The 72,089-nt window shown below is 42.2% G+C and overlaps 1 protein-coding gene across 1 annotated transcript; it reads left to right on the forward strand.

Moving 5' to 3' along the window:
* Nucleotides 1-25,612: 25,612 nt before the first annotated feature.
* Nucleotides 25,613-51,254, forward strand: ATNUG2 (GTP-binding family protein). Its single transcript, XM_086786160.1, has 11 exons — nt 25,613-26,030; nt 46,353-46,486; nt 46,691-46,820; nt 47,735-47,895; nt 48,003-48,104; nt 48,231-48,335; nt 49,514-49,642; nt 49,727-49,867; nt 50,102-50,202; nt 50,331-50,388; nt 50,520-51,254. Exons 1-11 carry the CDS (start codon nt 25,793-25,795, stop codon nt 51,060-51,062), a joined length of 1,842 nt encoding a protein of 613 aa, XP_086642286.1. The 5' UTR covers nt 25,613-25,792; the 3' UTR covers nt 51,063-51,254.
* The last annotated feature ends 20,835 nt before the right edge of the window (nt 51,255-72,089 follow it).

Below are 72,089 nucleotides of genomic sequence, written 5' to 3' on the forward strand. Positions count from 1 at the left end.
AGTGTTATTTCCATTAGAATTAATTTCTATGCATAGAAAGATACATATTGGAGAATTTTTTTTAATTCTAAAAGTGTTACTTTCATCAAATTTGATTTTTATGCATAAAAGAATTTTTTTATTATAAAAGTGTTACTTTCATCAAAATTGATTTTTATGCATAAATAGATGCATAAAAGAAAAAAAAATCTATTATAAAAGTATTACTTTCATCAAAATTGATTTTTATATATAAATAGATGCATTAAAGATTTTTTTTATATAAAAAGTGTTACTTTCATCAAAATTGATTTTTATGCATAAATAGATGCATAAAAGAATTTTTTTATTATAAAAGTGTTACTTTCATCAAAATTGATTTTTATGCATAAATAGATGCATTAAAAAATTTTTATTATAAAAGTGTTACTTTCATCAAAATTGATTTTTATGCATAAATTATTTTTTTATTATAAAAGTGTTATTTTCATCAAAATTAATTTTTATGCATAAATAGATGCATAAAAGAATTTTTTTATTATGAAAGTGTTACTTTCATCAAAATTGGATTTTATGCATAAATAGATGCATAAAAGAATTTTTTTATTATAAAAGTGTTAATTTCATCAAAATTGATTATTATGCATAAAAGGATTTTCTTTTATATAAAAGTGTTATTTCCATAGAAGTTGGATTTTATGCATAAATAGATGCATAAAATCTTTTATGCATAAATAGATGCATAAAATCTTTTATGCATAAATAGATGCATAAATAGATGCATAAAATCTTTTATGCATAAATAGATGCATAAAAGATTTTTTTTATATAAAAGTGTTATTTCCATAGAAGTTGGATTTTGTGCATAAATAGATGCATAAAAGAATTTTTTTATTATAAAAGTGTTACTTTTATCAAAATTGATTTTTATGCATAAATAGATGCATAAAAGAATTTTTTTTATTATAAAAGTGTTACTTTCATCAAAATTGATTTTTATGCATAAGTAGATGCATAAAAGAATATATTTTTTTATTATAAAAGTATTACTTTCATCAAAATTGATTTTTATTATAAAAGTGTTACTTTCATCAAAATTGATTTTTATGCATAAATAGATGCATAAAAGGATTTTCTTTTATATAAAAGTGTTATTTCCATAAAAGTTGGATTTTATGCATAAATAGATGCATACAGAATTTTTATATCAAAATAAGAGTTCTCTTCAATCCTTTGTTTAAATCCCATGAATATTTGTAAATGAATAAGTAAATACTCTGTGAGAGAAAATTCTACCGTTTCATATTCTCTACAATGGTAATGAGAAAATTCATAAAAACTATCGCAGTCGGAATTTTTTATAAATGATTAATTAATTCCTCATGAATTCGTGATTAGTTTTGAATTCAGTTAAGCAAATACTCAATGAATGAAATTCAGTAAAGTAGTAATTGAAATATTACCCTTCGAGAAAGATAGTTCAGGGAGAACCTTTCCAGACGACTCAAACCCTGAATCAGTCTATGACCAAGACATAACTCCTTCGTCAGTTTCAAGAAAAGACGATGTGACCAGTTCAGGAAAATTCACTCAAATCACCCACCGAATCTGAAATCAAGTTAAGACCCTTTGATTCTGAGGATCAAGGTTATAGAATTCAAGAAATTCTGTTGGAATTCAGACCTGCGATCTAGAAGTATTGGGATATGGATTTAAGATATACTCATTATATTCAAAAGAAAATCAAAACTGAAAACTTGCATAAGGACTGTCTTACGCCAAAATGCTGGAGGGAGAATTTAGTATCTGTGTTTTTCTAAGGAAAGTTCGGTTGCAACAGCTGGCGGGGAGTGTTCAAAGGACGGCTCATGCGGTAAAAACCTGCCCAGGTCTTGACCAGCCTTGGTATGGTGAAAAATGGTGTGCTTCCGGTACGATGTGTTGGAAATATCACCCAAATCCATTCAAAGGCTAAAAGGGGCTGTATTACCTTGACAACTTTACTCAAGAAGCATCTTCAAATGGGCGCCTATTTCAAATGGCCTAGGAGGGCATCTAGCTCATTTATGAGAAGCCCACATGGGGGGGAGATGGCATCTTATGCCTGTCTTACATCATTGATGATGTCAACTACATCTTGTACTCTTTGCCTATATAAGAGGCCACTCCTAGTGAAGAAGTACATGATTCTCTTTGATTAGTCCACATTATGTTTGTTTAGCCTATCTTTGATTAGCATTAAGCTCTCTTCTAATCATGTCTTAATCATGGGCCTAATTACTTTTGATCCTCCATAGCCTTGTTCAATCTCTTCAAAACCATCAATTGGTATCAGAGCTGAGGTTAATACAACCTAATTTCCCATCATTAAGCCATCATTAGTCCCACTATTAATATTTAATCAGCTTAATCCTAATATTATCCCCTCCACTTTCATAGCCTGAAATATAGGCTGGCCTTGGAGCATCCACAGCTCACCATTGTCTCCACGAAATCGTACGAGCTTCAATCTGCAGATTCTCAACACACTGACGATGCGGCAGCTCGGCGGAATTAGGCAGAGAACGCTCGCAGATGCCGGCATTGCAGAAGAAAACGGCGCTACTTATTTTGGGGAAAATCAGTCTACCGACGCCATCTGTGCAAGATTTACTAATTCCTCTCGGCTTTGGGGGTTTTCACAAGCTGCAAACACGTCTGTGCAGTCAATTTTTTGAATGGTTCAGTGGTTTGGTGGCTACAGGTCTGACATAACCTCTGCAAGTTCATTTGATAACAGTAAAAGCATGAATGATTAGCCTACTTAATCATTGATATTTTGTGCTTAATCTGGCCTCAAGTCACTGCTATTGAAGATGCTTAAGGCATTTGGTGTTTAGACCAAGGCTTCTACTTCATTCAAGGACACCTAGTGACACAATTTTCAAAAATTGTTGGAGCATCATGTATGTGATGATATTACTTTATGTTGATGATGTTATAATTTACATCATTGTTCAATCACAATGGCTGAACCATCTAATGATGAATCATCAAATATTCAACATTTGAAGCCTAAGAAGAAAAGCAGAAAGCCGAGGAGACGGGTAAGAAACAATGTCTACAACCCAAGAGCAAACAATGTTTCAAGAGGGTATGACTGGTCTGAATTTTTCATAAATAATCTTCATCTATTTGGTGAAGGTATCTAATCTTGTAAAAGCATTAGACACTGCCCTTGAGTGATACTCAAGTGGTAAGACCTTGCTTTATCATCATGTCTACATCCTCATTTCATGTTGATAAGTTTAATGGGGTAGGCTTTCATACCTGGCAAGTTAGAGTAAGATTTATTCTCATGATGAAGAAAGGTCTTTGGGGGGTTGCTAGTGGAAAGGAGAAAAAACCTACCACTAGAGATGGTGAGCAAGGATGGGTACCTAGGGAGGAGAAGGCTTTTGCCATAATTGCATTAGGTCTAAGTGCAAAGATAGGGCTGAAAATCTAATTTTTTAAACTTGAAATGAAAGCTTCTGAGTCTTTACCTTCTCATCTTAATTATATGAAAAGCCTAATGTCACAACTTGCAACAATAGGAGCACCAATAGATGAGGAAGATGCCATTGCAGTTTTGTTGAAAAGCATGCCTTATGATGATGAGTATGGACATTTAGTGTCAACTCTCATGAATCTTCCGGACCCTACTTTAGAAGCCATTGAAGCTGCACTCCTTGAGGAGCACAAGAAGAAGCAAGAGAAGATAGGGATAATTGAAGGGGCATACTTCTCCAACAACAAGTCACACTTCAAGAAGAAGAACTTCATCAACACAAAAGGAAAGAAGAAGGCTTGTGGATTCTGCGGCAAGGACAATCACATTGAAGAAAATTGTTTCTTCAAACAAAAGGCACAAAAGGCATTCCTCGCAAGTCAAGACAAAGAAGAGCTTCAAGAAGAGGCCTCCGAAGAGGCCAATTTTATCCAAGATGAATGGGCCTTTTGAGTAAAATCAAGGGATTGCCCGTACCATGTTTAAAACCTCTCCATCCTAAACATAACTATCTCATTGTAAGCTTTACTATGGTATTCTAGCATTATCCATCATTGCTAGCATTGTAAACCTAACTGGAATAAGACCTATGGGCACTAGCATGGTCATCATAACTAGTTTTTTTAAGTTGTAACTAGAGCCTAGAATTGCCATCATAAAGGTAGCATTGTCATGGATTTGGTTGAAGGAGGGTTTGTTGGAAATATCACCCAAATCCATTCAAAGGTTAAAAGGGACTGTATTACCTTGACAACTTTACTCAAGTGGCCTAGGAGGGCATCTAGCTCATTTATGAGAAGCCCACATGGGGGGGAGATGGCATCTTATGCCTGTCTTACATCATTGATGATGTCAACTACATCTTGTACTCTTTGCCTATATAAGAGGCCACTCCTAATGAAGAAGTACATGATTCTCTTTGATTAGTCCACATTATGTTTGTTTAGCCTCTCTTTGATTAGCATTAAGCTCTCTTCTAATCATGTCTTAATCATGGGCCTAATTACTTTTGATCCTCCATAGCCTTGTTCAATCTCTTCAAAACCATCACGATGGGCGAGGGCCGATGAAGCGGTCCCTGAGTGAAGTGCCACGACATTTAAGGAGGATCCTGGAGGGTTCGGACGAGGCGATGCACGGGCTCGCGGTGCTTAGGACACCCATGCGTATGTCGTTATATATATTATATATGATGGACCAATGTTTATTGTAATCTGTTTACTGGATCTCGTTGTTGCTGACCAGCTAGTCTGGATTATATGTCGTGGAAGATATATATTATATGATGGACCAATGTTTATTGTAATCTGTTTACTGGATCTCGTTGTTGCTGACTAGCTAGTCTCAACGGAGAGTCCAGAGTGATACTGTTTTTTGTGAGAAACAAGGATTGAATGGAAATTTTGAGTTATGACATCTGTAACCAATAATTGTTTGTCAATGGATTGTTTTATAAGTTAAAGTTTAAAGAGGAGTGTGTGCGTATCTGTATTCTAAAGCAAAAGTTAAGAAAGGCATTCAATTATGGGTGGGTAAGTACTTGTCTAGTTCTACCAATTCGAGTGGTTGGGCGGTGGCTAACCCATGGCATGGGCCGGATGGGGTTAGGCTGAAATTAGTAGAGTTTTAATAATAAAATTGATTAATAGGAATATGCTTAGAACTCGAGTAGTTAAATAAAAGCCTGAAGACTTCTCTAATGAATAGATCAACAGCTGTGCCTCATTCAATTAGAAAAAAAGCGTTGATTCCTTCAAGTTAAGTCTGTAATAGTTTCCCTTCTATCTGGTTTATTCAGATGAAGGTTAGTTTAGTATCTTGACCTTGTTAGAAAAATTCGTTAAGAAAATAAAAATGGTGGAATCGTCCCCGTTTTTCGGGCATGGGAAATTTTCCCGGTATCAGTTTTCGGAATGACCACCAGCTTAGTCTCGTGCCCAGACATTCGAGGGGCGAGGCCCCGAGTGTGGAAAACCCTGCCCCGCGCAAGAGGGAGCTGCTTTCGCTGCCTGCAATCGGGAATCTGGTGCACAGAGGGGGCAGTGGGATCCCACAGTTGGTATCAGAGCGCTGTTATAAATTTACATAATAGCAACAGAAATTGCTTAAAATTTTAAAGTAAATCTGGAAAATAATGTTTTCGCTTGTTAATATTATGTTGAATGAACTTCAAAAATTAAAAACTCATAAATTGAATTGGAAATTTATAGATGGATACCCCGAATCTATCTGGCATTCCTGAACTCTCCAAAGTCAGGATATGATAGCCTTTGCATTCGAGCACCTCATCAACTCTGCTACGACCCGAGTAAGCAGTGAGACTCACACATCATTTTGAGAGTCTTTACTTTCCTGATCCTATAGAGAGCAACGTCGGTATATGTGGTTCTTTAGAGGACGATGTATTAATATTAGTACCAATCAGCATCAGAGGCTCAGGCAAAATATTTTCTTAGCCATGATTCTGATAAGGCTAGGGTTTGTTCAGCATGTACAACTCTTTAATCATTCACCCAAGAACTTCAGAATTTCATTCCGAGTTTTTAGGCTTCTTAGCCGCTTTATCCCTAGAAGTAGAATTACACCACCTCTTTCTATAATTAATCGTGTGTACCATGGCATGTCTCCTTCGTAGTTTCGCTTCTTTATGCGTACGCGATTGTTGAGGCAGTGACTTTGGAGCCGTGATGCTCTATGTATATATCTCAAACTTTTGATAATAAACGATATTTTATAATTAAAAAAATCTAATTTGTTTTCATGATTATGAATATGGTTAATAAAATTATGAGAGTAAATCTTGTTTCAAGAAGTATGATGAAATAATTCTCTATTTAAAGAATAAATCGTAAAAATTAAATAATCATAAATATGTTATCAAAGTTAAGTTGACAAAAATCTCGTTTTGTCATAATCATGAGGCGGCGCGCGGCCCGTGCAAGGCAACCAGATCCTCTAATCGATGAGGAAGAGTTAGATCTGAATGTTCATAAAGCCCTGCACAAATCCCAACCTGGTCCCTTCAAGGGTGAAGGGGAGCAGTCAGGTGAAGTAGTGGAAAAGTGAATTGAGGCAATGGAAGAATACTTTGATGTAACTGGCTATAACGAGAGAAGCAAGATGGCTCTTGCCAGATTAAAGATTGTGGAAACGGCCAGGGTCGCATGGAGGAACCATTGCGAGACAAATCGTCTCGACAGAAATACCCAGACCTGGTCAGATCTTAAAGCATACCTCAGGAAAAGGTTCTATCCTCCAGGCTTCCTGGAAACCAAAATGAATGAATTCTTAGAACTGAAGCAGGATAGCCGGACACAATTGAAGAGTACCATCAGGCCTTTGCCCTTCTCCTCAAATATTCCCCACAATTGGATGAAGAGCACCTGATGGCAAGATTCATTCGAGGAATGAATGAGCCATTGGACACCTTAGTGAAGAATGCCAAACCTGTCTCAATGGCCGAAGCAGTAAGAATGGCAAAGGACTTTGCCAAAGCCTTTGTTGTTAAGGTCCCGCCAAAGCCTGCACCCTCTAACTTTAAAAGATTCCAAACCCTGAGAAGTACTTCAAACTTTCCTCCCCCAAAGAGGCAGTAAGGCCCAAATCAGAATCGGGATACTGGGAGATTCAGAAGTGAAGGAAGACCCTTCCCACCAGAACACTTTCTCAGGAGCCCCACCTCTTTCAAGGATTCAGAGGGATGAGCTCAGAAGTGAGAACCGGTGTTTTGGATGTCAGGGTTTTGGTCACCAGCTGAAAGACTGCCCGACTCCTGCCATGTCAAGGGGACAGGGAAGTCAAGGACCGAGAGTGCAGAGACCAGCCCCTTCCTATCAGTCAAATCAGGGTCCATCTCGTCAAAATCAAGAAAATCCCAGGAGAACTCCAGCTCAGCCATTTGCCTCTATCCAGAGTAGCCTCAGAACTCCTTCCCAGAACTGAAGCAACCAAAGAGAAAGAGTTCCGCCTCAGACTGCAGCAGCCAGAGCAGTCACAATAGCAGAAGTAGTGGAAGAGGAAAGAGGATAGATATATGCAGCAATTGAAAACCAAGGGTCAAACCGTCAATTCTCCGTCATCGATACTCTAGTTGAGTATCAGGGTAAGCCTTTTAAGCTTTTGATTGATTCAAGCAGTACTCATTCATTTATTTCCCCTGGATGCTCGCGTAAGCTAGTCTTAGATCAGAAATCAGGGAAACCTATGCAAGTTGAATTGTCCAGTGGGAATATTCTTTTCACTCACCTTGAGACAGATCGTATTCAGTTCAATCTAGATGGAAATTTAACTGACTCTCAGTTCAGAGTTATACCTTTGGGAGTTTTCGACGGGATCCTTGGAATGGATTGGCTCCACAAAAATCAAGCTGACATTCACTATCATAATGGAACCATTTCCTTCCATGACCTTCATGGAAATAAAGTTCAAGGAACTGGAATTTCAGGATCCCCAAGTCTGCAATTAGTAAAAGCTTCTAAGTTACTAAAAAAGGACTTAGAAAGAAGCAGCTCATTTATGTTGTCAAAATGAATCTAGTAGACTCAAAGTTAAAAGCTAAAGAATCTGAATGGTTAAGTGATTATGATGATTTATTCCTAGCAGAATTAACTGAGATGCCTTCGATTCGTTTAGGAAGTAGATCATGAGATAGAATTGACCCTCAGAGCTCAACCAGTAGCCCTGTGCACATACAAAAAATGCTAGTTCCTGAAGCCATCAAACTCAAGGAACAGCTTAGATAGTTGTTAGGACAAGGGTTTGTAAGACCCCGCCAGTGTTTCACCTTGGGGTGCGCCATTTCTCTTTTAGAAAAAGAAAGATGGAACGCTAAGACTGTGTGTGGACTACAGAGGTCTCAATCAGACAATTAAGAATAAGTATCCTATCCCCAGAATTGATGAGTTTCTGGGACAGGCTAAGTGGAGCCCAGATCTTCACAAAGATAGATCTCAAATCAGGGTATTATCAGATCAGGATTAATGAGCAAGATATCCCGAAGACAGCCATCAATGCTCGATATGGGCATTATGAATTCACTGTCATGCCGTTTGGATTGACAAACGGCCCAGCTACATTCAATCGCCTAATGCACGACATTCTCAGAGAATACTTGGATGATTTTGTTCTTGTTTTCTTTGATGATATTCTGATTTACTCAAAGAATGCAGCTGACCATGAAGCTCATGTCAGAAAAGTTCTTGCGATTCTAAGGAAGCACCAACTCTTTGCAAAAAAGAGCAAATGCACTTTCTCTGCTGCGACCATGTTGAATACTTGGGCTTTCTGGTATCCAATTCTTATTGATATTTTATAATATCACCCCAACAAAAATAACCTAAGGACGATTAACCTTTGAATACACTTGGGGACACAGAGCTAACCTCACACATAAATACATTAATGGGTAGAATTTTTAAAACCTATAGGTTCTTAAAGAAAGGAAAAAGATGATGCATGCCAAAGATGTTCACCAAAATGGGAACTCTTGTGTCTTGCATGAGGGAGAAGAAGGGAGAAATGCAAGGGTCATAGGTAGCTGGTTTGCACCTCCCTAGCAACAACAACATTCACCAAAATAGGAACTCTTGTGTCTTGCACAATGGAGGAGAAATACAAGAGTCATATCTAGTTTTCACCTTTAGCCATTCAAGATTGAACAAACCTCTCTTATGGAGCAATGGATCTATGTAATTGGGTATGGAGAAAGGAGGGAGAGAGATGTGGAGAGCTCTATCTCTACCTCAATAGCAATGTGCATGCAAAGAAGATGGAAAGGGAGAAGAGGAGAGTAAAAAACCTTCGCTCAATACACTCACACACAATCTACGACGAGTAAGCATAAAGAGAAAGCAAACACGAGCAAGTTTTGTTTTGTTTACGAGTTGGGGTTTACATGGGCATATAATTTACCTCGTAAACTTGTAAGGAGAATCTTTTGTCTCACTACTAGTTTCATCCCTTTGATCACACCAAGAGACTTATCTACTTCCTACTCATACATAAGCTAGCTATCACCATAAGAGCGCAAGACTAGACTCAATTGTGATAATGGGATTATGATTAGATAAGCAAAAGACCATAGAACTTCATCATGTTCACATGAGCATCAAAGCTCTCATGTGATCACATCATAAGACCATAGAACTTCATCCTATTCATATGAGCATCAAAGCTCTCACGTGGTTGCATCATAAGACCATAGAACTTCATCCTATTCATATGAGCATCAAAGCTCTCACGTGGTTGCATCATAAGACCATAGAACTTCATCCTATTCATATGAGCATCAAAGATCTCATGTGGTTACATCATAAGACCATAGAACTCTATTTGCAAAGAAACTTTGGAGTTTACATGAACATCAAAGCTCTCATGTGGTTGCATGATATGACCATAGAACTCTACCTGCAAAGAAGCTTTGGAGTTCACATGAGCATCAAAGCTCTCATGTGCTTCCATCATAAGACCATAGAACTCTATCTGTAAAGAAACTTTGGAGTTCTTTTCTTGAGCACCAAAAAGCTTATCCATCTTCTCCTAGGCTTCTTTGGAGGTTGGGAGATCTACAACATGGTGCATAAAATGATCAGAGAGGCCAAGGGCTATGAGGCCAAAGGCTCTTTGATCTCTAAGCTCTAAGTTTCATCTTCATTCTCGGGCATCTTCTCTTCCATGCTTTCTAATTTGCATCTTCATGCTCGGACATTTTCTCTTCCCCTTTAATGAAAGGCCAAAGGTCCTCCCTCATGAGACTAAAATTTAGCTTAGTCTCCTAGTAGGTGTGGAAACTTTCCCCATTAAACTTGTCAATGAACATGTGGATAGCTACGATATGATATGAATCTGGTAAGATCTAAATAGAGAAGGGTTTCCAATGCCAATGTTTAATCCCTTACAGATAATGCCCCAAAACATTAGGGTTTTAAGAAATTAGGGTTTCGATTAGTGATGCTTTAGTACGCTATAGCAACACTTCAATGCTAGATTTGCACCCACATTTGTTTTTAAAATGATAAAGTAATTAGAGTTAATTACTCTAATTAAGTAAGGATTACAAGAAAAAAAAGGCCTAAACTCATTTTTTTAAAGACTTTCTTGATTGATTTGAGTTATGCAGTATAGTTGGAAGTCAGTAGTGGTAGATTGTGGGTACACATAGGATGACGAGCAATGTTGTAGGTGCACATAGGTAGCACTAGGGAAAGAAAAGGATCTTGTTGGTGTTGCACTATAGATGAGCTAAGCAGGCATCAAGCTATAGACAAGTACTTTACATGCTCTATGTGGGCATTGTGGAGTAGAGATGGGCAAAAATGAATAGGTGAAGCTTCATTGCGAAACGAATACAAATACCAATGTTTGTCAGGGAAGAATTCCCTCGGGGAAGACTTTCAACAATTCCATGTCACTTGCCTCGCTGAAGATAAGCAAACATGTCCTTGGTGTTTTGGGTCCATACATGATGACACTAGTGTGCCCATACTAGTGCTTAGCTTGATGTGAGAATGCTAAAAATGGAGAATTGGCACCAGTGGGCACTCTCGAGCATGATTTCAAGCAGCACGTTGATGCTGTTGATGAATTTTTATCATGTAAACTTCAAAGAATTATCCATGGGCATTGTCCATAGGCACAAACAAGCACTATGGACATGCCTAGAATAGCCCCAAATAAACATAACTAGCCCCTGGAATGGCTTGACTAGCTCCAAACAAGTTGTCTAGTAGCATGGGTAGATTGGGGCAACACATGGAGGTCGACAACAGCCCAATTGCTTGATGATGTTGTGGTGCCCACACAAGCCTCCCTAATGAAGTAGCTAGAAAGACACGAAGGGATGTAGGATGACGTTTTTATGATGTAATCATGGGTATGTGCTCAGATTTGTAAATGGATGAGTGTAGCACCCATAAAGAGCACAAACAATGGAGAGCAAGGCATGCCAGAAAGTGACGATTTGCACAGAGTGCTGAAAACAAGTCGTGCATAAGATTTGAGTTACCCACACCAACTAATGCTCACTTGAGTGGTCACCCTCACTTATGGGGTGCCCACCCCACCACACATAGTGGTCACTAGGGTGCCCAAACCAAGTGCCCACCAAGTTGGGTGCCTCAAGCACTTTATATAAAAATGTCCACCCATTTTAAATGAATCTGAATCTACAAAGGCTATAAACATTACAGAGTATTTTAATAACTAACACAAGGTTTTTAGTACACTTACCACCTGTTCACAAGCCACAAAACATGTCAGAATACAGGGCAATTGCATGGTTAACGGGTATGTGTCCCAAGCCCATGAACTAGACATTCATAGCAAGTAAACACACAAAAACAATTCACATAAAAACAGTTTCAAGCATGCAAACATGTGTGCATGTGCAGTTTGCTATGAAAAAATCTCCTAGATATGGAAAAAATTATTAACATTGGCACTTTCGAGCATACCTGGCACATCGAAAAGAATGGAACTGGGATCACAGACACTGGATCCACACAATGACATAAACAAGCATGAGAAATTGGGATTTTAAACACTCGAATCCACAAATTGGCCCCACATACTTTTGTAGCAAACTCATATGAAAGGCATTATGAATCTTCTAAAGAGCAAGTAATCCTAACCTAGACTTAACTTCTAGTGGTTCTGCTATGAGAGGCTCTTGTGGATTTGGCCCCACATACTTCTACAGCAAACTCACATGGAAGGCATTATGAATCTTGTAATGATTAGGTAATGCTAACCTAAAAGCAACTTCATTGATCTACTTGATCACCCTAAAGGGCTCATAATACCTAGTAGAGAGCTTAGAACATGCTTCCTCTTTGTGTGGCCTTGTGAAGTCTTGCTTTCTCAAATTTTGTCAATACCCAATCACCTTCTTCGATGTCCATTTGCCTTCTATGCTTATCTCGACAAGCTTTTTATGCTTGTCCTGAGACCTGGCAATGGTGGTTGTCCACACTTGTGCAAAGACAACATCAAGATCTCGCACATATTCATCCAACAAATATCTCATCCTTAGTGTGAAGGATGGGTGGAAAATTTACTTTACCATAGAAAATCTCAAATGGGGCCTTTCCCATAGCATGTACTGTGTTATTGTAGAGACAAACTCTACAAGCGGTAGGTACTTCTCCCATGTGGTCTTTTGGTCTGCAACATAGCACTTTAAAACATCCAACACAGGTGAATTTGCAACCTCACTTTGGCCATCCATTTATGGATGATAAGCCGATGAAAAATCCAATTTTGTGCCCATGTTATTAAAGAGAGCCCTCCAAAATAGGCTCGTGGTCCAGGATCTCTGTCCCCCACGATAGACCTTGGCATGCCATGATGCTTGAACACTTGTACAAGAAATACCTTCACCATATGCTCAGGTTTGATGGTCTTCTTGATAAGCAAGAAATATGCTTGCTTAGCTACTAAACCTATCCATGATCATCCAAATAGCATCATTACCCTTGGTAAATCCATTATGAAGTCCATAGCAATGCTTTCCCAAGGCTACGAGGGAATATGCAAAGGTTGAACTAATCCAAGGGACTTCTTCCAAATTTTACCTTTTGACAGGTAATACATGCATGCACAATGCTTCTATGTCCTTGTGTATTACCTTTTGACATCAAAATGATATAAATCTAGCATGGCAAAGAGGTCCCCATGTGAGGCAACAAAAATTGCGGCCACATATGGTCTCCTGGACAATGCATCTGCCACCATATTGTTGTTTCTTGGATTCTGTACAATCTGAAAATGAAACATAAAGAGGAAGTCTTCCATCCTTATATGCTTCTCAGAAAGCTTGGTTCGTGGAGAAAGTATCTTATGCTTTAGTGATCTATCTTCACCATAAAATCAGCCCCAAGAAGATATGTTTCCAAATGGTTAAGGCATGAATCATAGCTAATAACTCTTTCTCATAGATGCCTAAAGAAAGTTTAGAATCATGTAAACAATGACTCTCATAAGCCACATCACATCCCTCTTGATTTAGGATAGCTCCATTGTAATATCCATAGGTATCACCCTCCACACTAAAAGGTTTCTGCAAGTTCGGAATTATCAACAATGGCCCACTTATGAGTGCTTCCTTAAGTGGTAGAATGTATCCCTCTCATCCAACCACTATCCATTTGAACATTTCTTTCTTCTTGGTAAGTTCATGTAATGGTGAGGTAAACCAAGCAAAATGCCTTATGAAATGCCGATAATACGAGCAAAGCCAAGAAACCTTCCTACTTCATGTATGGATGTCAACTCTAGCCACCAATTGCAAATAACATTAAGTTTTGTCAAATCCATTCTTACATCATCCTTGGATATAATGTGCCCCAAATATTGTATTTCCAAAAGGAAGAATTCACTCTTTTTGCCATTTATAAAGAGTTTATGGTACCTCTCTAAAAATTATGGCCATGAGCTCTATGTTCCTCCTTACTATTGGAGAACACCAAGATATTATCAAAAAACACACCTATGACTTTTCTATGCTCATGGAAAATGTGATCCATCATTCTATTTAATGTAGCCGTGGCATTTATGAGATCGAACGGCATGACTAGTACTCGTCTTATGAACATCCTATTGTACCACATGCACCTGGTGATACCCGCTTTTCAAATCAATGTGGCTAAAGCATGCCAACCCAGTAAGCTTATCAAGATTGCCATCTACACATCGAATTGAAAAATGATTCTTGATAATAGTAAGCTTCTTTAATGCTCGGTAGTCAAAGCACATGCGGTAAGCCCCCAGGCAAAGTGTCAGCAGTCTCTAAATTCAATAAGAAAATCTAGCCTCTCTTGAGTGAAAGTATCCACATCAGCATCACTATGTTCACAAACATTATCATGAACACAAACTAAGTATGTGAAAAGACTCTTTTTCATTGCTTTATTGATTTGTATATGGGATACAAAGGAATAGAGTCTCCTCCTTGCCAACATCAATGACATGCATGTGGCCATTATGCATAAAATAAATTCTAATCATCTTATAATGCTTGCGGGGGGATCAAGATGGTGGTGCCATGGTTTTCCAAGCAACACATCACATCCATTCAATGGTGGAACTAAAAAGTTTTCATGGTTCGAATACCCTTGGATATGTACACAGAGCTTGCTTATGATGATAGGCATAACCTGCACCTCTTTGCCCACAAAGGTGGCTTCAGCCTCAATTTTGGAGATGAAGTTATATGTGGCACGATCATAAAGAGAGCAAGCCGATCCTTGAATTGGTCCCAAGATTTGCATACCACCCTTTCAATGCCTTCACGACTATTATTCCCTTGCACATTGGGAACTGTATACACATTCACTTTAGGTTGCTTATTGCTTTCATTCTTCTTCTATTGAGGACATTGTCTAAACATATGGTCTTTTCTCCCACATGCAAAGCACTTTCCTTCCTTCACATATTAATCCCTTTTCTCCAGTGTGAGTCCAAACTTATGCCTTTTATTGGGGTTGTCTTTGGGAGAAATATTCTTAGCTTTTCCCTCAAGATCCACTTATATGGTTGTCCACCTTTTTGCAAGTTTTGTACAGCCCTCCGTTTGTCCTTCTTACCATGCCCGTCCTTATTGGATTGCTTAATCTTTTCTTCTAGTTGCTTGGTGGAAGAGCAAAGGCTATGAGCTATTGCAAAGTTTGATTTGGATGAAGCTCCAACCCTAATTCATAGATAGGAAATAAGCTAGACTCAAACTTTCTTTTCTTCTCTTGATCACTAATAAGCATAAAAGGTGATACCTCCAAGAAAATGTTCCAAAACTTTAATACATATGTTTGTGCCGATTCATGCTCCTTTTGATCTATGTTGTCCTGCTTCTTTACAATATTCTTTACTGCATTAGGAGGCAATAATTGGGCATAAAATTTCTCCTCAAGCTCTTCCAAGTAGCGATGGGATTCGAGAAAAGCTTTTCAGAGATCCACCAATAAGCAACCATGCCCTTTAACATGCTCACATGTCTTATCTTGGACTTCTCTGTAAAGTCTTCATCACTAAAGCCAATGCCAAATTATGAAATAAAAGCCATTACCTTGCTTACATCATACTCACCATTATATGTTTCAAACTTGGCCGACATTCTAGCCTGGAATTCCTTGAGCTTCTTGACATGGTGCCCATTAGCTTCATGCTTTCTCTTCCCCTTGTCCAACAAGGTAGACCTTACTACATAAGGTTCATATGCAACTTAAGACATGGGGCATGTGCTCTTGGAGTTGGTGGGCTAGGCAACAATGGCTTTCTGCATGTATATAAACTTCTCTCCTTGCATCACCATACTCATAAGAGTACTCTTTGGCATGGTACTATGAGTTGAATTGTTATCATAGTGGGAAAATCTCAGCCCATGTGTGTATGAGATGTATGCCCTACATACACTTGGTTGTGCACTATCTTTGGCATAGGCATGTCTCTCATCCCTCGTGTCATGTGGTGTAGAAGCATGTTGGGAAGAAGTCACCACCGAAGGCTCCTCTCTTTGAAGAAAAGACGATCCTGTGAGAGAGAGCACCACCAGGCGCAATATGCGAGGAGGCTTCTTGAATTGTAAGACACCAGACTCACCTCCAATACATCTCTATTCCGTATACGATAGGTGAGAGCAAACTCCCTTGGCTTCACACCCAACTCCCTTGCCATGGAATCGAACATACAGTCCACCATGGATTTAGCTTTAGTGGTCTCAGTAAGCTTGTGAACTTGTGGGTTCTCATGAAAAAGCTTTAGCTCCTCTTCTTTTGCATGTAATTTGCCTCTTCATGTGATCAAGTTGAACCCTCAATGCATTGGGCTTATCATCTTGTACCTTCTCTTTACCACGGGATGATTGTCCCACAAAAACCATACGAGGATCATGAGTGCACTATAAGATGCATTCAAAGCATGAGCAACTCTAGAGTTGGGCACTTCTTCGACATAAGATGCATTCAAAGCATGACCAACTCTAAAGTTCCCTCTAGAGTTGGGCACTTATTTGCACGTTGTTTGGCTATCCATAATGTCAAGTGTGCAATTTATGTGGTGTCCAAGCTCACAAGATCATTTCCCTACTGAAGAGAGGGAAGAAATAGCCATGCTTTGGTACCAATGTAATTCATCCTACTCAATGTGAGCACATATTAGGCACTGTCTCGTAAATAACAATCACTCACTTAATGAATTGGACACAACACAAAACTTAACAAAGCTAAAAACTAAAAATTGCACACCACATTGGGGCCAAAACCCGGGCCAACCTCCCCACCAATACCAAATATATTATTGGAGTATTTTATTTGTACAATGTTCCATGAGCTATGATAGCCAGATTTGCCATAAACAACAAACTGAATACAAATACTAAACAATGTTTGTTGGGGAAGACTTTCACTCACTGGAGAGAAGCAAACGTGTTCCTAGTGTTTCGGGTCCACACACGACACTAGTGTGCTCGTACTAGTGCCTGGCTTGCCCTCTCACAATGAGGAAATATTGAAAATGGAGAATTGGCACCAGTGGACACCCCGGGGCATGATTTCAAGTAGCAAAGACATTGTTGATGAATTTATGTCGCGTAAACTTCAAAGGATTGTTCACAAACACAAACATGCACTATATGGATGCCTAAAACAACCCCAACTTAGCACAACCAGCCCTTATAATGGCTTGACCAGCTCAAAATAGGATATCCAACAACATGGACAGATTGAGGCAACACAAGGAGGTCGAACACATCAGCAAAACTTGCTGCCGGCTGTACCTGATGATGACATGGTGCCCACACAGTCCGCCTTGATGAAGTTCCTAAAAATCCAACATGAAGGGATGCAACAAGATGTTTTATGATCCTGATCACAGATATGTGTTCGGATTTTCAAAGAGATGAGTGTAGCACCTACTACAAAAGAACATGAACGATGGAGTGCTAGTATGTGAGTGCAGGAAAGTGATGATTTGCAGTAAAGTGATGATTTGCTTATAGTAGAGTGGTGAAAATGAATCATGCATGAGATTTTAGTTGCCAACACCAACTAATGGCCACTTGGGTGGTCACCCCTCACTTATGGGGTGCCTGCCCCACATGCTAGGGTGCCCACCAAATTGGGCCCCCAAGCACTTTATAAAAAGTGCCCACCAAGTTGGGCCGCAAACACTTTATGAATATGTCCACCCATTTTAAATGAATGTGAACCTACAAAGGTTATAAACATTACGAGGCATTTTAATAACAAATACAAGAGTTTTTGAATGCACTTACCACTTGTTCACAGGCCACAAAACATGTCAAAATATAGGACAATTGCATGGTTCATGGTGGGTAAGTGTCCTAGGCATGTGTACTAGACATTCGTAGTAGGTAAACACACAAAAGCAATTCACGCAAAAACAATTTCAAGCATGTAAACATTTGTGTATGTACACTTTGTTATGAGAAAATCTCTCGGATATGGAACAAGTATAGCACTGGCATTTTTAGGCATAGATCTAGCACGTTGGAAAGTGTGGAACTGGGATCCCGGCACTTGGATCCACACACGCCCATAAACAGGTGCGAGAAACTTGGATTTCAGACACTCGAATCCACAAACTAGCCATAAACGTGCGCAAGAAACTGGGATCTTGGACACTCATATCCGCAAACTCGCCACACATGTGCACAAGGAACTAGAGAGAACCATTTGGATGGCCAAATGGTTATGCGAGGAGAACAAGCTATCCAAATGGTGCATTATCATTCGGTCACGTGGGCACTGCCATAGCAGTGATTGCTCGTGTGTTGAGTTCAAGAGAATGCTAGTTGGTATTTTGCTTAACATATCCCAAAGTGGGGGGCAAGATGCAATTAACTTTATGTTATCTTGCCAAGCTTCTATGCTTGCAATAAATTCGTTCTACCGATCCCCACATTAGAATCAAGCATTGTCTATAGGAGTTTGGAACTTGCAACATTATGCTAACGTAATATTAATGTCAACTAAGTTTTCTCTTTGATATCTTAGAGATTTTGTACTCTTTATAATTGAGAGTAAAGACATTTCTAGTCTTTCACCATGTCATAATTTGAAGTGGTTGTTTTTCGTCTTCTTCATAGTACTAGTAGCCCTCCAATCTCACCAAGCACAAATAAAGTGGTTTTTACACAAATTTTTAAACGTGAGGCCCGTAGGTCGCCACCTAATCGGTTAATCTAATTGCAAAAATAAATTATTATGATTTTGAAATTTGTATGAGTTAAAATACATTGGCAAGTTGCTCTTAAGATGTCCTTAGATTTTCACATGCAGAAGCCTTTTGCTTGGCGCAAAGTTAATGGTGCCACTAATGAATGGAGTTGGACCCAGCTACTATTAGTCTTACTCAAAACACGAAGTTAGACAACTACTGCTACTAGAGTACCTCTTCATTTGATAGGTAAATGTGTGGTGATGCCACAAACATGTTAATAGATCTTAACCACTTATAAGTTAATTGAAAGTACAAATTGTATTTCCAATTACATGCTTGTTTTAATACATGTTGCATGTAGGTGAGGTTATTATTTTGAGCTATTAACTGCCTTCAATACTGTATCTCAAGTCTTCTCATAACAATCATACAACGTTGTTACTTGTACACACACACACACACACACACACATATCATTAAAATTGCATCTTGTTTCAAGCTAACTAAAGGTATATATGAGTTGAAATTAAAAATGGTTTCAAGCTAACTACAAGTATATACATATGCATCGAAATTAAGTTAGGGTCCATAAATTGCTTTACATTATAAATCACAGAGACAAGCTTGGAAGAAGGTAACATTTACACCAACCGAGGACTCATGTGTGAGGCTTTATCAATACTAGAAAAATGATGATTTACCATGAAATCACGCTTTACATTATAAATCACAAAGACAAGCTTGGAAGAAGGCAAATTTTACACTAACCAGTGGACTGATGTGAGGCTTTATCAGCACTAGAAAAGTGAGGATTTACCATAGTTATAAAAACTATAACAGTTTATTAAACGCCTTGAGTGGTTAATTTATAGAGGAAGACTTTCAATTGTGTATGCTCCATGCTCCTTAGGCATTGTTTTTTTGATCCCTCTTCACATAGGGCATTGGACAATAACTAAACAACATGCATGAACGGACTCAACTTTAAGAATATATGGTTTGTATACAACTGTATAATGGCAGGACACTAATTGCAAATTACAACTTGTTTTTTTAAAAGGGAGGGTTTTAGGAGAGAGAAACATGTCAAGAGCGTATGTTTAAAAGGATGTATTTTAGAAGAGCAAGGTGGCTGTCAAGAATGAAGGGGTTCTAGGAGAGCAACATCATATAGAACCAGTATTTCTCACATCATCAATGGGGAAAGATCTCTTGCAATAACAAATCAGAGAGTTTCTTGGGAGATTTTATGCACGTTGGCACTTTTATTACATGTGCACACTTGGGTAGGCCCTCACCTTGCTTCCTTAACATGGATGGATCAAACTAGCCCCATGCACTGGGATTTGAGAGCCCTAACCATGTGACTACAAACTGTTCAAAAGTTGTCATACAATCAAGACCAGATTACCACTTACTACTCTTTCTCCACCTCATTCAAAAATTTACATAAGAACTCCCATCTTTCATCCTCTAACAAAAAACAAGATTGTTCCCAAGAAATCTGATACCCCAAAAGAAGGCAAGCCTCCATCATAGCTTCTGTATTGCAGCCATAGGGGGACTGTTTTTCCAGCATTCCCCCTTTCTTGGACCATACTTTAACAGTGGGTCTGGTTCCAACCCGGGTTTTCAATGAAAGCTACAAATGTATGATCAATTTGTTTTTCCTTGCGGTACCACCTCAAAGTTTTTGGGCCAAACTTAGGAGGTCTTTTCTTCCCAACTCAACATCTCACCCGCAAGCAAACAATCCAGAATCAGGGGTATATCCCTAGTATGTTTGAAGCTTACCAAGAGTTAGGGCAACATTCAGAGCATATTCCTTTGCAGATTCTGAATTAACAAATCCATCTCAGGACATCTAACTTTATTCACATTACACACAGTCCAGCACATGCACACACATTTATGCATCAGCTCTGAATCTTGCAAGCCTGTACATACTGCCCTCATAAATACAATTGCATTCCTGCTAGAGCAGATTTCCCATAGGATGCAAGCTCTGATAATATTAAACACTAGCCCAATGTGTTCATCCAAACTGACCATTTACCAAGGATCCAGTCCCCCCAATATGTTTGCATACCTAAACTCTTCTCTATCCATTTAGACATTTTGATCTAGGTACCCCTAACTGTTGGACATTCCCAAAACACATGTTTGCCATCTTCAATTGATGACCTACACCTGGGGCAGATGCCACTAGAGATATTTCTCCTTTGGAGCTTAGAACCAATGGGTAATCCCCACATGCAAACCTTCCACAAAAAAACTTTGGAACTTCCTAGGGATCTAGCACTCCTACATCAAAATCCATCCCTTTTTCCAATTGGAGGAGCTCCACTTTACATCCCAGATTTTATTGCAATACAGCACATTGGTACCTCCATTTCTCATTTGTGCATAAATGTCTCTGGTTGAGTCCCCTTTCATAGTAGAGTTGATATTTGCAATATAGTATTGAATGCCTATGTTACGTTTTTATGCCCTGTGCTAAACTTTGGAAAGTGTCACTGGAATAAATTTATTGGCCCTATTAGAGATTTTCTGTGGAGAAATGGTAATGGGAAAAAAAGAGTCTCTGCTTGGCTTGCTTGGGATAAACTTTCAGTTCCTAGAAAGGAAGGGGGCATTGGCTTGCTTGGGATAAATTTTCAGTTCCTAGAAAGGAAGGGGCATTGGCATTATTCACATGCCCACTAACTGTACTGCGAGAAAGACTTTGATGCTTCGTAGATTTTTATCTCAGAATGTCACTTGGACTCTAATGATGAGGGAACTGGTGGAGCTTGCTGATGTTATGGCTAAAGGTAAATGGGGAAACCTAAACTGGAAGGATAAACTTTTCTCATGTGCCCCTCTTAAGATCACATGCTCAGATCTTTGCAAAATGCTATGCAAATGTTGGAAGGACAGCTTGGGTTTCATGGTGTGGGATGGAGGAGGCAGAGTAGCAGGTAATTCCATGCTCACTCTAGGTATATGGTAGACTCATAAGTTTAATCCCCCTCTAGCCCTACTTGATATATCTGTTGCAAAAAATCTCAACAATAAAGGCATTAGGCATTTGATGGACTGCTGGGATAGGGATCTGGCAGAAGATGCGAACCAGTTATTTGTGGAATTTCAGCTAGTTAGGAGGGAAAGAGATCTGATGGCTCAGGTTTTGGAAATGCTTCTTAGGGAATTATGCTCCACAGTTACTGACACCTCTGTTTGGATCAAGGATTGGACTTGGCTCAATGGTGTCAAAATTAAGGAACCTTGTTTGACTGATCTGTTAATCTCAAATCCCCCTACCACTCTTCGATTAAGCAACACTTTAGAGTATCCACCCCAGGACAAGGTGTAAATGCATGTTGCCATTTTAGTTCCAAAACCCAGTTTTTCCATCGCTCTAGCTACAAATGACCACTAAATCATGTCGTAAGCTTTCTCTAAATCCAATTGCAACATGAAGTTTTCTATTGGGTTTTAATAGCCACATCCCTTCCTAGTAACGCTACAAAGATGTTATCATAAATTAACCTACCTTTAATAAAACCATGTTGTTTTTTGGAGATAACATTTTACAGCACATGGGTGATTCTAAGAGCAATTACTTTGGCCAGAATTTTATACATCATTGTTAACAAGGTGATAGGCCCCCAATGACCAAACCTGTTTGCAAGTAGTTTGTTTTGGGATGAGCTTTACAAGCCCTTCTTTAAAAACCTTGTCCCAAAGCCCTGAATTGAAGGCTTTCTTATAGATGTCACTCACCACCTCTTTCAAGGAAGGCCAGAAGGCTATAAAGAACTCTGTTGATAGGCCATCCCAACCTGGGGCTTTCTCCCTCCCTAGCTTTAGCAAGGCACGTTAGCATTCATCCACCTCAATATCTCTTTCTAACCATTTAGCTTTATCAGGGTCCACAATTTGTTTTAGGAGACCCAACAGCCTATCTTTAGCTTGGAACCTCCTCAAAGAGCAGTCCTCCTTCAGACTAAGGGTTGAACCCAAAAATTTCACCCATTTCAAAGTCAGTGTGTTAATATCATTCACGGGGGTGCCATTCTCATCCAGAATGCTTCCCATAATCTCATTATCACACTTTTTCCTTGGGAGTTTAAATAGTCTATTGTCAGGTTTTCTTCTATTACTAAATTGATTCCTTCTAGCCCAATTCTCATGTTCTCTATAACATCTATCCTCCTCTTCTTTAATACTAGCCTGGCACTTAAAGTACAAAGCAATGTCAGTAGCATCCAGTCCTATGGTTTCTCTTTAACAGAAGATCCTCTAACAATGTAGCCCACTTCCTTCTCTCTCCTCTAACAATGTAGCCCACTTCCTTCTCTCTCCTCTCCTTTCATCAGCCCTCAATTTACCCATTGCTCTAATGATCCCTTGCATTTCATTAGCAAACTACCTCCAAGAGCCATCATCCCCCTTTTTCCTTTTAAGTTTTTTAATTGCTTCTTCTGTGTACTCCATAAAGAGAGGGTCCTTCAATAGTAAGTTATTCACTCTCAATTTCCTTGCTGGGAAATGAGAAAGATCTATGTCAGCCTCATCATTAATGGACCAACTCCACTTCAAAGGAAGATGATCAGAGAGAGTAGAACAACAATCAACTAAAACTCTCAAGGTATGGGGCACCCACGAGGCCTGTTAACTGAAAAAAATTCTATCAATTCTTGAAGAGGAAGACATATATTGAGGGTTAAAGTAAGTATGCCCCGGTTTGTCTCTCCAGTCACCCAAATACCAACTATCTTTGAGCCCTAGCCCCCTTCTAAGCTCTTCCCATTTCCCCTTTTCCTTTCCTATAAGAACAGAGCTACCACCACATCTATCAACCACTTTTTCAACCATGTTGAAATCCCCAAGAACAATACAAGGTACTTGTGCGTTTAAACTCAATTCCATATATTGCTCCTAACCTTATGATTATGTGTCCCATATACATTGACAATCCATATTCTCTCCCCATCTACTAAGATCTCCACTACCAAGATTCTTTCCTCAGGGTGATTAGCTATAACACTAGAGCTCAGGTCTCTCCTAACTAAAGTCATAACCCCACTATACCCAAAATTGACACCTCCATAAAAATTTTCCCAATCACTGAAACTATTTAGTCTAGAAATTTTCCCAAAAAGATTATGCTCCTGTATAGCAAAAACCAACAAGCCCCAAGATTTAATTAATTCCCAAAACAAAGTCATTTTCTTTTTATCTTACCCTTCACGTTCCACGTGCACCCCATAAATTCTATAGCATTCTTCATGAGATAAAGCAGTTTCCAGGATCATCTCAACTTCCTCCTCATCCCTCTGACTATTCTGAACTTAATGAGATCCTTTCCTAGTTTCACTCGTTAATAGCTCAAGATTTTGCTCTGCTAGTAGGCAGTTATCTCTTTCAATCAATGGGCTGAAAGGGTTCGAAAAAACAATAGAGCTCAAATTCTCACCGTTCCCAGGCCTTCTGCTCTCGGTTCCCCGATTGAGTTGAGCCTTCATGGCCTCAGTCTTAGCCTGTCTGACACTAGGTTTACCTTTAACTTTAGCCCAACCGCCTTCCACCATATTATTCCCGGTTTCCATCACTACTTCCTTCCCTTTCTCATTCTTCTTCTGATTTTCAGAGATGGTTTTCTCTTTGTCACTTCCTACCAAGTTGTCCTCTGTTGCCTCGTCCCTCATAGAAACCAATTCAGGACAGTCTTTGGCAATATGCCATAAGGCCCCACATCGGAAACATGCACCAGGGAAAGCTCCAAACTTAAGGCCTAATTCTAGAGTGCCCAGTTGACCTAGGTCTACTTCCATTGATTTTGGGGTTTCAATGGATGAATTCCAAGTGATGCACACACTATTACCCTGCCTTCCTTCGACCTCATCACCAGGGACATATAACACAGAACCAAGGGATTGGGCTATGTCACGCAACACAGACCTAAGCCAGAGGGGAAGCCTTACAACTTCTACCCAAACAGGGCACGCATTCTACAGACTTTTATTGACATCAAATAACGGATCAAAAGGAAAGACATGCACAAGACGTTGCCCAGAAAACAAAGGCTCTTTAGCGAATAATTCAGAGACTGATTGGCCTTTAATAAACATCACATTGAAAAAGCCTTTCCCCAAGTAAAAGATCTTAGACATAGCACAATCATGGAGAATGCTCTCCTGGAGCCATCTACCTAATTCGCCCTTCGAAGGAGGCTTACCCGGACAAAAGAGAAATACACTACACATCGAAAATAAACCTATTTGGCTTCTGATAAAATCTTGACTAAGCTTCAGACATACCTTGTTCTTCACCTGATTACAGAGTCTCTCATTCAACCAGTCCGTCACACATTTTCTCTTGGAACACTCCGCCTCGATGTCCTCCCCTCTGCGCTCCATCTCTTCCTCAGTCTCTGGATCCCAGTCCCCCCATCCATTCGCTCCCTCTTCCTCACGTTGATGCCATCCACTACAAGACACCGCCATGCAAGGCCCGAGTAGTCAACCACCCGTCGACGTACTAAGGGTATGCACTCGCAGGAGCGGATTAAGAACACCACTAACCCACTCCTCTCCTGCATGCGCGACATGTCACACTCAAATTGATCCGCTACCGTCATTCCCTCAGGGCTAGCTTCCTACAACTCGATTTTCTATGCACCCACATATCCTAAAACCATGATAATACATCACATTTTGTCCTATAAACTCCTCCATTAAATATTAATATGTTGAGCTCTGTGTAACTCTCTTTAAAAAAAATAATAATTCGGGAAGCTCTCTTTTTTTAACTCTCTTTGTTGATACTTCCTCCTAAATGGCATGTGGTCTGTCCCTTTTCTCACTAAAAAATAAAAATAAAAATAAAATATTCCTCGCAAGACAAAAAAAACTCTCTTTAACCCTTTATTGAATATTAATTAAATGTTGTTATGAAAACTTACGGCGGCACACGGGGTTCAAAATCGGAACACCTAGGTCTGTGAAGCTTCCTTTTGTGCTGCGCCTCATTGTCGGGAGCGCTTGCTGCAGGTGGGTGTTTGCGAGACACACACACACACAGAGAGAGAGAGAGAGAGAGAGAAGGGGAGAGAGAGAGAGGGAGAGAGAGATGGGGAAGCACAAGACCAAAGCGCCCCCTTCAAAGGGGAAGCCCAAGCACTCCTTGGATCAGCAGAGGCGCGATGGCAACAAGAAGAGCGAGAGCCTGCGGAGCTCTGCGACCGTGCGCCGCCTGAGCATGTACAAGTCGCGTCCTGTCCGCAACAGCAAGGGCCGCATTCTCCATCATGACCTTCAGTCCCACGACATGCCTTCCACTCGCATCCAACCAGATCGCCGATGGTTTGGTAAATTTTTTTTATAACAAACCCAAATTGCTTTTTTTTTTTTTTTTTTTTTTTTTTTGGGGGGTTGGGAAAATTAAGGCTGCCATTAGAATCATCAGATCTTTTAGTCAAAAAAAATTCCTGAAAATCGTGAGTCGTTTGTTCAATTTAAAAGAGAGTTGTTAATCAAATAAGGGAACTGCTATCTAGCATTTTAATATTGCCATTAGCCTAGATGATAAGATTTTCCTCCTTTTTCGCAACTTCAGAACTTGCAAGAATTTTGTACACGCCACATGTCTCAGGTCTTAGATGCATGTGGCATGACTATCTATTGAGGCATCCTACAGAGTATATAAAATGGCAAGGCCATTGAGTGTAGAGTCAAATACGGAAGCACCAGTGTGTACATCTGTGAGTGGGGAATTCAGTGCTCAGAGACATTGGCCCATGAAAGTAAGGCTTGGAATAGCAGGCTTTGGACATAACTGGATAGGAATTGGTGTAGCTTTGCCTAGATCCCTTTCTTGCATTGGTATCAGAACTTTGACTAGATCCCTTTCTTGCATTGGTATCAAAACTTTGCTTAAATCCTTGCTTAGGAAGTGATTAGTGATTAATCATTTTTGGATTAGGCTTACATAGTTTTTCAGATTTGATTTGATATATATATATATATATATATATATATATATTTCAAAAAAGAGACTTCTATTATTAAGTATGAAAAAGGCATACAACAATCACAGCTATAAGCCGGAATAGAATAGAATCACCCCACTATGTAAGGTGATTTCAACCATTGAGGAGCATCATGATGCCATGAGAGACCTATGGGACTAGAGGAAAAGAAAATGCCATGGTCTCACTTCCGCATAAATATAACGTGTTTTGCTTGCACGGAACGAGAGGACCCTTGAATACGAGCCCAAGTAGCCATGAGAGTATGGATGATATCACCCCATATAGTATTAATGCATTGAGACCCAAAGATATGGACACCCTCAATAGCCTCCGTGCATCTAGCTCTCTAGATCTGCCATGCTGTAATACTGGCAACAATCTCCCAACTGGTGTCAATCCTTTGTCGGGGGAGTGTATAATCAGAGTGAGGGACATCCTACAACAAACCATGTTGGGCAATACCTCTACGAATGAAAATAGCAGAGTTTGTACCACTGCCCTTGTAAAAAAGCTGTGCATCGGACTAGGAGAGCCAAGCAACTGTCTCCCAAGTCACATGCATGGTGCGACCACTCAATTTGCCCATAAGTTGGACTATAGAATCCCAAATCTGCTATGCAAGGTTGCATCCCCATAAACACTGTTGTATAGTCTCAGAATCTGCCGCAGGCTACTGGTCGGCCAGTCCAAAACAGGCCGATAGCAGCATAAGAGCTCACGACTAGTAATAGCAGCCCACAACTAGCAAAAAACAGGTCGGCCATGTATCAAGCAGTCGGCGAGTGCTGCACAACAGGTCGGGTATCAACCTAGCAGTCGGCTAGCATCTGATACAGGCGATATGCCTCCCACACCCAGAAAAAATTGAAAAAAGATATGGAGAGTGAGAAAAAATGGGGGAACACCAAATCTGGGTGGGCACACCCATAACAAAGGCCCTGGTGTAATGTATAGACAAGAGATGATTGCTAACACCCCCTCTCAGCTCCTGGATGTGGAACCAACCCCAAGGAGCTGGAGTGCCGTCGGAGCATAGCCTGAGGTAGAGACTTCGTGAAGAGGTCCGCCGCATTGTCCTCCGTCGAACAATAAAGAAGCAAGATATTGTATCTCTATGTGATTGGTCCGGGCATGGAAGACCGGGTTCCGAGCAATAGCGATACTGCCCTGGTTATTGCATTGGATGACCATGGGCTTCTTCTGTGGAAACCCAATCTCGCCAAGCAACCTCCGTAGCCACACAACACCACAAGCAACACCACAAGCAGCCTGGTACTGTAAACAACAAGGCAATAGTTGGCTGCCTCTTGTTGCTCCATGAAACAGCTCGTGAGCCGAGGGTAAAACTGTAGCCTAATGTAGATCTTCTCGTGTCTGGATCTCATCCCTAATTGTTGAGAGATGTAATCGCGGTGTTGTGTGTATGTGGGAAAGCACCCTAGAGGTGCAAGATATTGTGGCAAGATAAGAATGCCACATGTAATATTGAATGGTGTGTGAGTGTTGACCAAAAGAGTGGAAAAGGAGTTGCCACATGGATGATGACATGTAAAGTGGGATAAGGCTAGAAAGCCTATATCATTGTATGGTTCACTTGAGAAATGCAATAGAGCTATTGTTGAGTGTGCAATCTCTCTCTCTCTCTCTCTCTCTCTCTCTCTCTCATGGAGTTTTTAGTGTGGTTTAATCCACCTTCATCTTATGCTTAATCTATTGTCTATCACCATGATCAATCCCATTTTTGGATTGTTAACATGGCATCAGAGCTTGGGTGGGCTCTTGGTCATGGTGATTACTATGTATATTAGCTTGTTTGTGTGTTTGTTTGATTAAGCATGTTATTATGGTTCATTTTAAAAATGCCAACGGAGCCACCACGCTCCCCAAACCTGTCGCCCACACAGAAGCGATCAATCCGTGATAGATTAGTCCCTCCCTGCGGGCGATCCGACCGAGAAAAACTAAGACTGTCCTGAGAACGGGAGAAAGCCTCATGCTGCCATGCATCACTGATCCGTAGTGTCGTACAAAATCGCTCCCAAGTTGCAAGCTCCGTGCCGTGCACTGTAACATGACTGCCTCCCACCCTATCGGCCGGGTCCTCAAGCATGTTGAAGTCTCCCCCAACACACCAATGTGCGGCCTCGGGCAATGCATCTGTAACAAGGGTCCAAAACTCTGCTCTGGCACTAGCATGATTGGGCGCATAGACATTGAGCACACTAATGTGCTCATCGTGCATTCTCAGAATAACATACTGCGCTCTACTAGGCACAGTGACCCCGCGATCCACAATGGCTTGCCGCCATGCATCCGCAATGACCATACATACTCCTCCCTGCCCACCCAAGGGGCCAAAACCTGCAGACCAAAAAGTGTCCCATCTACCAAGCATCACCGAACCATATCTCTGAATCCTGCTCTCACTCAAATGGTGCTCCTGTATCATCAGAATATCAATACTACCCCCAACCAGGCATCTCTGAAGCTCCTGCCTCAAGCAACCACGATAACGTACAGTGTGTGCACCGCCAAGGCCCTGTACATTCCATGAGATGATTCTCATGGATGACCTGCTGAGGTGGAGGCTGTCTCAGCCATACGGTGGGCCTTCGCAAGCGGCTTGGATGGAGAGTAATCCCCATCCGAGCAACTACGAATCTGCCCACCTGGTGTGCTACAAGAGTCTCGGACCAGGCGCCAGTGGCTATGTCCCATAGCGGCTGCCTCCGGCTCGGAGAAAGAATCGTCATGTATGCATACATAGCCAGGGTCTCGCGCCAGGTCTGCCACTATGCGAACCACCAAGTGTCGATTCCCGGAGGCATCCGCACTCCCGGTATCAAAGAAATGTGCCAACTCTCAGAGTCGGCCTACCATGTTTGTAATCTCCAAGTCTCTCACATGGTGAGAAAACTCAACTGCCTGTGTCTGCAAAATACTAAGAGCAAGATCCAGAGTCCACTCCCGGTCGCGAGTGCCGCAAAGAGGGAAGGAGAAGGCCACCGCTGAATCAAGTGCCTCCTCCCCTCGGGCCGGAAGTATCACCACATGAACTCTGATAGGTGCTGGCTCATGGGGGCCCTCCGCTCATAATAGGCGTGTAAAGGAGTAGTCGAAAGCCTCCGAGCGCTGTCTAGTGTGGAGACTACTCAGCCGACTGCGGATAGAGGATATCCGTGAAGCACGAATCGGCATGGTAGGTCTCCTCTGCGGTACACGAGCAAGGTTGGTGCTTAGTGCCCGCCGGACTGCAAGTGAGCGCCAGGGCATTGCCAGTGCTTCCCGGGGAGCTGAGACGAGCGGAGGGGGAGGAGGGGGGGGAGAAGGGGGTGGGGAAGGAGAGGCTGAAAATGCGGGAGCGGGAATGGGAGGAGGCGAGGGTGGAAGCGAGGTGGGAGGGGGGGACGTGGGAGGGGGGGGCGTCGGCATCTCCTGATCCTCAGTCTGCGCTGGGGTCTCCTCTTGGAGGGGAGCAAAACTGTTCCTCACTGGAACCCAATGATGCTGAGGCTGTGTCTGCTGCTGCGTCGGTCTGTGGGCATGCTGTTGTGGCTGTCTCCCTCTACGGCGCCCCTGTCCAGGCTGCCAATCAGAGGTCTCTGTGGGCTGAGCAGGTGTCCCAGAGGCTGCCTGTTGAGCCGCATCTGTGGTGGACGGGCCATCGGAGGTTTGTTGCTGCTGCGGTGAAGGTCGGGGTCTCCTGCGAGGGCAGGCCTTGGCCAGGTGGCCGACTTGCCTGCATATAAAACACTGGTTCGGGAGCCCCGAAAACTCCACTCTCTGATCGATCCATCCCCCCCTATCCTAGGTAACTGAATGACCTTCGGAAGGGAGGAGATATCAGGAACCAAAACTCTGACCGAAGGAAGGCCAATTGCTCTAGCCACCACTGAAGCTGTTGTGGGGCCAGTCTCAAGCACCGAGCTCACCAATGATCCTATCCTGGCAAGGAGCGGAAGGTGCTCGCGGCGAAGTCCAGGAAAGCAAATTGTGACATGGAATAGGCGCTCTCCTTGCTCGGCCGTTGTTGGGTCGAAACCATGCTGCCAATGTCTGAAGAAGGCCCGAGTGCCCCTGATGTTAAGGGGACTCATGGCTAGGACCTGGGCCACGCTCTGGGCTGTCTCGAACTCAATCTGGTAGTGTCCGCGGCCCAGTAACTGACCGTCCAGGATCTTGCCCACATCTGCAAGAAGGCGGGCCTGGAGAAGATCCTGGATCTCCCCTCTGCTGGAGCGGGTGCCAACTATACGGCAGATGGTGGAATGTATGTGGAGGCGTTCCACCTCTGCGGTGAGGCTCGCTTCCTCTTCTGGCAAAAGAGAAAGCTTGATGGGGGTATCCTCAGGGGCGGGCGAGGGGGCTGCGGAAGAGTCCCTTTGAGGTGAGGCGGGTCGGGCCTCCATCAGAGTCTGAAGCTGAGACAGAGGGTCCTGCAAGAACCAAGCTGCACGAAAATGGGGGAAAGCGCGGAGCGGGGAGGGAAAGACCGAAAGCGAGGGGGGGGAAGGGCGGATGACAGAGGAGAGAAAAAGGGGGGGGGGGAGGCGAGGGGAAGCGGGGAGGGAGCGGGAAGGGCGCGATAGGGGGTGGGAAGGGCGAAAAAGGGAGGGGGGGCGAAAAGGGGGGGAGAAGGGCGCGAAAGGGGGGCGGGGGTAGGCGGGCACGAAAGGGGGGCAGGAGCGTGAAAGGAAGAGGGGGCAGGCGGGCAAGGGCGGGATGCGGAGGGGGGGGCGCGAGCAAGCGGGTACAAAGGAGAGGGCGAAGGGAGAGGGCAAAGGCGAGGGCAAGGGTGTGGGTGAAGGCCGGCAGGCGGGGGGCGAAGGCGATGGCGAAGGTGAGGGCGAAGGCGGGCAGCAGACTTGAGCGGGGGGGGGGGGGGGGGCGAGAGCTTTAGCGAGCGGCTTATCTTGTTGTCAGTCTACCAGCCAAAATCTTCTCACGAATAAAGTGATATTGTATCTGTATGTGCTTGGTCCGGGCATGGAAGTCCGGGTTCCAAGCAATAGCTATACAGCTCTGGTTGTCGCACTGGATGACCGTGGGTTCGTTCAGTGGAAACCCAATCTTGCCAAGTAACCTCCGCAGCCACACCACCTTGCAAATAGCACCACAAGCAGCTCGATACTCTGCCTCAATAGAAGACAAGGCAATAGTTGGCTGTCTCTTGTTGCTCCAAGAAATCGTTGCTGAGTCAAGGGTAGAGCCGTATCCTAAAGTAGATCTCCTCGTGTCTGGATCTCCTTCCCAATCAAAGTCACTCCAACCTTGGAGGCTGACTTGGTCCTTCGTTCCCCCTCCAATGTTACAAAAGAGTCCAAAATCCTTCGTACCCTGCAAATACAGCAAGATCCAAATCGTGCGTCCCAATGAGTCTTCAAAGGTGTTTGCATAAATGAGCTCAACAGCCCCATCGGAAAACTCAAGGCCAATCTGGTAATCAACAACCAAATCAATGAACCGACAAGCTTCCGATACAAGGAGGCATCAACTTGCTCATAATGATCATGTACAATAAGTTTGGTATTTGGGTCCATCGGAGATGAAATAGGCTTGCAGTTCTCCATCCCAAAGGCCTCTAGCAACTCATGAACATACCGTTGTTGAGAAACAAAGAACCACCCTTTGGGTCTACTAAATCTCCAATTCCAAAAAGAAATGGAGTAAGCCTAAATCCGTCATCTCAAACTCCTTTGACAAGGCAACCTTCGGCATAGCTATGTGCTCCACATGACCGCCAGTGAGAATAAGATCGTCCACATAGAGGATAATCAAGGTGACCATACCATGTTCCTAAAAGAGATACAAGTTCGGATTTGCAATTGATCTCTGGAAACCCTTTCTAAGAAAGAAAGAATCAATCTTTTGGTTCTAAGCCCTGGGAGCGTGTTTAAGACCATACAAGGCCTTCCGTAACCTGTAAACCATACCTTTTGATCCCGGAACCTCAAAGCGTGGAGGTTGCTCAACATACACCTCCTCCTGCAAGTCACCATTCAGGAACGCAGATTTCACATCCATCTGATAGACCGGCCACTGCTGAGAAGAGGCAATGGCAAGAACTGTCCGAATCATGGTCATCCGAGCTGTCGATGCGAAAGTGTCCTCATAGTCGATGCCTGGCCGTTGAGCATAGCCCTTAGCCACAAGTCTGGCCTTGTGCTTGTCCATTGACCCATCGGACGTATACTTGGTCTTGTAGACACACTTGACACCAATGATTGACCATTTTGATGGCCTTGGAACTAAATCCCAAGTTCTATTCTTCTCTATGGATTCAAGTTCCACTTGCATGGCTTTCCTCCAAGTCTCCTGCAAAAGAGCTTCCTTAACTGAAGTAGGCTCTTTGTCCCGAATCATACAAGACATCAATGCATAGTTCACCTGTAAAAGCTCCTTTGATTGACTTTTATCACGAACTCTGTGTGATCTTCAAGGTCCATCTTCCGTGGTCCACTTGGAGGGATACTCCGTAACACCTGACTCCCGAATGGTATCTAACAACCACTTTGGTACCTAAACAGAACGCGGAGCCTCTTGCTGTTGCTGTTTCACATCTCCAACCTCGGCTCAACCTTGACAACTGACTAAGGTTGGCTAGCTGGAACAATAGCCCGGGAATCATCCTCATACTTCTCCAAGAAGTGGTGGCTTCTCAATAGTGGAAGTTGGAACATGCTCATCAAAGACATCTCTACTGACAATAACCTCATTCCGTTCTGGGTCATATATGTCAGAATATGCAGCGGAGATGAAGACAAAATCTGAAAACTCAAGAGCAAGTGCACTGCAGAAAAATACAGCAATAGAGAAGGAGAGAGAGAGAGAGAGAGAGAGAGAGAGAGAGAGAGAGAGAGAGGCGTGTAACTCTGCTATATATACACAAGAAAATCCCGGAAATTGAATACAACATGTGTGGGGGCAAGGGGCCATTTTATACAGCCCCTATGATCCAGTTGGCCAGTAGCAAGGACAACCGACAGCATCAAAAGACACCCGACTTGCTGAAAATCCCAGTCGGCCAGCACACGTGTGAAGTCAGCCAGCCACAGAGAGAGATGGGGAGCAGCAAGAGCAGTCGGCCATCACCTGGATCAATCCCAGAACCAGAGGATAGCCTCCCACACCTGGTAAAAATAGGGAAAAATAGGAAAAAAATATGGAGAGTGGGGAAAAATGAGAAAACACCTAAATCGGCCGGGCACACCCACAACAGAGGCCCTGGTGTAAACATACAGACAGGAGATGACTACTAACACCCCCTCTCAGCTCCTGGATGTGGAACCAACCCCAGTGAGCTGGAGTGCCGTCGGAGCATAGCCTGAGATAGAGACTTCGCGAAGAGGTCCACCGCATTGTCTTCCGTCGAACAGAACTCTAGCAAGATGTCATCAACAACAATCTTTTCACGAACAAAATGCCTCTGGATGACTGTGGGTTCCACCAGTGGAAACCCAAACCTGCCAAGTAACCTCTGCAACCTCACCACCTTGCAAGCAGCACCACAAGCAACCCGGTACTCTGCCTCTGTCGACGACAAGGCAACAGATGGCTGCCTCTTATTGCTCCATAAAACTGCTCCTGAGCCAAGGGAAAAAGTGTAGCCTGATGTCAAGGTCCTCGAGTCTGGCTCTCCTCCCCAATCCGAGTCACTCCAACCGTGGAGTGTGACTCCATCCATCAATCCCCCCTCCTGTGTAAAAGAGTCCAAGATCCTTCGCATGCTGCAGAAACCACAAGATACGCAATCCAGCCTCCCAAAAATTCCTCTACAAACATGAGCTCAACAGCCTCATGAGGAAGCTCCCGTCCAATCTGGTATTCAGCAACCAGATCAATGAACCATTCTGCTTCTGAGTCAAGGAGGCATCATACTGCTCAGAAGGATCAACACCTATAACGGTGGGATGCCAAGTCTTGGAAACCTGTTGAAGACCACTCAAGGTCTTTGAAAACCTGTAAACCACCCCCTTTGAATCCGGAACCACAAAGCTTGGAGAATGTGCAACATCCACCTCCTTCTGCAAGTAATCAACTGTCACCTGCCTGGCTTTCCAATAGGTCCCCGTGGAAAGAACTTCCTCAACTACAGGAGTTTCTTTGTCCCGAATGCTACGAGACATTAGAGCATAGGTTACTTGTAAAGTTTCCTCTGACTGACGAACACAAGAACTACCAACATATGTACTGGAAAGTTCTTGCCAACTGCTGCCATCATCTGGCAAGCTAGAAAGCCTGCACCTGCAGCGTATCCACACTTAAGTGGCCATTACCAGACTACCACTCATCACAAAACTGAGGACCTGGGAGAGTGAGTGCTGAAAGTTTGTAAACTCCATTCTCCACTCCGCCTTTCCAAACTACCTGGCCTGTTGCCTTGTCCTGGAGAGCAACAAAATGCTCATCAAACTCCACCCCTACGCTAGTCTTGCAAACCTGATGCACTGACAACAGATGAAAACCAAGTGATGGAACATACAACACCTGGGAGGAATGCTTCCCCCCTCTGCCATCGGGAACTATCTTCACCTTGCCCTCACTATGAACTGGGATAATGGATGTATCCCCAGTAAGGATGTGACCAGAATACCTGCAAAGATCCTGTAAAGCCAAACGAGAAGGAGTCATGTGAAACCGATCCCGTCAAGTGGGAATAGACTCCGTTGGACACCCACACGCGTAATAGCACAACTTAATATCACAATTTGAAATGGACAACTTAATAACAACTGATCATGCTGAAGTCCTGAGAATCCTACAGTAACAGGTGATCTAGGTTGAAAACCATACATAAGCATGAAAGGACTAAAACCTATACTCGTATGCTAAGTACTGTTATATGCAAATTCTAACATAGGAAGATAATCCTCCCATGAACTCTGTCTTTTGGATACATATGCTCGAAGCATATCCTCCAAAATCTGATTCACCCTTTCAGTCTGGCCATCAGATTGAGGATGATCTGAGGAACTCAAATTCAAAGTTGTTTCCAACTTCTCAAAAACAAGTTTCCAAAAATCACTCGTAAACTTAGAGTCCCTATCATTGACTATGTCCTGCGGTAACCCGTACAATCTAAACAATTGCTCGATAAACTGCCGTGCTAATTGCGTAGCTGTAATAGTCTTCCGAGTCGGTAAAAATCTAGCCATTTTTGTCAAGCGATCTACCACAACCCAAATAGAATCGTGGCCTCGATGTGTTCTTGGCAATCCGGTAATAAAATCCATGGAAATACTTTCCCATTTATTACCTGGGATTTGCAAAGGATGCAACAACCCAGCCTGTCTAAAGCGTTCAGCTTTATTTGCCTGACAAATTTGACACTTGAGAACATAATCTTCTACATACCCTTTCATCTTTGGCCAATAAAAAGTGTGTTTCACTAATGATAGTGTCCTGTGTACCCCAGGGTGTCCAATAGAAGGGGCGTCGTGACACTCCTTAAGAATCTTGGACCTAATGTCCGGGATCTGTGGTACACAAATTTTGTCATTACGGAATAGTAAACCATTCTGAATCATCCACTGGCCTCCGGCAGCCTGAATAGTAGACTGCTCAGTCATCGAGTCTTGGTCAATCAATGAGCTCCCGTCCTGGATCTTCTGTCAAAATGGACCAAAATAACTATCAGTCCTGCAAAGCCCTCTCAATGACTGAAATAAGTCGGTAGAAATCTCGGTGAACGACAAAGTATTCACCTCTCTAATCCGACTAAGCGCATCTGCAATACTATTCATGGACCCTTTCCGATAACGGATCTCAAAATCAAAATCTTGCATTAACTCTGCCCAGCGAGCTTCCCTTCCTCTCAAATCATCCGCATCACACACATACTTGATTGACTGATGATCAGTCAATACCACAAACTTGGAGCCATATAAATAATGTCTCCAAACCTTGAGAGCATGAATCACAGCATAAAGCTCCTTCTCAAGGGTTGGCCAACGAGATTGAGTGTCGTCTAGCTTTTTACTTTCAAAAGCAACCGGTCTACCATCTTGAAATAAAGCAGCCCCGATAGCATAGTCACTGGTATCAGTTTCAAGAACATAAGGCCGACTAGGATCAGGTAATGCTAAGATAGGTGCTTCCTTGACTTTATCTTTCAAAAGTCTGAAGGCCATATCCAAATCGTTATTCCAAGTGATAGGTTGATTTGACTTACGTCCACGATCTTTCAATAAGTCGGTCATCGGTAGTGTGAGCTGAGAGTACTCCCGTACAGATTTCCAAAGAAAAACAACAAAACCAAGAAAAGAACGAAGTTGTTTCACTGTTCGTGGTATAGGCCAGTCCAGAACCTTCTGAACTCGGTCATAGTCAATGCTCAATCCATCTCTAGTGATCTTGTGTCCCAAGTAAATGATTTCGGTCATAAAGAACTCACATTTACCTAACTGAGCATATAGTCGATTCTGTCTTAAAATAGATAAGACAATCGTGAGGTGTCTGACATGATCCTCAAGAGTACGACTATAAATCAAAATATCATCCAAGAACACCACCACAAATTTCCCCAAATGTTCACGAAAAAGATCGTTCATCATTTGTTGGAAAGTGGCTGGAGCATTGGTTAACCCAAAAGGTAATACGAGAAACTCGTAATGGCCATACCTAGTCCGAAAGGCGGTTCTTTCGACATGCCTTTCATGAATACGTATCTGTTGATAGCCAGTACGTAAATCTATCTTCGTGAAATATTTCGCTCCTGCTAACCGGTCAATCAGGTCATCTGATCTAGGGAGAGGATAACGGTTCTTAATGGTCAGCTTGTTCAATCTTTTGTAATCTATACACATCCTCCAGGTATTGTTCTTCTTTCTCCTAAGCAACATAGGTGCACCCCAAGGTGATTTACTTAGACGGATCTGGCCCATTCTCAAATAATCTTCGAGTTGTTTAGCCAACTCATCTTCCTCAGCTTGGCTCATCTTGTAAGGTGGAATACTGACAGGATGAGCACCAGGGATCAAGTCAATACGATGATCTACTGCCCGTTCAGGTGGTAAACCTGATGGCAGTTCCTTAGGAAACACGTCTTGAAACGAATCAAGTATCTTCTGTAATTCTTTGCTTTCAAACACACTTAATTCATTTGCATCCAAGGAAGGGATGAGAAAGGAAGAAAGTGGAATCAATACACAATGGAAAGCGGTATACAAAGAAGAATCCATTATATTTCCAAAATCAATTGTATTTACAAGAGGTCCTTGAGAGGGATGAATACAATCACCTAAAATACTATACTTGGTGTCCCTATGCTGAAAAGAAAAAATATGACTAGACCAATCTATTTGGACTTGAAGAGACTTAAACCACTCAATCCCTAATAACAAGTCTACATTTTCTAGATGCATTACATAGCATTCCAGAGTGTCTTTGTAGTCCTGAATCTGGATTGGAAGCATCTCCACCTTGCGATCCCAAACTTGCCTTCCCGCAGGTAGGCGTACCTCATAGGTATGGTCGCTGAGTGTCGTATCAAGACTCAATTTCTGCACAAGTTTGTAGTTAACAAAGTTATGTGAACTGCCAAGGTCTAAAAGAATGTGAATTTTATGGCCATTCACTTCTCCATAAACTCGGAGAAGATCATGCAAGCCAAATACCTTAGAATTGAACAGACAATCAGAACAAGTACTAGGGCGAGAAAGTACAGTAATTGACGTACCTGTCAAAGACAACTGGTTAGCTGCCTTTGGCTTGGGTCCTGCGTTTGTCTTGGTACCCTTTTGCTTTGGGCACTCGTTACGCATGTGTCCTTTTTCTTCGCAGATAAAACAACGTCCTTCCTTCTTGAGCTTTAAAGCCCTAAGGAGTCGTTTCTTCTTCGCTGGTGTCGAACTGGAATTCTTCGAAGGTTGGTCCGAAGACTTTCCTTCGGTCGTGTTAGCCATAGGTGCAGAGAACTTTCTTTTATACTTGTTCCCCTGCTCGGTAACGGGTTTCGACTTGGAAGAGACCATTGTATCATCATAGATACGAGCTGACGGAATGGCCTCGTCCAAAGTTTTACATTTGTTATTTTTAACCTGTAATCGGTACGAGTCTGGTAAACCAGCTACGAAAAACCCCAAAAGAGTAGTGGGATCCATCTTTGTAGCTTTCATCTGCAAGTCACGAAACTTCTGGAGGTAGACCTCATAAGTGAGATGCTGCGAGGTCATGGTCAAAGCTGAAAACCGGGCAACAACATCATAATCATCCTCTTTCTTGAGGAATTCTTTCTTGAAGATGTCTTCGAATTGTGCCCAAGTCGTTGGCTTAGGGTTGAGTTCCTTCCACCAAAGCAAAGCTTTGCCGGTCACGAAGCTGCCCTCGCGGGCCTCGAGACTGCTATCGGCCTCGGTTGCGTAAAGAAGGTGCATGTCTGCACTAGATCCAGGCTCCATGACCGTAGAGTTCTCACAAACTCGCGAGACTCTCTATATTCCAATAACTAACCTTGGCCACCCTTTTATAGGCTCTTGACCGGTCATCGGGCGTCCACACTTGGGCGTCCGCCCGTCCATACTTGGGTGCCCGTCCGTATGATGTAAATAGATGTGGATGTGGATGTGATGAGATGTGGATGATGTGATGTGATGTAAATGGATGAAAATGAGATGTGACGTGATAGATATGCATGTGAATGAATGGATGGATGTGGATAGATGTTCATGTGAACGAATGGATGGATGTGGATAGATGTTCATGTGAACGAATGGATGGATGTGGATGAATGTGATGAGATGTATGAGATATGGATAGATGTGGATGGAATGAATGAGATGTGATGTGGATAGATGTGGACGTGATGTAATGTGGATGGAATGAATGTGATGTGATATGGATGGAATGAATGTGATGTGATAAGGATAGATGTGGATGGAATATATGTGATGTGATGTGGATGTAATAAATGTGATGGATATGAATGGGTGTGATGGATGTGAATGGGTGTGATGAGATATAAATGGATGTGATGAGATGTGAGTGGATATGATGAGATGTGAATGGATGCGATGAGATGTGAATGGATGTGAATGTGATGTGATGATATCCAAAAGGATGCGATGAGATGTGAATGGATGTCTGAATGGATGCGATGAGATGTGAATGTGAATCTGATGTGATGATATCTAAATGGATGTGATGTGATGTGAATATGATGTGATGAGACGTGAATGGAACAGATGTGATGTGATGTGAACGGATGTGATGTGGATATGGGTAGATGTGAATGGATGAGATGTGATGATGAGAATGGATGTGATGTAATGTGACGAGGATCTGAATAGATGTAATTGGATGTGATGAGATGTGATGTGGATGAATGTGATGTGATGTGGATAGATGTGATGAGATGTGATATAATATGATTAGATGAGAATGGATGAAGGATGATGGGGATACATATGACTGGATGTGGAATAAGCAATGTGAATTGATGTAGAAGAATGTGGAATCCCTAACTCAGCTCGTCGATTAGCTTGCCTAGTTCCAAGCTTCCCCAAGCCTCGAAACTAGTCTTGCGTGTGTGTAGCACACGGTAGATACACACTGTGCACATGACAAGTCGCCTGGCTGCCAGAGCACAGCCGCCAACTGAAGGAACAGCAGCCATGTACAGAAGGTACAGCCGCCTGAGGGAGAAGAAGCAGCCTGGAGGAGGAGATGGAGGCGCACAGTCGTCCGCAGAATAGGAGAAACAGCCGTCAACCTGTGGTGTAGCCGCCTGATGGATAGTAGCCACCTGGCTGCAGCCTGCGCAACCACCTGCTGTGTAGTGGGCAGCCCGTCGGAGAAGATGAAGCAGCCGCCTGCAAGAGGAGGCAGCGCAGAAGTCTGTACAGAAGGAGGGGCAACAGCCACTGTGCAGAGGAGGCAGCCGCCTGTATGGGAGGAGATGCTTGGCTGCCGCTTGTGCCGCCTGTGCCGCCTGTGAGGTGGTGTAGAAGTAGCCGCCTGGCTGCAGAGAAGGAGACAGTACAGAATGTGTATTTTGAGGCTAGTGTGAATGGTCTTGAGTATAATATCATGTTGGATATGGTATGGAGCTTTAGTCGGAGGGCTGTGCCCTGGCAAGAGTTCGATCTTGTGATCCATCAATCGTTTCGGCGGTAATTCGGTTGGCAATTTCTCGGGCAAGACATCCTGGAACTCATCTAGAATTTCGTGTATCTATGCTTCACTAATCTTGCACTTTGTCTGTTGTGCATCCTTAACCTTCATCAGACATAAGTGTATTTGGCACCCTTGCTTAGCTACCCTCTCTGCCTGCTTGGCACTGCACCATAGCGACATCTTGCCGCGACTATTTGTCACTTTCTGAGTCTTACTAGACCCAGTTGCATACATCGGGGTGCTCTGGATTTTGCCTCCAATGTTCTTGTTGACTGCTTTGTCCCCCGAGTGAGGACGGATGCATGGCACACTGACTCCTACTCCCTGCATATCCAGTATCATGGTATTCACACCTTTTCCCATAAAGGCGATGAGATATTTGTCGACCCAACTGAGCCCTACAATCACTTCGAAGGCATCCATGGGCACAACTATGAAATCCAATCGCGCTTTCCATGCGCCTGCTTGCACTTGCACATTATATGCCATCTTTACATTATCATCCTGTCCTTGTGCGAAAGACATTGACAGTTTATTAGAGTCGCACACCTTCACTCCCAGTTTCTTGGCACAGTTTGGGGTGATGAAATTATGTGTGGCTCTAGGATGGATGCTACAAAGCTCAAGGAGCTCAAGGTACAGTTGAATGAACTGGCCGAAAATGGAATGGTGCGATCCAGCAAGTCGCCGTATGGTGCACCTGTGTTGTTTGTCACAAAGAAGGACAGGTCAGTTAGGTTATGCACCGATTATAGGGCCCTCAACAAATTCACTAGCAAGAACCGCTACCCCATACCAGTAATGGAGGAACTATTAGACTAGCTGGCGGGAGCAAAGTACTTCAGTCGGATCGACTTATGATCCAGATATCATCAAATACGAATCGCCGAAGATGACATTGAGAAAACGGTGTTTCGCACGAGGTATGGAAGCTACGAATGGCTGGTGTTGCCGTTTGGGTTGACCAATGCCCGGCCACCTTCTGCACAATGATGAATGATATCTTCAAAGACTATTTAGATGAGTTTTTGATCATATATATTGATGATCTGCTCATATACAACAAGACCTTGAGTGAGCATAAAGAACACTTAAGAAAGGTATCCCAATAGTTACGGCAGCACAAACTGTATGCCAAACTAGAGAAATGTGAGTTTGCAGTCATTGAAGTGGAGTTCTTAAGATTTGTGGTCAATCAGAAAGGGATACAAGTAGACCCTAAGAAGAGCGAGGCAGTGGTGAAATGGAGTGCACCCCAAACTGTGCGTGAAGTTCGTGAGTTCGTGGGTTTCACACAATTCTGTCGGAAGTTTATCAAAGATTTTAGTAAAATCACCCCCGACTCACTGACATAACTAAAGGCATCAAGTCTTTTAGATGGACAGATATAGAGAGGAGCGCTTTCGAAAAGATGAAAGTTGCAATGTGCTGCACCCCGGTGCTTAAGCTCTCGAAGTTCAACAAGGAGTTTGAGATTCACACGGATGCATCGGACGGGGCCCTTGGAGGAGTATTATTACAAGACGGGCACCCTGTCACGTATGAGTCACGCAAATTCAGCGATGTAGAACGCCGATGGACCACACATGAAAAGGAAATGCAAGCAGTGGTTCATTGCCTTAGGAAGTGGCGCCGTTATGTGCAAGATAAGCACACGAAAGTTTTCACAGATAACATATCTCTAAAGTACTTTCAGACCCAACCTAAGCTGTCACCAAAACAGGGCAGATGGCAGGACTTCATCGTAGAATTTGACATTGACATTATTCACAAACCGGGGAGGCAGAATTTGATGCCAGACGCCTTAAGCCGTATGCCACAATTGAATGCAGTGAGTGTTGCAAATGGTGCACTTTTGGACAAGATCAGAGAGGCTCAGAAATCGGATGCAGCAGTCATTTGAATGGCCACAAAGTTGCAAAATGGTACTTCAGCCGTGGGTTTATTTGATTTCAAAGATGGATTATTCTACGCCCACCAAAAGATGTATGTGTCCAATGACTCGGACCACAAAGCCATGCTACTTTGGGAAACCCACGACTATAAGTTGGCCAGGCATGGTGGGCAGAAGCTCGCTCGAGCAACTTCGACGTCATTTCTTTTGGCCACGTATGATTGAGGATGTAATCGAATATGTTCGCACATGCCCAACATGTCAACTCTTGAAGGCACAACGAGTAAAACCAGCTGGTTTACTGCAAACCATGCCCGTCCCGTCTAGGTCGTGGGACATTGTCAGTATGGATTTTATTGTTGATCTCCTGGAGTCCCATAGACACAACACTATATTTGTGGTAGTGGATTACTTCTCGAAGCAGGCACACTTCATTCCATCTAAACCACCTCTCATGACGTACCAAACTACAAAGCTCTATTTTAGTCAGGTTTTCAAATATCATGGGTTACCAACAGCAATTGTGTCAGACAGAGACAGCAGATTCATGAGTAACATGTGGAGAGAATTATTCAAGTTAATGGACACACAGTTGCGCATGTCTTCAGCATATCACCCGCAAATCGATGGTCAGAGTGAGAGAATCAATCAAGGAATAGAAGACTATATTCGCAGTTATGTTCGTGCTAATCAGAAGGATTGGGCGAATTACTTAGAAATCTTGGAATTTCATTATAACAATTCAATACACAGTGCAACCGGGTATACGCCATTTGAGTTGGCCACCGGTAAAGAGGTCATTACGTCTCTAGCAATTGCTACAGGAAATGTGCATGCTGAAGATGCATTTGCCTTGGGCTTCGTATCTGTGCACTTTCGTGTACCTTGTACACCATCATATGGGACTGAATCAGTGTTTAGCTTTGCTGAGCCCGATGCTCTGATACCAATGTAACACGCGGAAGCTCTGGGGATCTTCTTTCAGCCCCAAACACCACTGAGAACATGCTGATGCAAAAACGCAGACAGAAGGGAGAGTGAGAGTGAGAGAGAGCTGGAAATTTAGTATATTCATATGGTACAAAAAGGTACCCCTAATCTACAGCCATAGGCTGCCTTCATAAAAGGTGGAAAACACCCAAAAAACTCCTAGTCTAGACCCACACCCAAAGGGGGAGTGAATGAATACAACAATGAGCCTTGAGTGCCTTATATAGGCCTTTGGACAAAATAGGGAGCTGGCCGACTGCTAGTTTGCCAGCCGACTGGACACAAAACTGGAAAATCACTTCCCAAACTGCCTTCTCATGCAGCCGACAGCACATCATGCCACTGACAGGTTCTTCTAGCATTCCATGCAGCCGACAGGTCATCTGGTTCGTTCCTAGTCCAACACTTTCCATGCTTTGCACTCTTTTGCTCCAAAATCTGGTTCTAACTGATTCTTAAGTCCTTTATCTGTTGCCCTTCAGGACTAGCCTCAGAGAATGTCCATGGCAAATCTTGCACATGACAATCAAAGCTTCAGGCTCAACAATGCTAAGCACTGATGGTGTCCCAGAGATGAAGGTGCGTCCAAGGAGAGTAACACAAGACATGGAAGAAGTTCCCAGGAGGTTGGTTGGTGGTGTTTCACAAGACCCAAGGGGAATGGCAGCCTTGTGAATGGGATGCCACTTGGGGCATACCAGGAAAGGCTTTCGAGAAAACGGTTCCAAGGGATGATGATCATCCAAGGGGTGGAGTGAAGATGCCAGACTCAATACTTAGGAAAAGAAGACCAAAGAAAGTGTTTAGGGACAGGGTATGAAGGGCCCGGGGACAAGTGGAACATCCTATGGATGCAAGAATAGGTCGGTAGGGTACTCAAGGGGCTACAGGGCTGGTCAGCAGCATCTAGATATTTTTGTCTTTTTTGCTAGCCAACAGCAGGTTGGCTAGTTAGGGATTCCTCATGGGCCTATTTAAGGCTTTGCTAAAAAACCTTTTGATTCATCTGACCCCTCACATAGGGCAGGTCTAGGATAGGTTATTGTTACTCCTTTTTGGGAAGGCCTAAGGCCTCATACGTTGTAACGTTTTTGATATACTAGGAATATACTAAAAATACAGCTATCTCTCTCTCTCTTCTCTCCATCTCTTCTTTGCATTTTGCATGTGGATGTTCCTATGAAAGGTGTTTAGGGCTGAAAGAAGACACAGAGCTTCCGTGCATGTGACACATCATCTCATTGATTCCCATTCACCTAGACGGATCTATACATTGTATTATGATGCAGATAATGATGATGATGATGTATCCGACACATGTGCACATGATGATACACATGTACATGATGATATTGATACACGTGCACATGATGATACACATGCACATGATATTGATATACATGTGCATGGTGATGATACTGACACATGCACATGATGATGATGTATGTGGTATTGATGTGTGAGTTAGATCTTGTGGACATGATCTCGAGGGTAGGGATGTCACTGAGCATTGTGGGTGATGATATGCCTATGCCTACCTACTTTCCTAGGGATCATTTGGATGTATTAGATGATCATGAGGATCTATTAGAGGATCGTGAGCATCCGACTGATGATACATTGGATGCCCATGAGCATGTGATTAGTGATGCGTCCATTGTTACACATGGATTTGATGATACTTCACATGTGGGTTCATGGGACACCTATGAGCATATGTTGGACCATGAGGAGCATAGGCCTGAGTTTCTTGTGTTAGATGTGTTAGGCTACTCTTCTAAGATGTTCACATGTGGAGGGATTCACGATTCGTCCACTATTCCTAGTTCTCATAGCTTTTCTTATCCCACTGTTTACAGTGTACACTTTTCCATGTCCGGCTGCCAAATTCACTCGATAGATGTGATCACTTGGCTGCGAGTACCCCCAACTTTTGCACCAACATGGCACAGGGTCAAACAAGATGATGATAGTGTTTTGCATGATGGATCCATATGTATGGATTAGGTCATTGAGATGGAACTTAAGTAGCAATGCAAGTACTATGCTCTAAGAAGAAAGTATCAATAGAAGTAAACTTAGGATTACCTTTAACTTCAATCACGTTCGCTGCTTTAGTGCCACCTTTTGCTTGAGGGAAAAATTATGAGTGTGGCCCTTTTGGTTGCAAGTGAAGCATTTGCCTTCTTTAATGTTGTGAAGTCTCCTCACCATATGTTTCTGTGGAGTGGCATTGTTTTGCTTTTGGACTCCCACCACCTCCGGACAAGTGATAGAGACTTAGTTCTATGAAGATTTTTCTTTATATATGATTGTGCACCTACTCTTGGGCGTTAATGACATGTGTGGGGATGTCATAGCACGTAGTATGTGCTATGCATGATGGAGTTGATGATTTGAAGCTTTATGAGTACGTGTCAAGCTTGCACTTTCATTTTTGTTAAGTTTGGGAAAGAACCTAAACTTTCAATTGGTATATTTTGCTTTGGCCTACCATGAGATAAACTGTGATTTATTTCTTTTTGTTTTCAATTTCATACATTGGATTAAAAGAGAGGTTTTTCCCTTAACAGTATGTGATTGAGTGATATGGGAAGCAAAGAGGTTCTATGAATACATAATAATGCCTTTTGTTTTAATTGAGAATGGATCTTTCAAATCAGGAAACACAAGAGTCGTTAATCAAAAGGAGTTGGAGAGGTTCCGGGAGGACATGAGGACTCGCATGTCAGACTCCTACACTGTAATTTTGAAAGAGAAGAAGTTACCACTTTCTCTCCTGAATGATCATCAAAAGGTATCATTTTGTGCCGTTTCTTGCATCTTGGAGATATTTGCGTTGTATAAGATTTTGCCCATCTTATCATATATGCGTTATAATCATGAATGCCTTAGTGCAATTAGTTCAATAGGGAGATTCTCAATTAAGAAATTTTCTCTAGTCAATTTACCATTACTACTTTTGTTTTGCTTACCTTGACATTTGTTTGTTTCTAAATAGCAAACAAGGGTGCACCTTTTAGATATTGAGAAATTTCAAGATACATTCGGACCCAAGAAAAAGCGAAGGCGCCCAAAGCTGAACATTGAGGACTACGAGGATCTCATACAGAAAACTGCTGATGTACAAGGTTTGTTCGTGCCCATGTTACTACTTGAGTAATTCTATTCCAAATCCTTCTTATTATATAATTAAAACAACCCTCCTGTGTGTGGGAGGTTGGGGGTTGATATGCTGAAAAGCGACTCTTCCTCTCCATCAATTCTTCTGTATGGTCTGCACAGGTTGTTATAATCCTTCCTTACTCATTTGTGCCTGGAGGTATGTTTTACTCTTTGGATTGTCCCCTTAATGAGAAGAAGCTGATCTAATTAGCTTGAAAACCTGGATTCCAACTTTGTCGTTGGAGAGGGATTTAGCCTAAAATGATAGCTTTTAATGACCATTCAGTGTAAGTGCATTGGCATAGAAATCAGTATTGATGATTATATATGCTTCAGATTGGGACATCTATCACAGGTGTGGAGGGAGCTTGGGTAGTAGCACTATGTGCTCTGTTGGCCTGCACCAGATGGGCATCGGCGGTAGGCTCCTCATTAACCCTCATTAAGGCTCGTTGTAAGAGGCAGGGGCACTGATGGGACCCAGCTGGGTGAAACCAGCTCAGACTGGTTGAGCATCTATTAGGAGTAGGAAGGCCTAAATAGAGGTCCCCGTGCCTCTTGCTTCTGACACAGTCTCCATGTTCTCCACTGTGCATAAATGATTTTATGACATGAGATGGTGGAGTCAGCATATCCGATAGAGGTTGGATCCATGATGAAAAATGATGGCAGTCTTATAGGGGGAATCATGGGAGTAGGGACGGCTGCAACCCTAGTAGAAAATCCATAGTGAGAACTATGGACAGATCCGACTGTAACTGTTGAAGAAAGCAGACAGCTGAAAAAATCAGCAGTTGGGGGTCTGTTTCAGATCCTAGCTTGGCAAGCTTTTTGCACCAGTTGCCCTTGCTTCTAATGTTGAAACTATTGTTACTTACAGAAAAGTTTGAGAACCAAGGAAATACAGAACTGGCTGGGCTAGATGAGAAGGATGAAGGCTTCCGGCAGCAAGTACGACATAGTATGTTCGAGAAAGGCCAAAGCAAGCGCATTTGGGGTGAGCTCTATAAAGTGATCGATTCCTCTGATGTGGTGGTTCAGGTATATGCTGAGAACTCTAATTCTATTTGGCAGAGGTTCTCCTTGTAAGCAAGGCCCCAAGCACATGTGATCCGATTTTTAACTAACAGATTTTAGCATCGTTGAAGGTCTTGGATGCAAGAGATCCTCAGGGAACTAGATGCCGCCACCTTGAAAAGCATTTGAAAGAAAACTGCAAACACAAGCACTTAGTTTTCCTGTTAAATAAGGTGGGCTTTTCTTTTGAAGTATTGAATATTTCTGTTTGCAAGAAATAACCTAAGTAGGTCTTTTACTAATTTTTCTAAAAGTAATATGTAATATCACCAATAATCACCGCTGTTTTGGGTGTGCAGTGTGATCTAGTGCCGGCATGGGCCACAAAAGGATGGCTGCATGTTCTTTCCCGGGAGTACCCAACGCTTGCATTTCATGCAAGTGTTACCAATCCATTTGGCAAGGTTTATAAATTTTAACCCATGTTGTCATGGATATTTTTTTCCTGCATGTCAGAGTGTATGCCACGGACACCACCCCAAAAATGAACCTTGTAGGGTGCTCAATAAATCTGTAAAAAAGTTGTCTGTTGACACACTGTGAAAGGGGAGGCAGACACCTCTCCATGGCTGCTGTGGAGTCTGGACACGTTCATCTGTCTGCAGACAGGTGTGAATCTCCATGACTTGCAGACCCGCATCTTGTGGCATAAGAAGCTTCTGATGATGTGTAGGCTCTTTGGGATAAAGGGTCTCGCATAGTCACATGAAATAATTATATTTTGAGGTTTTGAAGGTTTTTTTGTCTTTTTTTGTGTCTAAAGAATGGAATGGTCAGGTTTTGAAACAGGTCATCCTTTTGTTTATGTATGATGCAACATATTAAAACACCGCTACTACTACCAAATGTAGTATAATTTTTCAGAATTTGGGAAGCGAAGGGAAAAGGGGGAAATTAAGTTATGCTGATAAGTATTGATGGGAGCTTTTGTTTGGGGTGCTCGCAAAAATTGGCACTTCTCTTTTAGGACTTAGTAAGAAAAGAAAGTGAGAAAGCAAGGAGAGGGCAGAAGGATAGGAAGGACAAGAGTGTTAAAGAGTAAAGAAGGAAGAGATGGGAAGAAGAAGAAGAGGAGGATTAGGAGACAGCAGATAATTAGATTTGAAAGAAGGAATAAATGGGATCATGGGCTGCTATGTGCACCCATGGAAGGACAAGAGGCACTACATGCTAGTAAGGGTGAAATTTATGAATGAGGGTGTGTTGCTATGCACGTTAGGATGGGTGGAGTTGCGATGCTGCATGTGAAGGTTGGGCTGTTAGATCTGTGGGTGGAGTTTCAAAAGAAATATGGAGAGTAAAACTTCAAAAACGGAATCTCCAAATTGGGTAAAACATGGGTTTTGTGATAACCTCTCGTTGCATTTTCAAACTTTTGGTAATATTTGTTGTTTTGTGCTTTGAACATGATGAAACGGGTTTTTATGTGACAATGGGCTCCCATTGTGTTAGGCATTGAAACATGACAAAATATGATTTTATGTGGCTATGGGCTTTCATTGTGCTGGTTATAGGAACAAGATTGCTACAAAGAGGTGATATTTGAATTGTATTTTGCTTAGTTTTTGTATTGGTGTGGCAGGGATCCCTTCTCTCCCTGTTAAGGCAATTGGCCCGCTTGAAGAGTGATAAACAAGCAATCTCTGTTGGGTTTGTCGGGTACCCAAACGTGGGGAAATCTTCTGTGATCAACACACTCCGCACTAAGAATGTATATGCCTTTTCCTTTCAAAAGCAAAGCTCGTTTTTATCTTAACTACTTTTTGGGTTTATCCTAAGTGAGAATTCTGAACAGGTTTGCAAGGTGGCTCCTATACCAGGTGAAACTAAAGTATGGCAGTACATCACGTTGACAAAGAGGATCTTTCTTATTGATTGTCCGGGTGTGGTCTATCAAAATCATGACTCGGAAACTGACATTGTTTTGAAAGGAGTGGTAAGTGTGCACATTTTACCTTCACCTTGGTGTATTTACAGATATGCTGGGGATGGGTGGGGAGGTATCATGAGAATGGAAATATTGACTGTAAGGCACTATCATGTTCTTGGGTAAAATAATTTGGTAATTGTATGTGAAGTTGTCCATGTGTTCTATTGATTCCAGGTATGGGTGGAGAACTTTACTGAACACATTGGGGAGGTTTTGACTCATGTGTTCTATTGATTCCAGGTAAGGGTGGAGAACTTAGAAGATGCTACTGAACACATTGGGGAGGTTTTGACTCGTGTCAAAAAAGAGTATTTGACAAGAGCCTACAAGGTCAAGCAGTGGTAAGGCAACACACACACAAGCATGCTGCACGAAAGTTTTTTGTAGATGCTAAAAGCCAGACATATTGATGCCATGTGAAATATGAGTATGCTTTGACCCTTGATGTGCTGGGCATGATGACATGTAGGGATGACGATGAGGACTTCTTAGCACAGTTATGCAAGCTGACAGGCAAGCTTTTGAAGGTGAGTTTATTATCTCAGCATGGATAAAGGACTATGCATGGCTTTTTTGTAAGCCTGTCCTCTAAGCTTTATGCAGCCCCATCTAACCTCTGCACATGTCACCACCATAAGCTATGATAATTTGATTGCAGGGTGGAGAGCCTGATCTTGCCACTGCAGCAAAAATGGTACTTCAAGATTGGCAAAGGGGTAGGATTCCCTTCTTCATGCCACCACCACGACTACAAGAAGATCAAAGCAGTAAGATTGGTCAACAATCAAGGTTTGATATGAAAGTGGTCAGTGCGGAGAAAAGTTTGGGTGAAGGAAAAGCTGAAAAGAAGGATGCTTCAATTCTAGCTGCAATTGATACAGTCATCAAGAAGCAGCAGCTGACACAGGTGCCCGTCCAGAGGAATTTCTTCAATGAAGAAGACGAAGGAGCTGATGGTTTACTAGATGGAGACCTTCAGGAGGGAAATCATCTGGTTGAAAATGATGATGGTACTGATGGAAATGAAGCCTTTGCTGCTGGTTCAGAAGGGAGAATCGTTGGTGCGAATGATGATAGTGATGAAGATGAAAATTTGTCATGGGAGGATGTTTTGAAGAGCGTACAAAGTGAAATGGGTTTGGATGTGCAGCTCGACCTGGGAGCCACCAATCAAAGGCCAAGAAAGAAACAGAGAGTTTGATTCATGTGGAGTTGAACATGTGATGTGTCTACCACTTGTTTGTGGCACCTGCTGTCAAGACTAGCAACCATAGCAGTGAAAGATGCACATGTGTTTTGGTCATGTGTGTCTATTTGAATGGGTTAGCCAAGTGTTTATTTGAGGCAGATGCTATTTAATGCATTGTGCAGGAATCAATTTTATTGCCGCTGATGTCTTGAGTTAATGTTGTTGCATCTATTTCTTTACATGCTTATCATGCTCAAAGAAGCTGCAATATGCTCCAGCAGGGTGATGCTTTGCACAGAAATGTGATTGAATTATGGTCATGTGTGGAGCCCACATGAATGAGAGAAAAGAAGCTTCGTGTAGGAGATGGTAGAAATACAAGAGGAGATGGCTAAGATGAAGGAACAACATGCTAGACAAACAGATGGAATGGATAAATAGATTGCCAGGCTCAATGGAGAATTATAGGATTGCAAGAAGGAAAGAGAAGTCAATCCCTCCATTTGCTTTGAAGTTGCAGACCTCAAGGTGAAGCTCCAAGAAAACATTGTGGAGACCAAAAGGGAGATTAAACAAGGGTGGGCTGCAGTAGTGAAGAAAGAAGTTGAGTGGACAGAGGTTACCAAAAGACACATGACACCACACATGCCCCTCTAGTATTCATGACATGATTGAGGAGAAAAGGAGGTAGATTTGGGCATTACGTATGCGTGTGGTTGGGCTGTAAGAAGGGGAGTCTGCCAAGGCAAACGCCACCATAATATGTCCACCACAACCTTGCTATCTGTCATGGGATGGCATGGTGGCCTGCATCTGGAGGGCTTACTAGTTTTTCGAATAAGGGGGACTACATCACAGTTGATTATCTTATGGGATTGCCGAACTAGCCTTGTTTATATTTGACTTCACCATCCCACCATGCTTGTTGGGTGGTGCCGTCCATAGTTACTTCGCCTTCACCCTCATCTACACACCACCTACGCCATCACAGGCACCGCCATCTCATATCCATTTCACCCATGATTGTGATCTTATCTATGTAAATCAGCTCTATCGTTGTCTCTTGGATGTAGACCCATCTGCACCTATCACCACCCTCACCTCACATCTCACAACAATCATCCACACATAGACCTCCGTAGGTCCACCGCCAAACCTCACACAGGTACTATGCCTCATAATTGTTGGTATGATGACGAATGTCGTATCACATGCGTACGTCTTGCGTGAGTTAGCTACCGACCAAATCTAGAAGCGTGACATTGAACAGATTAATTAGTACCTTACTTGCCACCACAAGAAACCAACACATTCTCGTAAACATCATGAGGACTTATACCAACTCTTCTTGAGCGAGAATTTTGACGAGGCTTGGCATAGGATCCGGGAATGACGACCCGCTTACCCACCCCCATCATAGGTCCACATGTGGCACTCATTATACCAACATCCCCACAAACCCCCTCCCACATCCACCTCACGCACGTTGCACTACATCCACCTTCTTCATAGGAGACATGGTGGTGAAGGCTATACACAAGCTTTAGAACAACCAATCACAAGATCATGAGGGCCTCATGGTTGAACATCTCTCTTGGCACCCCTCCTAGCCCATATGTTTAATAGGGCCCTCTCAAAGGGCTTCTCCCCACCTCGTCATCACACACTATTACACCTTTTTATAAGGTAAGAGACCATGGATCCTAATAACTACAGAACCATCATGATCAGCCATACCTTGGCCAAGCTCTATGGATCTATACTTGAGTTTGAGCTTAGCACATTGGCAGAGAGAGAGGGATACAGGGCACCAGATAGGTAGGATTCAAGAGGACCCCTTCTTACATCGGATCACATATTCACGCTGTAGGTTATCATCGAGCAGGCCAAGATGGTCGCAAACTATACTGTTGCTTTGTGGATTTTCGCAAAGCCCTCTTAAAGGGCTTCTCCCCACCATGTCATTACACACTATTGCACCTTTTTATAAGGCAGAAGACCACATGGATCCTAATAAATACAAAACCATCATGATCGATCGTACCTTGGACAAGCTCTATGGATCTATACTTGAGTCTGACCTCAACACACTGGCAGAGAGAGAGGGATACAGGGCGCCAGGGGTAGGCAGGATTCATGAGGACTCCTTCTCACATCGGATCACATATTCATGCTTTAGGTTATCATCAAGTAGGCCAAGATGGTCGTAGACTATATTGTTACTTTGTGGACTTCCACAAAGCTTTTGATACAGTGCCTCGGCCCGTCTCCTACAGTGCTTATAGCATCTCGGGGTCTTGTTTGACATGATCTGGGCTCTCATTGCCTTAATGAGTCTGTCATTTAGTAGGGTGAGATGCCCATGAAGACTTTCTGAGGCAATCTCTAGCACCATCCGAGTGAAACAAGGATGCCCCACTATCTCTACCCTCTTTGGACTCTACACAGATGAGATATCAAACTTCATTGATAGAGCTGAAGGCGCAGGAGCTTCTTTGGGAGGTATTCTTGTTTCCATCCTTTTATATGTTGATGATATTGTACTCATTGCAGATTTTGAGGGGGTGTAGAAGCAGATGGATGCTTTACATGATTTTTTCATAGAGAGAGGGCTCTGAATCAATGTTGGGAAAACCAATTGGTGTTCCACACCTCCTACCCAGTTGCACGTTGTACATAGATCACTTACATGAGTAGCAGGGTTGAGATGGTGCACTCATATGTCTATCTTGGAGCTACCTTCACTAGTCCACTCTTCTCCATGAGATAGGTAGCAAACTCACTAGAGGATATGCAGCTCTAGCCCTATTGGAGAGGTAGTTTCCAAGTGCATATTCACGAGCCGAAGATGAAGGGTTGGCCTTTTAACACCTTAGTCACCCTGGCACTTATGTATGCAGATCCCTTCTGGGCATCATATTTATCCCCAACAAATTGGCCACACATAGAGTGCATAGAACACATAGCAAGGTTGAGGCGGTGCACTCATACATCTATCTTGGAGATACCTTCACTAGTCCACTCTTCTCCATGAGATAGGCAATAGACTCACTACTACAGGATATACAGCTCTAGCGCTATTGGAGAGGTAGTGTTTCCAAGTGCATATTCGGGATGCAAGGATGAAGAAATCGGCCTTTTAACACCATAGTCACCCTGGCACTTATGTATGCAGCTCCCTTCTGGGCATCAGATTTATCCCCAATAGATTGGCTGCACATAGAGTGCCTTAGATCATGATGTTATCATAGATGATACACAACAAACCATTTGTCTCCCACTAGATCATCCAGGAAGAGTTTGATGTGGCTCCTATGTTAATGGAGGCCCTATTCTAGACAGTCATATTATATAGAGGGTAAAGGAGATGGATCCACTTTGACTACCTCGACTTGCACTACGTTCATCACAACATAAAACAACCAGAGGAGAGCATTCAACTTGGTATGGCACATTCATCAACACATAACAACCAGAGGAGAGCATTCAACCTGGTATGGCACATTACTCACTTGGTTTCAGGCACATGGATTATAGATGGACTGGCTCCCTCCATTTCAGTATGAACCAGATTCACCATACATTAGACTTACACATGAGGAGGATAGGAACTGGGTGATCCGATACAATTTATTGGGGCTACACACACGTAACACATGGATCACACCGAGGCCCATTGCCTACCAAGATGCAGTACTATATGGATCATTTCCTTAGATTCATAGTCGATGGTTTCATACAGACACCATGTTATCTTAATGTCTTCATGTCCCATGCTATGAAGATAGCCATTGGCCAACTTAGGATATCATCCCATAGACTGATGATAAAGACTAGCAGAGTTGAGTATATACCCAAAGAGGGCATGACTTGTAGATTCTGTCAAATGGGGGTTGAGATGAAGGAGCACTATGTTTGCCAGTGTCTAGTCTACTATGAGATTAAAGGGACATGACATGTAGATTTTATCACATAAGGGTTGAGTTGGCGGAGGAGCACTATGTTTGCCAATCTCCAATGTACTATGTGTTTAGAGGGAGGTTTCACTGTCTATTCAAAGAGGGCTTTGGACCCTTATCCCAGATCATGGAGTACCTAGATTAGAGGTTCCTTGAACTCTTCCTACTAGAGCTTAGCCCGTCTCGTCAGAGAGAGTCACTACTCAAAGAACCCCGCCTCTTACCCTCCTCCTCCCTCTTACCCCATGACCAGTATTTTTTTACCTTAGAAGGGTGGATAGGGAGGCACTAGAGCCCACCACAGTGGATAGGGAGCCTATACCATAACACCCCCTCATAGGCAGACCCATGGGAGTCACATCAGATTAGCCACGCACACTCCAAAGATCTAGACACCTTCATCTTGTTAGACCCTAGCCATCAGCCCTAGACTTGGCCCGCCCCATCGAGCAGCCTCATCCTTATAGCAGACTATCTACCTCTCTAGCCTTCTTGTATCACCCATGATGGACATCATGGATGGGCCCTTACCTGATATACATGGTTGATTGATTGTTTTTATTAAGCTCTCCCTATCACTTACCTGATATAGATGGTTGATTGATTGTTTTTATTAAGCTCTCCCATATCCTATCACTTACGGTGCCCTATACCTGGCATAGTAGGATCTAGATTTTTCATCTTGTATAATCTCAAAATCTGAGATCTTAGCTTTCAATTTTTAGTTTTAGTTTACTGTTACTTTTTCTTTTTTCATCCATGATGAGATTTCATGGACACTATACAACATCGTTTGGGACGTTAATATATAATTCTCTCTCTCTCTCTCTCTCTCTCTCTCTCTATATATATATATATATATATATATATATATATATATGCATACACTACTTATATATTTTACATACACACACACACACACACACACACACACACAGGCACACATGTACACATACATATACACACATACACATACATATATATATATGTGTGTGTGTGTGTGTGTGTGTGTGTGTGTTTGTTTACACACACACACACACACACACTTACTCCATTTATGCTCATATGACATGTGTAATGGCACAAATTGCATGATAGCCTACTTTACTAGGGTTCTTTACTTGTGCAACTCTTTCACATTGGACCTATGAGTTGTTTGCGACTCTGAACACGAAAGTTCATCATAACCCTACAAGGGATAGTGGTGGGCAGTTACATTTTTGTGGCACTTGTTGCCTATGGGGGTTGCTGCAACTCTGCTGCGCCTCTAGACACAATTGTTCATCATAATCTTACAAGGGATGGTGGTGGGCAGTAAAGTTTTTGCGGCACGTGCTGCTTGCTGCTATGATGAAGATGGAAGACTCCTCAGTGCTACTCTGCCTCAGTCATGACCCATATATTAGAATGGAGGTGGGTTCTTTAACTCACTTAGCATGTATGCCTTCTTATTGTACATTACATGATGTCTCTCACCCTTGCCCCTCTGCAAGAGGACCTTCTACCCCAGGTACACAAGTACTTAAGAAAAACATTATTTTCTCATACTTAAATAAGCTTGAATTTTTCAAGTAATTAAACTAATCTATGGAACTATATTTATGGGCATCATTATGTGTTTTAGCTTTGAATATTGCTAGATCAAAGCTTTGTCTTAATTGTTCTACATGGCAAATATTTGAGAAAAATGAAAGAGTGGTGCTTTGAACTACGAATACACATGGTTATGAACATGGGTTCATTCTGGCCATGATCATCGCTGTGTTTAGACTATATTTGCTCATAATTATAAAGATACACTACAAATGGTTATGAGTTGCGCAACCCAGGGCACACAACAGATTTACAACTATCCTCTGAATCTCTGCTAGTATAGTCCGACACCTTACCCTCCTCAACTTGAATCAGCTGATCCTCTAAAATATCTTCTTAGGTCAGATATGACTCTGAACAACCCTGTTCTTCAATCTATCTCCTTAGCTGACCTTCTCTAACACAACCTGTTAACCTAAACTAACCCCATCTGACTCTCAACAGACCACACTACCTGACTGTAACTGCTGCTGACCTTTGTCAGATTCTTGTTCTCCAGACCCTTAGATTTTCCTCTAGAACCAGCAATCTGATTCAGTTAACTGCTGCTGTTGACCTTTGTCAGATTCTTGTTCTCCAGACCCTTAGATTTTCCTCTAGAACCAGCAATCTTCAATCCTAAATTGACCCCAGCTGACTCTCAGCAGCGGACCACTACCTGAATGTAACCCAATTCAGTTAACTACTACTGCTCTGCTGACCTCTCTCAGATTCTTGTCCTCCTCTAGACCCTTAGATTTTCCTCTAGAACCAGCAATCTTCAATCCTCAATCCTCAAATCTCTAGCTCTAGGACCCTACTGAATATGTTAGTTAGGTAGTAGGGTCCTAGAGCTAGAGATTTGACTAAGTGTCAATGGACCTATTACAATTCTTGTCCTCCTACTAACTCTTATTTGACTAAGGTCTGACTAAACTGATTCTGCTGACTCGTCTGATTCAGATCTCCTTACCTCTGTGTCCTTTGACACTCACAAACCTTCAAACACTTGAGATCCTACAAAGATTGAACACTACAGTCTCTTACCTCACTTTAGCTGGCCTTCAGCTATGATGATGACTGCCTGAGTCCTATCTGGTTCAACTGAATTGATCTGACTCATATCTTTTCACTTATGTATCCTCTAAGGCTTAAAAACCTTCCAAAATCTTGAATCTCACAAAGATTCAGCCTTATTACCCCTAAACTGACATGCCCAAAATAGCTTCCTCTCAACCCAAAAAGACTGACTCTATTCTTCCACACCCTCAGCTGACTCTATTCTTCCACACCCTCAGCTGACGGGTTTTGACACACCTGACCCTGTTGGATACTGATGACTCTCAACTTGATGCTATCTGACTCAAACCTGACTCAACATACTTCAGATCTTCACTCACAAGTGTTTTTACAGTCTTATTAAGTTTTGAGAGTCTGTTTCAAATAGTAACATCTTATTGAAACGTATAAGGTTTAGCTCTAGGGGTGCTGCTCCTTAGATATTGTATGCAGGTTTGCTAGTTACATAGCAATGAATACTTTTCTATCTTTATCCCACTTGGTCTACTCTTACTGAGAGGAAATACACTCCCCTTTCACCTATTTGATCTGGTTCTGTTTAGGTCATCCTTCTATGTCTGTATTATATAGCAGGATTTCAAGATTGATAGAGACATAGGCTGGCTCATAAAAAATTCATAAGATTTGTAAGATATTAATGAACTTGTTAAATGGAGGTTCTTTCAACATAAATTTAAATGTTGGATAAACACATAACAACTGGATGTATCAATACATGCGGTGTTAAGTGATACTTGGGCTTACATAATTTAGCTTGGTTAGGCTTTTTTGTTTTTAACTTGCAGAGATAGGGTGACATCTATAACATGTGGATAGGTCCACTGACACTTGTAATATGCATTCAAACTAACAAATTGTTTTGTCTATTTGTATGGATGCAAGTAACATGACCTACCTTCTCTTCTCTTATGGGGTTAAACAAGCTTCCCTTGCTATTTTAATTTTATTTCCACTAGATGCAACTCGTCATCATTGACCCTAAAATGTACATGACTCATAGTTGAACTTGTTTCATGTATAACATTTCTTTAAATCAAGATGGTATGGCTTCATGAATAGTTTTATCTATTCATTTGTGGATATTGTATATATTTTAAACTAGCAACACACACACACACACACACACACACACACACACACACACAATATACATATATACATGTGTATATATATGCTAAGAATGAGGATCTTCTTGTGGAGAGTCTTGATGGGGCTCTACCTTTAGAGATTCCAAGATGCTTGAGAGGAATTTGAGCTCAGTCAAATACATTTGATGCAAGACTACATTGGAGAATTCTTGGCATCTATTTTGGGGTTACCCAACCATTAGAAGGTTATGGAATCAATTGGGAAGATGGATAATGAAGCTATTTCAATAGAGAGTATCCTGTTGGTGGGCAAGCAAATCAGTTAGGCTTCTGAGTGTAAAATAATGTTTAACATAATTAGATTTGAGCCCAGTCAAATGCATGAGATGCAATACTAGATTGGAGAATGCTTGGTATCTATTGTGGGGTTGCCCACCAGCTACTATTAAAAGCTTATGGAATCAATCAAGAAGATGGATAATGGAGCTATTTGGATAGAGAGTATCCTATTGGGGAAGAAAATCAGCTAGTCTTTTGAGTGTAAAATAATGTTTATCATAATTAGATTCACATGCCTATGGAGAATTTAGTGTTCTAGAAATGAGATTCTTATTGGAGGGTTGCACACCTTAATCTGTCTTTTTGTAAGGCTAATGTACAACTTGTGATATAGATTAATGGGTGGTCTTCTATTAACTTTGAGATCTTTTTGGAAAGGGGTTGAATATTTTCTTGTTGTCATGCTATGACTATCTCCATTTTGTAAAGGTGCTTCCTTTCTACTTGGTAGGGAGATCAATGACCTTTGGCAAAACCCTACTACATGCTAAGCACATACCTTTGGAGGAAAAATAGGTTGCTCACTCCTTGATGGAATTTGGTTGTGACTATCTCCATTTTGTAAAGGTGCTTCCTTTCTACTTGGTAGGGAGATCAATGACCTTTGGCAAAACCCTACTACATGCTAAGCACATACCTTTGGAGGAAAAATAGGTTGCTCACTCCTTGATGGAATTTGGTTGTAAAAGATAATGGGACTAGGAGTGTCTTGGGAGTATTGACAAGTTTCCTCCTATGGTTGGTCTCTATTGGTTCTTTGATGATAGGTGTTTCTTTTTGGAATATTATTAGCACTTTATATGTTGTAATTATTTAGCTTGGGTTAGCTGACTTATCATTATATTTTAAGAGTTAACTTACTCGAGTGAATATGAGGTTAAGCTTTTCGGTGTAACGACATTTTGCTACTACAAGCAAAAATCAAAATCATTTAAAAAAGAAAAGAATAATAGCAAATATTAAATTATATTAGCACACGCTTGATTTGCTTTGTCATTTTGTTAACTTTTCACCACCCACCTACGTGCAACCACCTACACATGGCAACCATTTCTTGTTGACTTGTGAAACTTATTGAGAACTTTCCTTGATAGAGTGACATATGGTATTATCTTGACTTGGTGTGTGGCACCTACTCTACACATCTATGTATAAACAAGAACTAGGCCTCATGGATATAGCATGTTACAACACTATGTTGTTAATAAATTTTTATTTTTGTGTGAGCTACACTCTTGATTTGTGTAAGCTATATATCCTTGAACTTGCATTTTATTTTATGAGAGGTTGTTATCATTTCATTTGCAAGTTCTTGTGATTGATAGGCAATCTGGCTATCACTCCATTAATTCAAGTGGTTTGTGAGTGAAAGGCAATCTAGCTATACACTCCACTAATTCCTTTTTGGTATCAGAGCTATCCTCTTAAGGTCTATGAATCCCTTACTCAGGTGTCTTCTCAAGAGAGGACACAACTAATTTGAGTGGGAACACTAGAGTCTATGAGACTTCCCCAACAAAGCTCAATTATTTTTGGGAAGATCTCCATGAGCAAGTGAACTTCACAAGTTTCTTCAACAATTTGGTGGTCTCTTTAATAACAATAATAACATCTCAATTTAACGATCTCTTTTTAATGATAATGTTGTGAGGTTGTTGGGTGATGGACTTTACTGTATACACCACCACAGCAGGCACACAAGAATAAAAATTATAGGGATAAGCACTTAGGGACACTAGGATCCCAACTCTCAAAAGGCACCAATCAACTAGGAATCAATCCTCTGACCTCTGGCGCACCTTCAACTATCCTCCCAGGTCAGATCAAATTACTAAGACCTTTGATCTTTAGCAGCTGACAATAGCTGACAAGTACCTGACTTGAATCCCCCCTGACTAACAGAGAACTGATCAAATTTTGACTGTAGTGTAGAAGGATGCCTGCTGACGATCCCAGTGAGGAACGTGTTGGCCTGACCTTCAGAATGTCCTCCCACGTCAGCCAAATACTTGACCCAGAACTTCTCAAAACCTATCACTTCTCCTTTGCTAACACCCTACCCTGACACTAGTCTCACCTAGCTGTTTGTAAACTGGTTCGGAAGACTGGCACAAAATCCGATCTAACATGAGTCCTCCTAGCTCTCTTACTGTCCTCCAAGCCTAGTGAACCTCAATATCTCAACCCCAAATCCATGTTAAACACTTTTCTTATGCTCCGTGGATCTTTTGCTAACATCAAATCGACTAGTCTTGATGGATACTAATTTGGTTAACTAAGACATAACCAACCAACTCAGATGCCTTATCTGAATTAGAAATGATTTCTTACTTGTCTACTGACTCTCCCTAACCCTTAGGCTACTCTGATTTCATAGAGATATGACACTAGAGACTCTCTTTGTTGACTACAGTTGACTTGTATGATTGAACTGATTTTTGACTGCTTCTTGACAATTGATGACAGCTGGCTCAACTGGATCAGACTTCCTTAGCTCTGAGTCCTCTAACACATCTAGACCCTATGAACACTCAAACCACACAAGAGTTCAGCCCTAAAGACATTCATTTGATTATAATACACTCATAGCTGATCCTAAATGACCAATCAGCCTACAAACTCATCCATCTGACTGCCGATGACTGTTGTCAGTCATCTCCTGACTCCATACTAGACTCAAAATTTCTTCCCTTCACCCCAAAAGGATTATAACAACCCTTATGACCCACCAACTGATCCCCTAGATGCAGAGCTAACCATAGCTGACATCCTTCTCACCCTATCTCTGACTATATCCTCTCAACAATTGAAGATGATTGATTTAGCTATTAGTCAATTCTGACCCTTAGAACATCAGACATACACTCATAGCAACTCTATCTCAACAAAAAAAATCAAAATGACTCAAACTAAGCTCCATATCACAAATTCTCACCAATCACAACACAGATTCAAGCTTTGAGCTCTCTTCACGAAAACAATGATAGACTTTGTCTCATCAACTCCCTTGAGACCTGGCACACCAAAAGCTTGAGGATCCTCCATAGGCAGATCCCAACAACTACTCTCCCTTAGCATCAAGTTCACCCACAAATTACACTGCAATTAACATCCACAAACTATTGGCCTTCCCAAACAGACACAAATTAGCACCGATCTAAATCATCAACAATTGAACAAAATTGGACTAAGTCATGTCTCTAACAGAGTCACCACACAGAAATCATATGGAAACCACCTCCTATCTGATTCTCTGGTCCACAGCGCATCCTCTGCTTTGGCTTATCCAATTTCACCTATATTGCACTAAATTTCACGTCTTCAATCTTCGAAAACTCTAAGACCTTTTTCTGTAGGTTGTCTCTTCACCGTAGCCTCTTCACACTCACTTCACTTTCTTGCTTCTTTTTCTGTGCTCTCTCAATTGTATGTTTGAAAATCTACACCATTCCCCTTCTTAGGCCCGTTTCTGCCTCGCCACCTTCTGGATTGTTATGTTGCCCAGTTCCCTTGTGCTCCCATACACCTTCTATTTTCATTTTTTTGCACCTGCTCTCATCGACTTTGGTCGCCAACACGTGTTGTTTTTTTCACCTAGGCTCCTCTATATATCATCATATATACATTTCATTTATCCATGCATCTTGTTTGATCGCTACTCCGGATCCCTCTCTGTTACGGGCTACCACACCTCTAAAAGGGAACCACCTCTAAGAGGGAACTCAATGCATTCACCTAAAGGAAGAGAAATAGAACACAACTGTCATAGGGCACTTACCAATGCTTCGAACTTGAGTCCCTTGAGGCCTCCAAGCTCACTTGTTAAGCTCCAAACCTCCAAGCTCCACCTCCACGCTCACCCGTAGAGTCGCGCCGTCGCATAAGGCAATCACTCTCTCTCTCACTCTCTTACACAAGCATGAAACTTACAAGCATAGAAGAGGCACAATTTCTAGAATACTCTCTCAAGACACAAAGAATAGCTCTCAATAGCACAAAGGGGAATTGTCTCTATTCATTATGAGAAAATGTCATATAAATTTGATCCTTATTCACACTTGGGCGCCCAAAACTTAACTAAGGCCTTGGGTGGCCAATATCTCATAATGTACAACTTTTATAGTGCCTTTTCATGACACTTATTAATGTCCTCAATTGGAGGAGCATACTTGTTAGTCCAAAATGGGATTAACATCCCCCCCTACCTGATATAGGTCCTCAGAACTTGTTTACTGAGGTCGAAAGACCTGGTCACCTAACGCATGCAGGTAAAAGTTTCGGAGTGATTGAAGCTTTTTGGGGTTCTTCTGAATGCTGAGTGTGTGATCTCCAAAACCCTGTGTCCACCATGTCCTCGAATGTGACATCATGCATATAGGCAGGAAGACATCTCAGGCGATGATAGTACAACATCATGCCCCTGCTAGATGGACCTTGATTCATGTCAAATTGTAGTTGTTCATCTTCATATCCATCATATGGTTCCTTGGGTTGATTAATCAGGACCATGAGCAATTTTAAGAATCTAACACTGGCCACTATTGTTGGGTCCGGGATATGGCGCCATGCCTGTATCCAAGTCAGCATCTATTTTCTTTACTCCCTTATGTTTGTAAATGTTGCTGGAATGAAGATTGGGAAGTTATAACAGACATGCGAGTCGCACTGCTTGGCCTCTTGAAACTCCAATGGAGCCCATCTTCTCTTTAGTGGCATGTACAAGGGGTCAACTCATTGAGTTGGTGGCGCACATATATAGACGGCTGTATTCTAGAATTGTCAGGAATTCCTTTCTCCAGTCTGCTAGCTGTATTCCAAAATCTTCTAATTTGAGGTGTGCGTCATCTATGAATGATTATTGCATAGCCCCCTCGTGTGTGGATTGGTGGGTGAGCTTTCCTCCACCTGTGTGGAAGCAATAAACTGATCATAAATGTAACCACTCGGATTTCCAGCAGGTCGGCCAATTGTGGATTGGCTAATTTGGTCTACCATGCCATGTTAAACCGCAAGGTACCCTCTCTAGCCAAAGGTAGTAGTTCTTCTAAATCTGGGCGAGGTGCTCGTATAGGGTACGGTAGATAATGTTGTTTTGTTGGCATGACATTGGAGTAGGCCTCTGGTAGAATCCTTCGAGTTGGCTCAAATGGTGTTATTTGCATTAACACCTTGAACATTAGCTTTGGCTTTAGTAGAGGATTGCCAGCTCATATGAAGGCTTCATACTCTGCACCAGACAATGACTCCAAAACAGTAGCATTAGTAAAAGCTTCAATATTATCTTGGGGGAGAGTATGGCGTACCTCCTGAGTTTTTCGTGGGGAGAGACGGGTCAGGTGCCAGTACCTCCTTGGGGGCGTTAGTGGGAAATTCTACATGTTGAGAAGGGAGAGTAGAAAAAATGCACTCGGCTTGAGAATTGTTACTAGGCAGTGCATTAGGGTACAGATTAAGTAGTTTACTAGCTACATTAGAATACATTGGGTATGTTGAGAAGGGAGAGTAGAAAAAATGCACTCGGCTTGAGACTTGTAGTAGGCGGTGCATTAGGGTACAGATTAAGTAGTTTACTAGAATACATTGGGTAGGGTTGGATGATGAAGTTGGTGTCTCTTCCTGCCCATGGCAGGGGGGTGGGTGGCTAGGTTTGTGGGATTTCATAAAATCTTGAAGCTCAGTGATATCCTCAGGACTTATGTTAGGATATTCAATATATGAGTGGTATCAAAAGTGTAAAGGACATTTGTTAATATGGATTCTAAATGTTTGTAGATATTATGGTATAATTTTAGAATACCAAAAGGGTGATATAAAGAAGACTCACATAAGTTTAAGTGCTTGTGAGTATTGTAGACTTCTCACATAAGTTTAAGTGCTTTTGTGAGTATTGTAGACTTCTAGCCACCCATGGCTTATAATCCATTTATAACTTTGTGCTACCACCTCGTATTTGGCCGGTGTTTCAGGAAGGAACAAACAGGTCTAATTTTTTGACACTATTGTCCAGGATTTCAGAGTTTTGGAGTACCCGACAGCAACTACGAAGGTTTAACACAATAGGGTGCAAAGGATAAAAATAAATATCCTGCGGATTTGTTAATACTACATCCCCCCGTAAAATTCCCATAATGATAGTGGGATTAGCATCACGCTCAGTATTTTTCTTAATGAGGGTTAGTTCACCTAGGCTTAGGTCTTCAGACAGATTTATATCAAATTGAAGCAATCAGAGAGTTAGTGTAGACAAAAAAAGAGTAAGAGTTTGCGGAGGGGCCCAAGGAGTTACTGGCAAACTGACATATCTCCGAGGCTCGATCAAGAAGTAGGCACATTTCATCTCTGGGCTCGTCTTTGACTTCGGTCCTGTATGGTCAGTTGTTGTTCCAATTCTCATAGACAGGAGTCATTGGTGTTGAGGACATTTGATATGGCTATTTCTCGGACCATCCATGTAGCATCCAAATCCTCGAAGTGCCTTGTTGCTTCCTCTTGCGCATGCCTGGCAGTAGCCTCCCTTTCCTGAGCTACTATGATTCTTTGAAGTCTTTCGACAGGTAGTCTTTGACTATCTTGTAACTGTTGGTGGGTGACTTGCGCCATTACCTCTTGGTGTGCAATCACCATTCTCTGCATCTCAACTTGATTGGCGCTAATGGTATCATTAAGGGCTCTCACATTCTTTGCATGTGCCTTGTTTGTCTGTTCCCTTTCTTGTTGCAAGTGGGTAGCTCTGCTTTTGGCTTCCTTCAGACTTAAGGATAACGTATGGATTTGGCTTTATAGCTCCTCTTCTTTGGCTAGGGATGTATGCTAGAGCTCTTGTATCTGCTAGGCATGAATGACTTTTAGCTCGTGGTTGTGGGTAACTTCCTTTTGAAGTTGCTCTTTAGCCTGCTCTAGCTACGCCTTTAGATCCGTATTCTCTTTAATTATCTGGACAATAGTTTGGCTGAGTACCAAATTATTGTTTTCCAATTCTTGGTACCTGGCCTCTTGCTCCTTTGTGGCCTTTAAACTCTTCATGATCACATCTCGATGTGTGGCATGTGCTGCTTTCAGGTGTTCTTTTAAGGTCTGTACTTGTGTGTTGGACTCTTGAACTTGCTTCCAAAGGGCAGCATTACGATCATGAAGCATATGTGTTGTGAGCAGATGGCACCGCCATACTCGTTGCTCCTGCTCCCAAAGTGATGCACTTGTGCCCGCTGCCCCTTCCAGTCTAGCATGCGGCAAATTCATTAACTCATCCAATCCTTCCATAGTTTCCTACATGAACTGTTCATAGTCTATATTCTGTAGGAATGATAGTTGTGGTATTCTTTCTTCGTCCTCCAGACGCCTTCTTTTGCTCGGACTGGATTCCTTCCTCCTCCCATGGCTTGTATGTCTAAAAAACGTAGTACGTGCTTGGTCATGAGACCTCTCCATGCCTTGTGTGGACCAAATGGATGGACTTCCATACTCATCGATAAAGTAAGGAAGATGGTTGTATATGATATTCTACGAAAATGCAAAAATAAGAGTTAGAAAAATGTGATTTACAAGAAAGGAAGAAAACAGAATAGAAATGATATTACTATATGTAATGCATGAAATGTTGATCTGTCCATGCATCCTTTATAGATGACTTGAAAGATTCTAAACAATTTTTGAATTCTCAAAAGTCTTGCTTATTCCACTTTATTTTGTCGTAAATATCCAAATATCTTATCTAATTCTTTCCAAACATTTGCTTTATTATTTCTGGCTTTTCCATCATCTACATCATCCTTCACTACATTATGAAGATTCTTCCATAATTCATATCTAATTGTCAACTTGGGTCTTGGTCTATTCAATGGCCTCTTTGCTTTTCTCTTTTGTTCCTCTCACCATGAATTAATAGGAACCTTATGGCTTTTACTCCACCAGTTTGATGGTTTGGTTAGAACATCTTTTTCCATTGGTGGACTTTTTGTGTGTCTCTATATGCACATTGCCACCATGAAGTCCCATATCAGATAGAACTTTCTCTATCATTTTGATAGCTTTCACCCCTTCTTTCTTTGGTTTCAACTTCCATGCAAAACCTATATAGAGATGCACAAGCTTCTCTATGATTCTACATAGAGCATGCTGGATGCAAATGTGGATCCTTTTAAGAGGAATGTTAAGCACTTGCTTAAAGTTAGGATTCTTGAGGTGTCTAAAATGAGCCTTATTCCAATACTTTCTATCCATGACTTTAGAAGCTTCTGTAAAATATAAGCATGGAGATTTTGCATTACCTCCTTTAGACACATTGTCCATGCGTTTGACTGTCTTCAAATCTCCTGCCATGTGCCACTTTGTTGGGTGTTGGACTCACACACTCACACACACAAACTTGCACATTAGGGTTAGGTGCAGGGTAGAATAGCTCACACATAGAAATGAGAGAGAGAGAGAGAGAGAGAGAGAGAGAGAGAGAGAGAGAGAGAGCCAAAAGTGTGGTATCCACAAAATGCAAGTCAACCCTTGCATGTGTGCCACATCCATATAATATAGAAGTACAAAATATTATATGTTAGAGTGTCCTTTCACACTTGATGTCCAAGGGGAAAAACCACATGGGAAAAAGTGCCCTTGGTTAAACCCTATTCACACATAGCACTACCATAAGTGAGCATATGCCTACAAATCCCCTCTGTAGTGGAAGTGTGAACCTGTACAAGGTAGCAGATCACTCTCTGTATGAGAGTAATCCCAAAGCTTTGTGGAAAGCTTCAAACTTTTCTCGAGGTAAAGCCTTTGTGAATAGATCTGCAACATTATCCTGTGTAGGGCAGTAAGATAAACTGATCTCCCCTGCATGTAGCCTCTCTCTGACAATGAATCTCTATGTGCTTGGTACATGCATGAAATACTGGATTTTGTGCCATGGCCATAGCACTCTGGCTATCAGTGAGAATGGTGGTGGGTGTCTGCTGACATTCACGAAGATCAGCCCAATAGTCTCCTCAACCATACACAATCTACTATAGCTGTAAAGACTACCCTGTACTCAGCCTCACAAGTAGATGTAGCAACAGTGGGTTGCTTTTTACTCAACCAAGATATGCATGAATTGCCAAGAAAAAAACAATTCCCACTGGTGGATTGCCTGGTATCATAATCACCAGCCCAATCTGAATCGCTGTATGCATAAAGCTGCAAGCTGCCCCCCTGGGATAGAACAAACCAAGATCCAGGGTACCGTTAAGATAACGAAAAATGCGTTTGACTGCTTGCCAATGCTTTGTGCCTGGGCTGTGCATGAATTTTCTCAACAAAGACACCCCAAAAGATATGTCTGGCCTCGTGTTACACAAGTAAATGAGGCATCCCACTGCTTGACTGTAAATGCTGGCCTCAAAGGCTCTCCAATATCATGCATAGTAAGCCGTACACCTGATTCTACCAGAGTAGAAATGGGCTTAATTCAGCTTTCAAATTAGCTTTGAAATCTGAAATTTGTGCTTTGCTAGTACCTGTAATGAGCATGTCATCTACATACAAGATGACTATGAGAATATCGGCATCGGTTTTCTTCACATACAATGTGCTTTTAGCTGGACTATTCTCATAACCTTGGCTGGTTAGATGAGCATGTATCTTATCATACCAAGCTCTTGGAGCTTGCTTTAACCCATACAATGCTTTGTGTAACCTGCGTACTTTATGTTCCTCACCAGGAACTACAAAACCAATGGGCTGATTTACATATACTTCCTCCTGTAAATCCCCATTTAAGAATGCAGTTTTGATGTCCAATTGATGCACTTTCCATCCTTTATGTGCAGCTAATGCAATCACTGATCTTATTGTGGTCATTCTCAAAGTAGGAGCAAAAGTCTCTTCATAATCTATTCCCTTTTTCTGGGAGTAGCCTTTAGCCACAAGTCTTGCTTTGTACCTGTCTCAATAGTACCATCAGACTTTCTTTTGACTTTGTACACCCACTTTGTTCCAATGACATGCTTGCCTTTAGGCAATTCCACAAGATCCCATGTATTGTTCTTCATTATAGAAGAAATTTCAGCTTGCATAGCTTGCAACCAATGCTCATTCTCATGTGCTTCTTCATAAGAAGAAGGCTCTTTTGAATCAAAGAGACCACCCATTGCTAATGCAGACTCCCCACACGATGTATATTCAAAGCATGGCTGGAACTAGCCCTTGTTCTACCTGTGAGTGGAGCTGCAAGTTTGCTTTCTCGCAAAGTTTTCAGCAACCATCTTGGCACTGACTTGGCTGTGTCTATGGCTGTTTGCTCTTCCCTGACAAGATCATCCACTTCTTCCATAGAAGGGGGCTAAATGGCTGGCTGTTCCATATGTTCTACATGAGGATTTTCTTGTGTAGGGGCTGGCTGATCTGAATCCCCCCTAATTGCAATGGGTAAAAGTCCATCAAACATGTCCTGTATGCCTGTATCATTGCTTTTATACAAGCTGTACATGGGTTGTTCTGAATTTTCAGCAAATACCACATCTCTACTGACAAAAATCCTTCGTGTAGGTGGATTATAAAGACGGTATCCTTTGCTCTCATTGCTGTAGCCCACAAAAATGCATTTAATTGCTTTGTCATCTAGCTTTGTTCGGAGTTGTTCTGGCACATGTGCATATGCCAAACACCCAAATGTACGCATATAATCCACTGTTGGCTTTCGGCTAAACCAAGCCTCAAATGGTGTTATGGTTTTGAAAGCTTTTGTTGGACACCTGTTCAACACATGAGCTGCACACATTATAGCTTCCATCCAAAATTTGTGAGGCAACTTTTGTGCTTTCACCATGCATCTTGCCATCTCCATGAGAGATCTATTTTTCCTTTTAGCTACACCATTCTGCTGTGGTGTATAAGGCACAGTACATTGGTGTTTGATGCCCTTTTGAAGCATATAATCCTTGAATGCATTTGACATGTATTCTCCATCTCTATCTGAGCGGAGTGTTTAGACTTTACATCCACACATATTTTCAGCCATTGCTACAAAGTATAGAAAGCATGTAAACACATCTGCTTTTGCCTTCAAGGGGTAAGCCCAAGCAAACCTGGAGTAGTCATCAATGAATGTGATGAAGTAAAGATTCCCCCCTATGGATGGTGTCCGCATTGGACCACATACATCACTATGTATGAGCTGTAATTTACTTTCAGCTCTAACAGCTCCATCTTTGGGGAATGGTTTTCGTTGCATCTTTCCCAAAATACACCCCTCACATACATGTCTTGGTGGAGACTCAAGAGACGGCATATTATCAACCATATGATGCTTCTGCAAAAGCATCAAATTTTGAAAATTTACATGCCCAAAACGAGCATGCCATAGCTCTGCATCATGCATAGCAGGAGTGTGGGCAGCCACTGTATTTGCATCATAAGTGCGCTTGTCATAGCTGTCCAGCTTATACAAGCCTTTGTATCGTGTTCCAGAAGTGACTATTTCATAACCCTTTAATGGATATATATTGGCACCATTGGCTGCAATAAGTATGACATTACCAATTCCCTTTACTGGATATGTGGTATGATCTGCACATGATACAGTGCGGCCATTTGAAGCATAAACCAAGTGCTGAAATACATCTTTGCATGAAGTGATGTGGCTCAAAGCAATGTGGCTCGAAGCACCACTATCAAAATACCATGATTCATTCTGTCTGTCAGATGCAATGCAAGACATATCAGTGTCTGAAGCACTTGGTGTGTCACTAGTGCATGTGACCAAAAAAGTGTACTCTTCCTGGATTACATAGCTGATTGCTGTGCTTTGTCATCATCAGAAGAGTCTGCTACTACATTGCTTGCTTCTTTCCTTTTCTCTTTTGCAATCCGCATCCTACATTCACTGATGTAGTGTCCAGGCTTATGGCAGTAGTGACATTTGCCCTTATTTTTGGGCTTGTTTGCATCCCCTTTGTCAGACTTTTCTCACCACCAGAAGAGGGTTGTCCATGACCAACCTTGCTAGACTGTTGTCCCCCATGCCTAAAGCTCTTTGCTTTACCCTTATCCTTGGCTGTAAATGCCTTGTCTCCACCACGGTTGCTCGATAAGTTTGCTCTTGTTTGCTCTTCCTGCAAGAGTAAACCCACGAGCTCTTCAAAAGTGACGGGATCAGCACCTCCTCTCATTGAGAGGTTGAGAGAGGTGTGAAAGCCCAAGTAGGAAGGCGGTAAAGAATGAAGAGTGTTGGTGACCATCTTTCTGTCTGGGATAACCTCTCAATGTTGAGCAATTGTTCCTGCAAATCTTTCACTTTGGTGAGATGATCTGCCATATGGAGTCACCCTCATCCATAGAAAGAAGATCCAATTGCCTCTTCAAGTAGGCAACTCTTGCCTTGTTTGCGTACCTGATACATTGCTTCCAATGTGTCCCATGCAAGCTTCGATGTCTTGCAAGAACGAATGTGCGGAATAATAGTCCTTTTCACTGAAAGCGCTATCAATAACATGGCTTGTGCATCTCTAGAGTCCCATCTCTTCTGCTCTTGTGTGGGAGCAGGTTCTACATCAGGAGCTCTTTGAGCACCTCCCCTTTGAGGCGTGGCTGGCTGTATGGTAAGTGGGCATGTGTCATCACCACACACGATGCCCCAAATCCCAGCAAATTACGGATCATGAAACTCCAGAGGGAGTAGTTAGATCCATCCAGCTTGTCCTCCTGGGTGAGCACACCAAATACATCTGTAGCATTCTGTGCCATGTCAACAAAATATATCTGCAAGCAAACCAAGCACCAATGTGCACTGCCAGGCAACCAAATGTCCTGTGCAAATGTATGCCTGCAAACCAAAGCAAGTGTAAACCTGCACCAAATTGTCCAATTACACACAATGTGTATACATACGCGACAAATCGCAGCTGTAATGCCCAATTACATGCTCCAATCAGAAAATCCCTAATTTTTATGCACTCCAACCGCTTCAATGTGCATCTAATTGGCCAATTTTCACAAAAGCCCCAAATTTTTGCAAATGAAAGAGGTTCAAT

Source organism: Cibotium barometz, chromosome 4 (genome assembly GCF_041138505.1).
Source record: "Cibotium barometz isolate CiBa-2024 chromosome 4, ASM4113850v1, whole genome shotgun sequence".
Lineage (NCBI taxonomy): Eukaryota > Viridiplantae > Streptophyta > Polypodiopsida > Cyatheales > Cibotiaceae > Cibotium > Cibotium barometz.

Coding starts and splice junctions, on each gene's coding strand:
- ATNUG2 (XM_086786160.1), top strand. CDS start 25,793: ATGGGGAAGCACAAGACCAAAGCGCCCCCTTCAAAGGGGAAGCCCAAG. Junction 46,487..46,690: donor TCCTGAATGATCATCAAAAG/GTATCATTTTGT, acceptor GTTTCTAAATAG/CAAACAAGGGTGCACCTTTT. Junction 48,336..49,513: donor TTACCAATCCATTTGGCAAG/GTTTATAAATTT, acceptor TTGGTGTGGCAG/GGATCCCTTCTCTCCCTGTT.